At 36.2% G+C, this 72089-nt stretch overlaps 3 protein-coding genes and 1 pseudogene across 5 annotated transcripts; all 4 read right to left on the bottom strand.

Moving 5' to 3' along the window:
- Nucleotides 1-11855: 11855 nt before the first annotated feature.
- On the bottom strand, nucleotides 11856-23103 carry LOC128216129 (uncharacterized). The gene is made up of 6 exons (XM_052922716.1): nucleotides 22963-23103; nucleotides 19430-19616; nucleotides 18422-18637; nucleotides 17115-17330; nucleotides 16231-16446; nucleotides 11856-12079 (listed from the first exon to the last, which is right to left on the bottom strand). Exons 2-6 carry the CDS (start codon nucleotides 19443-19445, stop codon nucleotides 11856-11858), a joined length of 888 nt encoding a protein of 295 aa, XP_052778676.1. The 5' UTR covers nucleotides 19446-19616; nucleotides 22963-23103.
- A 7129-nt stretch (nucleotides 23104-30232) lies between these two features.
- Nucleotides 30233-33784, bottom strand: LOC128217841 (uncharacterized; annotated as a pseudogene).
- Nucleotides 33785-38882: 5098 nt separating this feature from the next.
- LOC128217690 (uncharacterized) lies at nucleotides 38883-42773 on the bottom strand. Its single transcript, XM_052925006.1, has 2 exons — nucleotides 41431-42773; nucleotides 38883-40527 (listed from the first exon to the last, which is right to left on the bottom strand). Exons 1-2 carry the CDS (start codon nucleotides 41763-41765, stop codon nucleotides 39144-39146), a joined length of 1719 nt encoding a protein of 572 aa, XP_052780966.1. The 5' UTR covers nucleotides 41766-42773; the 3' UTR covers nucleotides 38883-39143.
- Nucleotides 42774-49408: 6635 nt separating this feature from the next.
- LOC128218276 (E3 ubiquitin-protein ligase TRIM33-like) lies at nucleotides 49409-55171 on the bottom strand. Of its 3 annotated transcripts, none has more exons than XM_052925906.1 (3): nucleotides 55144-55171; nucleotides 52138-53569; nucleotides 49409-51025 (listed from the first exon to the last, which is right to left on the bottom strand). In XM_052925906.1, exons 2-3 carry the CDS (start codon nucleotides 52470-52472, stop codon nucleotides 50506-50508), a joined length of 855 nt encoding a protein of 284 aa, XP_052781866.1. In that variant the 5' UTR covers nucleotides 52473-53569; nucleotides 55144-55171; the 3' UTR covers nucleotides 49409-50505. The 3 variants fall into 2 exon arrangements, with proteins under 3 accessions (XP_052781866.1, XP_052781867.1, XP_052781868.1); XM_052925908.1 differs by having other exon boundaries at nucleotides 49409-50996.
- Nucleotides 55172-72089: the final 16918 nt, after the last annotated feature.

Raw genomic sequence — 72089 nt, 5'->3', positions numbered from 1 at the left:
TGAAGCCAAATACGCCGAACTTATTGAAGAAGACAAACATAAAGACTGGTACTTCTTTAGAAGGTTTAAAATGGCAACAGGTACAACCTTCATTGACACGTTTGTATCGTAACACATACTTTTATACTGTATATATTTTAATGATATTTTACAAAACCTTTGATTCGGTTATTTGTACGATAATCAACATCAATGAACTTTTTAGTATGGTTCTTATTTAGTAAATACGATTGTAACTTTACTGAAAAGCATGGTACAAAGTTTAACAAAGAAAGAAAAAGCGTGAAATTTTTAATCTTCAAAGACAAACCAACTATCTTACCATCATCGTCGGGTATCGTAGACTTTCCCAATCCGAAACTTAAACGAGTGACTGAATGAGTAGCCAAACAATAAGCGTAGTAGTCTACATCTAGAGTGACACAGACAAAGCTTGAAGTTGAAAGATAAAGATTCAAGAATCATGATGTATAAAACTAAAAGACCTCCATTAAATATTGTATAAGATAATCCCAGATTAACACACATACCAGCATGTCAAGGGATCGGACACAAACACTGGAATGTAACAATAAGCTAATTAAATATAGCAAGATGTGCTGTTGTTGTTTTTCAAATGGACAGGTACTCGGTACAGAAACACAATGACAATAAGATTAGTTTTTTCAAGATTTACACTAAAATTTGAATATCAATATACATCATTGCGTGTACACTTTCCTTCCTTTCAGAAGCTCAATCGAAATTCCATGTTGGAGGATGAAAATGGTCGGAAGCTATTGGCAAGAACCGTTTTTGCTATGTGCATAAAGTAAGAGTATGTCCTTTACGGGGTACCATCGTAATAAACTGGACAAATACCTTTTATATCGAGATATATTTTACATTATGTGTATACCATATCCTTTAATGACTGACACATTTTATGAAACTGACTTGTTTGCACAAGTGTGAGGTTTTGGCCATACAACTAGTAAATTCGTGTGCCCATCTGTAATGACGGTAAATCCCATCATGTATCGGTAAAATTAATTTGATGCATGTGTAGTATGTTTGTGGTGTTAATACGTTTGTGTATCTTATTCATTTTCGATTTGAGCCATTTCTTGTGACTCTAAACAGGTTTTTATTTTTGATTGGATGGTCCTGTTGAAGCTTATGTTTTTAATTGTGTAACAATGGATAAATGTTGAAACAAGTGTGGGGTGTTGGCCATACATACTAGTTAAAGCGCCCAGTAGATTCGTATTCCAGTTAACGCTTGTTTCACTGACCGTCCAATTACTTATCGGTAAAGCTATTTTGATGAGTGTGTAGTCTGTTCGTTGTGTGTGTGTGGTGGTGGGGGGGTGTATTTGTGTACGTGGTGTTTATATGTTTGTCCCTCTAGTGTAATGTTGTTAATGACTTTTGCCTCTTTACATGGATTATTTTTGATGTTTGACTACTCGGCTAGTCCCTGTAGTTTTCATTGTAGTATTGTCCCTATAGATTTCATTTTGATATCGATCTGCTTTTGAGGATGAAGAATATCCAAGTATGTTTCAACTGTAAGTCATATGTCATATATAACAGTAAAATATAGTTTCATTATGACTGTAGAGGGTAGCGATTGCAGCTATTGTTTTGTTTAAATAGATATCTTAAGGAAGACCTATTGGTTGTTTCTAATGACCGAATTCCGGACGCGTTACCAAACGAAATACACTGGGTTTTGATAGTTCCTGCCATTTGGGACAATGCAGCAAAACAGTTCATGCGGGAAGCTGCGGAAGAGGTAGTTATGATAAACTACCAGTAATGTTCAAATGTTGTGTTCAAAGTTTGATTTGGGTGAGAAAAAGACATGATGTAACAACTGCACCTACAGACAGACAAATGGCGACACTGTTGTTATAAAAAAGTTCCAATGAAACTTAATCTGCTGGTTCCATACTTCCGGTATAGAATGTTCTTCCGCAGAATTTCCTTTCCTGACATAGGAAGAACTTGATAACTTGTCCATCTTACTTGATATAAAGGCGGAAATAGAATCGGAGATGCTGACTATTGCACTTGAGCCGGAAGCTGCATCGCTTTTTTGTCGTCATCTTCCGGTTGAAAAGAGTGGGGATCAGGTCTCCCTGGCATCTCTGCGAGCTGGAAAACAATATCTTGTACTTAATGCTGGAGGTTTGTTGCAATTATTTTAATGTTCATAATATCAATAAAGGGCCGGCAGCGATGCAAAAGTCGATAGAAGGACCAAAATTTTCTTTTTAGTTTTGAGGTCATAGGAGTTGAGCAATTTTTACAAAAGAATATTTAATCAGATTCCCAATAAAAAAGCATTTACGATTTCCCGGATATGTCTTAATACAAAAAGAATATGTGTTTGAGGCAGATTTATCGGAACTGCCCAATCAAAAATGTCGTGGGGCTTTGTGTTGATTGCAGGTATTTAAAAAAAAGATATATGCATTTTTGTAACCCGGAAATATCTTTTTGCATTGTGGTCGGCCCTTAAGGTGATTTAATTGTCTGGGTGACAATTGACATACTCGTACTTTGGCGAGCTTACCAACATATTTCCTGGACGAGTTGAATTGAAGTGTGTATTATATGATGACGAGTGTCAGCTTCTTTATATCACATGCTTTTTTCCAGTAAAGAAAGCAAAAATGGCCGACCTATGTAACTTGCTTTAGTGGTGAGCCGAATACCACAAAGCAATGTAGTTTCCCGCGCTATATGCATTGCAGAAGTATAATACCTGGAATAATTTAAAACCACATGTAAATCCTATAATTTTCATGTTTAGAAGTAGAGTTCATACAAAGATGAAAGCCACTTAGAATAACAACAAAAACACTATATCTTTGACAGAATTTGCTTTTTTTAAATTGTGACGTCATATCATAATTTGTGATATGTTCAAGACGTAATTTCCAGTTTACACTTAGTTAAGGCCGTTTGTAAAACTGTTTTTAATGAAATCAAAGCGAAATACTGTGCTTTTCTCTTTAGATTTAGATAGGAAACGGAGTGCTGTATTCAGATAAATTTTCATCATAAATACAAAGTTCGAATTAAACGTATAACTTGCTAGAATATCAGCAATAATATGTTTACAAACATGCGGAGTGATATATTTTCTGACCAATAGAAATAGAGCAATTTTATATTACACATGGGTACAATAGAAAAATACATGATGGCTATATTAAATCGGAAACAAGGTAAACCATGCTTGTCCCTTTTCAGTTAGTTTGATGTTCTAAAATACACTCATTCGCTAATATTCCCCCGTATGCCGTTTTTGACACGAGCTCTTTTTGTGCTAACCATTCATACGTATTCGATTTTTTAAACTATCTCTTTGTAATTATCTTCTTGAACATATCCTTACGTTCTTTCATTACAAAGCATTCCCATTTTAACCGTCGGTTTCGATAACCTTTCTCACATAAACCGTCAGTTAAATTAACCCTTTTCACATGTACCTTAATTCATGTTTACTTACAAAATTTTATAAAAAAGTGTATATCAATGAACAGGAGGAACCATCGACGTAACGGTTCACGAAGTAACGCCATCTGGTGGCGTCAAAGAACTGTACAAGGCGAGTGGTGGCGCTTGTGGTGGGACAAAAGTCGATGATTCCTTTGAAGAATTCCTAGCTTGTTTGACAGGTAGTTCAGTTTAATAATATTCAATTGTGTGTATTATAAGGTCGTAATGAAACAACTTGCTATTAAGTTAAATAATTGTATTCAACATTACACACAAAATGTTTGAAAGTATTCAATTATAAAAAGAACACCATTCAAAGAGAGAGAAATAAACAGATGTCTGTTTGATATGCATATACTTAAATTTATACTTAAAGATTTTTATTTAAGATTGATATTTGAGAAATTTGTCACAGGATGACACCTAAGCTACTGTCCGAATATAACTAATTCAGTTATACATATTACTTTTTGTTTAACTACATCATTGCCCCTTATTGGTACAGTACATAGACATTGGGACCTTTTTAAATTGTCAGATAAATAAAGTGTCAATTCTTTACACCATGTTAAGCCTACTTTGGCGCATAAACGTCCTAAGAATAGACAAGATAAAAGTACGTTGTTCCTAAATCATTAACGCCCAATAAATCTTATAGAAGACGATGTACACATTGTGGCAATATAAGTATAAGTTACCAATGTAACAGTTACGTCACAGGTTTATCATATTATTTGAATGTTGATGTAGAATGATCTTCACGTGTTGTCCTATACGTTATTAAATGCAATAAATGTTATAAGGAATATGTTGGGCAAACTAATTAAAATGCTTCCCGTTAAAAGAATTCACATTATTTTGATATAAAAATGTTTCATCAATTTAATTTCTCATGTTACCCCCACCCCCACCCCCACCTAGAGTTTGGGTGTTAAAATCATAAATATTCACTGTCTTATTTTTCTTTTCTCTCAAAAGATGTAATTTATAACAATCTAGACCGTTTATTCAAAGGAAACATTTTGGATACATAAACTAAAAACTATGCTCCCGGACATTCTCAATAATAAATTTATATATGAAATTTAATAGAGTCACATATTTGTAATAATAAACTATGTATGCCTATTATTGCTTGTTTTTACACACCCTCTAATAGGCTATTAACTAACATGTGATCCTCATTACCTTTATGTCCATATCATATTTCTGTTGAACGTCATTGGTTTTGCTGCTTTGGCACGTGCCGTCATTAAACAGTGTATGACGTTGACGTCACTTCCTCCCTATGATTGTTTATTTACCTACTGATGAATACTTGTTGACGCCGAAACGTTTAAATATAAAGCGTTGTGTGTTTCTAAAAAAACACAAACATAACGTGCTGGTTTATTTTTTATTTATATTGCTTATACTTTTCATGGTTGCCTCTATTCACATATAGTGTCTATTGTGGATAAAAGTGTCGTTCAAAGAAAACCACTTGGATGATTATATAGAAGTTTTAAGACGGTGTGAGGTTAAAAAGAGAGACATTTATCCCGACAAGGCTACTAAAATGGTCATGAGCATCCCACTTGCCTTTTTTACAACTGTTAAGAAACGACTACACAAAGACTTTGATAAAGCGGTGAAAAAGTCATCCTATAAAAAATCGGTATGTTACTGCTGATTTTTATTCTTTTATTATCAGTTTAATTTTCTGCACGTGACTTACATTTTAGAAAATAAAATGCTGGTTTTTTGTTTTTCCAGTTATTAAAATAAGATGTTATTTCGACAATTACAGACGTAGCGATTTGTAGGTTATTGTTTGACACCTATTATTTATTTAGAAACGTACTGAATTGAAGTCAAAGATTTAAATGAGTTCAATTGCTATGAAAACAACACTTTTAAGTTGTGCTTCCTCTTTCTTAAAGGTATTCTTAACTGGGGATAAACTGAAATCAACCCAACAGTTGCTCGTAGCTTTTTTAATGAGTCTATCGAAAGCAATTTAGCACTTGTGAAAGATGTTTTGAGAAAAAATGAGAAAACAGAGGCGTTGAAGCAATACTGATGGAAGGCGGGTTTTCTGAGTCGAAAATGCTCAACAAGGCAGTAAAACAAACTTTTCTTGGATTAAAGATGATCGTCCCTGATGAAGCTGGTCTGGCAGTTCTTAAGGGAGCCATGATGTTTGGACATGAACCCAGAGGAGTTACCGAGCAAATAAGCAAATATACGTATGGAATTGCATTGCATCCTGAGTTTGATCCTATCAATCATCCAGAATCAGCTAAATTCACTAACACTGACTGTGTGGATAGATGTCAGAACTTCTTTGATAAGCATGTAGTAGCCGGACAGTCGCTGACGGTCGGAGAGACCCAGTCTGAACAAACATATGTCACAAGACCCAGCCACACGTCAACTGTACTAATAGAGGTTTTTGCAACAGTCAATAAAACTACAGTACTAGTAACTGATCCTGGATGCCGAAAGGTTGCGCAATGTGACATTTCAATGACTGGTACTAGAGGTGGGCGCGAGGTTTTAGTAAGAATGATATTTGGAGGGACGGAAATAGACGTCGAATGTACCGAGAAAGCCACTGGAAAAGTATCGCATATTCCGATTGATTTTTTGTCTTATGTTGCGTTTGTTTGACGACATTTATGCATAGAGGCAAATATCTAAATACATAAACTATTTTGCTGAAAAGTAACATGGTAGTCTAAGCTCATAAGAATGGTATTAAATACATATATTGATATCATACGTTAGTGACATTAGCTTTAACATTATGTCTTATGTTCTTTTCAATACAATATGTCAGCAGTCATTGTAGTTGGGCGGAAAATCAGGTTTTAAATTATGGTTGTTCTTGGACACACTGAAACTCACAAATCAGAAGCTTCTTCACATAAAGCGTTCTTTTAGTGTAACTTTTAAGCATTGAATCTTTATTTTCTTATCAATGTAGTCCAAAGGGCGGCTATATCCCCTACCGTTTTTTTTTATAAAAGTTTTTCTCTGAACCTGACTGGTACGTTAATTCTGACCGAAATTGTATACTACCATTAGTCAAGAGTGGGAATATAGGAAATACAAGTTGTCTGAGTGGTATACTAAACATTCTTGGAAATATGAACATGTTATAAAAGAATACTTGTTAAAATAATTCAGATTGTGTGTAGTGTAGATAAGATCAATGGCAAGGTTTTAATGGCCTAAAAAGGAAGGAAAATGAGTCTTTGATTTATTACATCGATGAAATAACTAATAAGTCTTAAGTTTTTCGATAAAGTAATATAAATATATGTTTGTGTATATTGTGGTAAAGTCATGACATTGTTTTACTGCATTTGAAGAGAAAACACATGATATAAATATATTATCACAATTGTGTCCATTGTTTATTAAGATATTAAACTTGGTTTCACATAATGATAATGCCCGGCAGAGTGCGCAAAGTATCAATCTGTGCAACTTGTTTTAACACTTTCAATTAACAAACAATTTAAATTGTGCACTCTGACCTTTAAATGTCTCGTGTGACCGTAACCTTTGATGTATGGACTTAAGGTCACTGCATATCGTCTAAATGAGGACAACTGTTGAACCAAATCATGTGGTAACCCATCAATGCAAATGTAAGTTATAGCGCGAACACAAGCATTACTACTCTGACCTTTAAATATCCCGTGTGACCTTGATCTTTGATATTTTGACCCGCGTCAAGGTCATTGCACATGGCCTCAATGAGGACAACATTTGAACCAAGTTATATGGTAATCCATCAATGCATAAGTAAGTTTAAGCGGGCGCAAGGGCAAGTGTACTCTGACATTTAAATGTCTCGTGTAACGTTGACATTGAAGATATGGACACGGGTCAAGGTCACTGCACACCGTCTTAATGAGGACGATATTTGTACCAAGTTGTATGGTAAAACATCAATGCAAATGTACATTATAACGCGGACACGAGCATGTGTACTCTGACCTTTAAATGCCTTGTGTGACCTTGCCCTTTGAGGTATGGACACGGGTCAATGTCACTCAATGCATAAGTAAGTTAAAGCCCGGGCACGAAATATTTCGGACATACAGACAGAAAGAAGGTAATACTTGAAAAAAGTCACAATACGAGTATCCATACAAAGTTAGATTTAAGATTGAGTTAATAATTTTATTGAAATGTGAGAATAAAAACAGTACAACTATTTACATCTTTGTGTAAATTTCATCGACGCAATTATTTATACATGAAAAATCGCTAGTTCCTTGGACCAATGTGAAATCTTAATGCTTGACTAGAACCCATAAGACTGCTATTTTTAACTTTGTTCTGCAATTCAGAATGACCTTTCTTTCAGACTTAATTAACATTCGCTGCAAATGTCGTAACGTGCTTAATGGCGGCTGTATAGGAAATACCCCGAATTTCGTTCATAGAGTAGTTATCTATTTCATAAGTTGTGCTTTATGGCGGCTGTAAAGGAAATGCCCCGAATTTCGTTGATAGAGTAGTTATCTATTTCATTATTTTGGGCGCAGGGTATGTCTTCATTGTTATTGAACATTGAAAACCACCTGAAGCAGTTGCTATCCAGTGTGATTCAATTGCTTTTCGGTGTACTTCTCAAAAAGCTTTCTCAAATGTTCCGATAGTTTTAACGTTACTCTGTCCTTCGGAGTGAAGCTAAAGCCCAGGTCCAATGACCATGGATACTCAAACAGTCATGCTTTGCTTATTGAAATAATTGTAATTCAAATATAATTTTAATTCATTCTTCCTTATAAAAATTAACTGAAAGTGAAGCTGAAAGTTGGGATATTTACTGGTCCAAAGTTCAGCAGACGACGAACCGGAAGTAAACAAATGCGCAGTCAACAAGTTAACTTCTATTTTACCTGAAAGAAAATCGTAAAGTTACGATCGCAAGCTTTCTGAAACGGTCGCAAGTATTTTCGTAACCTTCCGAGTTACGATATCGTAAAGGTTACGACATTGTGTTTTAATGAAACGGCTCCCAGTTTCTTTGTTTCAAAATTTCGAATGAGGTCAAGATATTCACAAATTTCTTTAGCTTGAAGGGCATTAATAACCTCTCCACCAAAAATAAATTCTTAGAATTTAAGATGATTGCTATCCAATTGTCCAACATTTTGTCTTGTGGATTTCCTTCAGCGTGCCATCTAATTCTTCTCGTAGACATCTATATTAGTATTACTATACAAACAGTTCATGTGATTTCGAAAAAAAAAGTTAATTTACGCACTCCATCTAATGTACCCATCTTCGATCACCCTGACATCGCACTTAAAAAGCAATAATTAGGTTTGGTTGATGCAACGCGCTTTGCATGGTATTGTTTGACGTTCAATATGCTTTTTAATTATATAAAATATGGTATCAGTAGAAGTCTTTAGTGAAAAGAGAAATACGATACTTCTTCGTCCATCCTTCTCATGAACTCATTGACATTGTCATCCCAGAGAGCGGGTAGTGTTATCATATCTTTTGCAACAAATCTCCTTTTTGGAAATTATTCGTTTAAATATTAAGGGGATGGAGAATGCGGCGGGGGCTGATAAGGGAGTCCTTCCCTTACTTATTTGGCATTTATTGTTATTCAGTTTTTACATTTTGGTGTTCTTATTTCTCTTCGATATTGACATAAAACGCGCCGGTTGCACCCCTCCCCTGAACCCCAAATACGCTAGTGAATAAGCACGTGAAAACGTTACAAAGACCTCTTAAATAACGATAAATAATACATGCAATGTGTCCCGTGTTGGAACCCCAACTCTTTGGTGATTTAATATACATAGAATCTTAATTATATATAACCTTAGAATACTTAGAAATAGTTTCACAGATTTCAACAAAACATCTATACCTTGTGTTGATGTACAAATCTTAAAATGCCGGAACAAGCTCTACCCTTCGTTCCTGCCGTCAGGTGCTTTAATGTCATACCTGTCGTCGGCCTCAAAAGTGAAAGATTTTCAAATTGCCATTTGGGTCAAGTAAAGGGCTTGTCAAAGCTTTAAGAGGTATCAGTTTTCCATTACCTTCGGAAAGAATTGGTGTGCTCTCTGAGCGAGTCATATTGGAAAGAAAACGCGTTACCACTGTTAGTTGTCCCAAAGACGAACGCAGACACGACAAAAAAAATGAGCTCATTGTATCAAAATATGGATATAATAGGAATTGATGCTTTGAAGTCAATATGTAAACATATGTCGGAATATATTATTAATATTAGATGAATGATATTGTTCTTCATATTTGTTTTAACACGGAATAAACTACTTCCTGGTTCAGATCAAAAATAAATTAGTTTGTGTGTGTTTACGAAATGTCGATTATGGATAAAATCTGATAGCGTAAAATTGCATGGCATGTCAATACAATACCACACTGGATGGTGTTTGACAATACAGAAGCGGATCAAGATGAACTGCAAGATATACTGTAACACTCAATACAATTTATTACCAAACCTCGAGTGTTATATGAATTTCATTGCGTCTATTTTACATCTTTCTTTTGCATTGATTGATGGCATTTATTGCTTAGGTGTTCATTTGTTATTACACTGGCCGCCAATAATTTAACTTCAAGTCGTTAGGCTGCACAACAGCCACGTTGATATGCACGTTTATTCAACATGGATGTCGACCTCTGTAATGATATCAGTCTTGTTAGATTGAGGGGCGAAGTAGACAAAAAGACTTTAACCCTGTTTAGAGCAAGTCTGTACTATGACGTGCGCCAGAGTTAACTAGAGGAACTTGACAGGAGAGCCCTGTTTAAAGTCCATCCCGATAAAAAAGTTCAAGGACATTTATTTTAAGGCTGCGATCGAACCTTCGACACGTGGATTGACAGTCAAAGATCTCACCACCATAATCCGATCCGACGGATCTACGACTTTAAAGAAATGAACATATCATGGTTCTCTTGCTACATTGTATAGTATAAAACCTAGCGATAGTAAAATATTCGGACGAACAGACGAGGCTAAGTTTGACTACGCTGTTTACTATTTATTTTTAGCATAACTAGCATAATACCCAGTTCATTTCAAAACATTTTCATAAAACATAAATTACCTGAAAAATGCTTTTATCCTGACAAAAAAGGTGTTACCATTTATTGTCCGAGTATTTTAAGAGCAACATTTCACATTTTAACTGTAGCATATGTCGTTCGAAGTACAGAAATAAATCTCGCATACGCATAAACATTCAGAGTATCAAATACATCAAATACATATTTATTTGCCAAAAAAGTATTTTCTTCAAACATTGACGAAACCACCTACCAAGTTAAATTAATCTCGGAATAAAAGCTATAAAACGAGTTGTATAATATTGTAATGACGAAACACATTTGGTTTCATTAAAATGCTCAAACACAGCTACAGTTGAAAACAGGCAATTTAGCAGGCAAGTTTTTCCATGCTATAATGTGTTCTGAATTGACGTTTAATGTTTAAACTTGAATTTAGACAAAATATATTAATAAACTGCAATGTTAGACAGGCGATCGTCAATAATTATGTTCAATTAAGAAAAAATGCATGTCTTTATAAAGATAAAAATGTGATATAACCTTTACACAATTGGCAACAAACCTATAAAATATCTTAATAACAAGCAACAAACCTACACATATTAACGTTCTTTTACCAGTTTAAATCATTTTCAACGTTCAAGTTATGCATAACACCAACGACACCGTTGTAATTACATTAGCAATTACATGAACACATACAAACCAGATAGAATTAGAATATAGCTAATTTAAATGAAATTGCTGGAACTGTAATGACTCAGTATGGAATTTTGCATACATGCATAGTTTTACAATGCTAAAAATGTACATTAAATTTTTTATCAAAAATAAGTGTGGTTATTTAAATGAAATAAGATTGATAAAATAAACGACTGTGTTACTTTAAGTATATCCTCATAATGATAGAATTCGAAGTATACAATCTTGTATTTGTTTGACAAAAATGAAACAATAAAACCAATTGCCAATTTCTTAAACCACAATATATCGTATCCATTGAACTTCCTTTGCCATTCCGACGACACTTATCGCTATCTTAAACAGTCACACAAGTGCAAAATGGTGCACGTCAACCGGTGTGTCCTCAGTCGTCTACCACATGCACTTTACGGTGACGTGCTACATCCGACTTAAACCTGAAAAACTTTGAACAGGTTGGGCATTGGTGAGCTGCGGGTGCCCCAGTGTGAATACCCTCGTGATCCTTGAGCCTCTGTTTGCTTTCAAACATTGGTCGCAATGGTTGCATTTGTTTGACCGCGTTCTACTTTCCAGGCGGAGGTGCCTATTCAAATCTGCTTTAATGGCGAAAGTCTTTCCACAATTTTCACACGAATAAATCTTCTCCCGCCCATGAACACTACACTGATGTCTTTTGAAGTAACTCGGTTTCCGAAACCACTGTCCACAACTTGAAAAGAGCCTTTTTTCCCCTGATACACAAATTTCTCATGTTCGACGAGCGTTGCCTTCCGTTTGAACGTTTTGCCACAAGATGAACAGACATGGTGATCTGCAAAATCAATAAAAAATATCTAAAAATTGTTTCCGAGATCTATAAACTTCTTGAAATATGAACCAACTTAGGAAAACTTAAGGTTCGTTAACGACGCACGACATGCTCGGACGCACAACACGACACGCACGCACGACACACACGCACGACCCACACACCCGCACGCACACACGACACGCACGCACGACACACGTACGCTCGACACACACACACACACACACACGCGCGCGCGCGCGCGCACGCCCACCCACACACGCACGACACACACGCGCGCACACGCACACACACACTTTACTATGCTTTACTATTTTAGATGTCAATAAGTTATCAAACAAACTTGACATTGTTAATTTACGTACTAAGGGCCGAATTCAGAACATCCACTCTCACTCACACTCCAACCACATTCCCGTAAGGGACACTCAAGTGATCACTTGAGTGAAATAAGGGGAGTGACACTCAAATGATCTCTTCGTATTCACACGCCTCGCGAACACTCCACTTCATCAAGTGACCAATACAGTACAAATACATGTATGTTTTCATGATCATAGCGGATTATCTGTTTGACTATGGTGATGTTTACAGTAAACATATGTTTATTTGCGATTTGATCACCTTATTGGTAGATATGGCGACAAACAAATGACAATAGTTGTTGTTCTGAAACTTAACATTTTAAAACATTTGGTTAATAAATATAAACGTTTTGATGGTAAATAACTGTTGCAAAATGCGTTGAAATGCATGTTTTTTTGTTGATGCTGTTTTAAATATGTAGCCGTTTTCCATTGTATCATATGATTTAAATATGTAATGGTATATAATCTTGCTTTTTTATTCAGGATAAAGCGGTCTTTGACGTTTGACAAAAAATATGAATGTTGAAAACACTGAATTAAAAATAGCACATTGATAAAATTAGCGAACGTATCTACCTCTTATGGGGAAATTGCACCTCTGCGTGAAAAACAACTTATGACATGTAGGGGAAATTGGATGAAGATGACGATGATGCTGATGATGATAATAATAATAATAATAATTATTATAATAATAATAAAAATAATAATAAGCATAACAATAATTCTGTTTTTGGTGGTGTTGGTGTTGCTGTTGGTGTTGTTGTTGGTGTTGTTGTTGTTGGTGATGATGATGATGATGATGATGATGATGATGATGATGATGATGATGATGATGATGATGATGATGATGATGATGATGATGATGATGATGATGATCCAACTGAATAAAGGCTGGAAAAAACATATCATTTATCTGACCACGCTCTGAAATGAAAATAAACATTGCGTAAAACCGTGTACATAAAGTCTAGCGGCCTATCGGCGTATAGTTAGCGACCTGGCGGCCTAGCTGCTTCATATGCCTAGCGGCCTAAATTTGTTGCATTTCTCAAAACCCTAAACAAAATAATGATAAATTAAATGTTATATTCATAAATTCACATTCCTTAGGGAATATCAGTAATTCTCCCTTTTGGGAGGCTGCTGGATGTGAGTGAGACTCAAGTGTTTTGCGTGAGTGGGACATTTGTGAGTGCTCGGCTAGGCCACTTGAACCGCCCTCGAGGATTGGTTGTGAATACGAATTAAAAAAGTGTGAGTGATAAATGAACATGAAAAGAAGAAAAATTGGACGAGGACTAATTATATCCATGTGCTTTTTTATTACGTGTTTTCAACTTTTATTTTTAAACGCTAATTCTGCTTTTTTCGCACTGCAAAAGCAAGTTTATATACAAACACGTATTTGAATCACTTGATACAATTGAAAACGGCTACATATTTAAAAAGACTACAAAAACCTGCATTTTAACGCATTTTGCAACAGTTATTTACAATACAAAATGTTACGTTTTTATTAACCAGTTGCTTTAGAATGTTCATTTCAGTTTCAGAATAATAATTATTGTCGTTTGTTTGTGGCCATATCTAACAATAATGTGCTCAAATCTCAATTAAACATATGTTTACATTGTATAGTGTAAACACCACCATAGTCAAACAGATAATCAGATATGACCATGAAAACATGTATGTATTTGTACTGTATTTATCACATGATGAAGTTGAGTGTTAGCGTGGAGTGTGAATACGAACAGATAACTTAATTGTCACTCCCCTTATTTCACTCAAGTGGTCACTTGAGTGTCCCTTTCGGGAATGTGGTTAAAGTGTGAGTGAGAGTAGATGTTCTCGATTCGGCCCAATCTCTTACTGTATCTATTTCTTACATTCGGTTATAGCTAACTATTACAATATGAAATACACGTTAATTCGTTTGATAAGAGTTACGATTTAAGCATCATATTGTGTAAGCTAAGACCAGTACGTTTAACTGGAATTGTCATGTTGGGCATACGCATAAGCACGTTTCATTTAATAAACGGTAACTCTATGATATTTGATCAGTTATTACATGATTGTCATGTTGGGCATACGCATAAGCACGTTTCATTTAATAAACGGTAACTCTATGATATTTGATCAGTTATTACATGATTTTTTATGGAATTTCATGCACATAATTTTCACGTTTACCACAGCAATTTTGTAAATCAGTTCGTGCTTTTATTAAACGTCAATTCTTTGAGAACCTTGTTTTGAACAAGTTGAAGTATAAATAATTAAATGTGTCAAATGCATTGCGTTCTGCGCAAATGTTTAAATTGATGATAATTTCAATAAAAATACTATTTCACGGCGCGAACAGCGTCGCATCGATCTACAAAATCCTGTAGAGTCGAAAATTTGGCCAAGAATTGCATCGTTAATATACAAGAGAATCTAACATATTTTACAAGTGTAGAAACACAAAATAGAGTAGTCTTTTATAGGCTAAGAAATATTTTCATAACTTTTCTGTAAAAAAAGTTATTTAGAAATAAACGTCACTTACCCGTTTGTTTACACGGCGTTTGTCCCGTTATGAACCATGTGAGAACCCCGTTGAAGTCACGTGATTCCTCACCCTGGCATATATGCCAGAAGATGCGACGTTTGTGATAACAATTACACATTTGTTTTTGCTTATTATGTTATCTGTCTGGAATTTTCTGACAATATACATATCTGGGTCAGAACTGTTGCAGTAGAAAATGCATTTAGAACTAGAATGTGTCACAGGTCAAGGCCAAGGTCACAGTGATCTAATTTTGGAATGCGACACTCTGCCTCACCAAGATGTATTCACACACCAATTTGTGAAGCATAAATGATGTGGTTGTGGTTCAGGAGATATGCTCTGGACAAGGTACAACGATGGAAAGACAGAAGTACGGATAGGGGTAACATTACATTCCCAGGCCATTATATGGCAACGCATAAAAACATCATGGAACCATTTCACTCATTCTTGCAATGTTCTTCTTTATTTGTTTTAACATCCAATCCGAGTGTTACTTTGCATCTATATCCAAACTATTTGCATTAAGTACTCTAAACAACAGACACAAATGGCAACAACACCATTTATGTTAACCCTTCCATTCATGCATATGTCTTTTTATGTTTTTTGCAAACAGAATAGATCCAGATTTTGGAGGAGCTGTCTGATCAGGGTCTACAATGTTTGAGTATTTGATACTTTGCACCCAAGGCTATTCTTACTGTCATAAATATAACTGGCCTTATCTTAGTGGGTAGAGTATCAAAATAAATATTCATGAAGTAAAGGATTAAGAACTGTGGCTTCCAAACCAACAGTTTAGACCCATAGTTTGTGGTAGTTGCATTGTTCAAAATATCGTTTCACTCATTCTTGCAATGTTCTTCTTTTTTGTTTAAACATTCAATCTGAGTGTTACTTTGCATCTTTATCCAAACTAATTGCATTAAGTCCTCTAAACAACACACACAAATGGCAACATCACGAGGACTTACCCGCTGGTGTGCTTCTTAAAGTCCTCAAAATGAAACGGTCTTGTTTTGTGTATGCACTATTTTAAGTAATTATCTTGGCAGTTGTTGTTTAAACCATTTAACACATAGAAACGCCTTTTCACGCCTCTGTAGCAGACGACTTTTGAAACTAATGGGAAAAATGGAGCATTTACTCAAATTGAGTTTGAGTTACTTAGGATGCCTAAGCAACCAGTGTTTGAGTTGACAAATTTAGACTATATTTACCTGTTGGCTTTGTAGTAATGGTATTTGTTGCCATTCCTTCTGTTTTTGCTGCTGCCAGTTTGGGTTTTACTGTTGGTTTCGACGTACTTGTAGAAGCCATCTTTAGTTTCTTCTTACGTACTCCAAAGTCATCCTCTCTGTCATCTTGGTCGTAATCATCGTCACCATCATCACTGTCATCATGACCTACATCTACTTTGGGGGCAGAGTCACTGTCTGAAATTTTATTTTAACCCTTCCATTCAATGCCTATGTCTTGTTATGCTTTTTTGCAAACAAAATAGATCCAGATTTTGGAGGAGCTGTCTGATCAGGGTCTACAATGTTTGAGTATTTGATATTTTGCACCCAAGGCTATTCTTACTGTCATAAATATAACTGGCCTTATCTTAGTGGGTAGAGTATCAAAATAAATATTCATGAAGTAAAGGATTAAGAACTGTGGCTTGCAAACCAACAGTTTAGACCCATAGTTTGTGGTAGTTGCATTGTTCAAAATATCGTTTCACTCATTCTTGCAATGTTCTTCTTTATTTGTTTAAACATTCAATCTGAGTGTTACTTTGCATCTATATCCAAACTAGTTGCATTAAGTCCTCTAAACAACACACACAAATGGCAACATCACGAAGACTTACCAGCTGGTGTGCTTCGTAAAGTCCTCAAAATGAAACAGTCTTGTTTTGTGTAAGCACTATTTAAAGTAATTATCTTGGCAGTTGTTGTTTAAACCATTCACCACATAGAAACGCCTTTTCACGCCTCTGTAGCAGACGACTTTTGAAACTAATGGGGAAAATGGAGCATTTGCTCAAATTGAGTTTGAGTTACTAAGGATGCCTAAGCAACCAGTGTTTGAGTTGACAAATTTAGACTATATTTACCTGTTGGCTTTGTAGTAATGGTATTTGTTGCCATTCCTTCTGTTTTTGCTGCTGCCAGTTTTGGTTTAACTGTTGGTTTTGACGTACTTGAAGAAGCCATCTTTAGTTTCTTCTTACGTACTCCAAAGTCATCCTCTCTGTCATCTTGGTCGTAATCATCGTCACCATCATCACTGTCATCATGACCTACATCTACTTTGGGGGCAGAGTCACTGTCTGAAATTTTATTTTAACCCTTCCATTCAATGCCTATGTCTTGTTATGCTTTTTTGCAAACAAAATAGATCCAGATTTTGGAGGAGCTGTCTGATCAGGGTGTACAATGTTTGAGTATTTGATATTTTGCACCTTAGGCTATTCTTAATGTCATAAATATAACTGGCCTTATCTTAGTGGGTAGAGTATCAAAATAAATATTCATGAAGTAAAGGATTAAGAACTGTGGCTTCCAAACCAACAGTTTAGACCCATAGTTTGTGGTAGTTGCATTGTTCAAAATATCGTTTCACTCATTCTTGCAATGTTCTTCTTTATTTGTTTAAACATTCAATCTGAGTGTTACTTTGCATCTATATCCAAACTAGTTGCATTAAGTCCTCTAAACAACACACACAAATGGCAACATCACGAGGACTTACCAGCTGGTGTGCTTCTTAAAGTCCTCAAAATGAAACAGTCTTGTTTTGTGTAAGCACTATTTAAAGTAATTATCTTGGCAGTTGTTGTTTAAACCATTCACCACATAGAAACGCCTTTTCACGCCTCTGTAGCAGACGACTTTTGAAACTAATGGGAACAAGAAAGCTGTGTTTGTGAAACAGCAATGCCCCCACAGTGTTTTGTCACAAAAATGACGTTTAACCTTGATTTGACCTTTGACCTTGAACGGTGACCTTGACATGTTTGCACTGAAAATGTGCGGCTTCATGAGATACATATGCATGCCTATTATGAAGTCTCTATCTAGACTAGAAGTTAAAGACAATGTTAAACTTGGTAATTTGACCTATATATTTGACCTTTGACCTTGAAGGATGACCTTGACCTTGACATGTTTGCACGCAAAATGTGAGGCTTCATGAAATACACATGCATGCCAAATATGAACTCTCTACCTGTAATATTTCAAAAGTTATGGCCAATGTTAAAGTTGGACACAAACAAACAAACAGACAGGGCAAAAACAATATGCCCCCCACTTTAGTGGTAGGGGGCATAAAAATGGAGCATTTGCTCAAATTGAGTTTGAGTTACTAAGGATGCCTAAGCAACCAGTGTTTGAGTTGACAAATTTAGACTATATTTACCTGTTGGCTTTGTAGTAATGGTATTTGTTGCCATTCCTTCTGTTTTTGCTGCTGCCAGTTTGGGTTTTACTGTTGGTTTTGACGTACTTGTAGAAGCCATCTTTAGTTTCTTCTTACGTACTCCAAAGTCATCCTCTCTGTCATCTTGGTCGTAATCATCGTCACCATCATCACTGTCATCATGACCTACATCTACTTTGGGGGCAGAGTCACTGTCTGAAATTTTATTTTAACCCTTCCATTCAATGCCTATGTCTTGTTATGCTTTTTTGCAAACAAAATAGATCCAGATTTTGGAGGAGCTGTCTGATCAGGGTCTACAATGTTTGAGTATTTGATATTTTGCACCTTAGGCTATTCTTACTGTCATAAATATAACTGGCCTTATCTTAGTGGGTAGAGTATCAAAATAAATATTCATGAAGTAAAGGATTAAGAACAGTTTAGACCCATAGTTTGTGGTAGTTGCATTGTTCAAAATATCGTTTCACTCATTCTTGCAATGTTCTTCTTTATTTGTTTAAACATTCAATCTGAGTGTTACTTTGCATCTATATCCAAACTAGTTGCATTAAGTCCTCTAAACAACACACACAAATGGCAACATCACGAGGACTTACCAGCTGGTGTGCTTCTTAAAGTCCTCAAAATGAAACAGTCAATCAGCAAGGAAGTAACAGACTGGCCAAGGCTTTTTGTCTCAAATTCGACCTTTAACCTCAATTGGGACCTTGACCTGGTAGGTAGAGACCTGGTTATTGTATGTGACATATTGGATAATGACAGTGTACATTTGTGCCAGGTTATTTAAGAATCCTTCAATCAGCAAGGAAGTTACAGCCCCCACAAGGTCGGTCTGACGCACAGAGGCACGCATGGACGCACACACATACACTCAACAGACATAAGGACGGCTATGTCTTTGCTCCCTCAATAAAAACACTCAATATATGGGAAGGTATTTTAGATTGCTAGCAAACTCTTTCCAAGATAATAAAATGTCATTACCTTTCGCTTTCTCCATGGAGCATCTTTTACACCATAGTCAAAGGTAAGCTGCTCTCCTGGGTGTATGTCTTTTATGGAATACAGCCACAACCGTGGCTTGTCAGTCATGATCTTTTTTACCTTACAGTTTGGTTTAGCCGAGTCATTAACCATCCTGCCAAGACCTTTGGTGTTAGTTGCATCAATACTGAAAGAACAGTTTAGTTCCAATGTAATCTATGTTAACAAAAAGGTTTTTTTTACTTTATGCAACACTGAACATATATTCAATCTTCCAGTTAATTGAATTGCTATTTTTTGTGATGAATGCTTTACCAATCTTTGTCTAGGGTCCTACAACAGGGAACTTCTAAAGGCAAACAGTTAACATCAAGACAGAATGTTTGTTAATAGTTGAATGGGCATATAAAAAGAAATACAAACCTGTCATGAGTGGCCATTAAAAACAGCATCGATTATTAATGACAGGTGACCGCTTAATGCAGACAAGAAGTTTTGAAAAGCTTTTGAGAGCTTTCTGCATTACTTCCATTATGTATTAAGTAACCATCTGTCTTTAAGACCACCAAATGCCTCAGTATTCAGTGGCCACTTAAACAGGTTCGATTGTAAGTACTTATGCCGATCTTTTTCCCTCAAACAAATCCTATGTTATATTGTCATATCAATATATTACAGAGGTTGTGCTGATAAGTACTCAAGTTTGGAGTATTATAAGAACATTTGTTCTTAAAACATATTTCATTGTCTGGACTGAATAGATTTGTTAAAAGTACATAGGTAAAGACCTTCATGTATACAATGCTATTTTATTCAAATTACCTCACTATTGCAAAGTCATTATGCAAAGTCATAACATATTAAATTAATATATTAATATCCCCTAAATATGCCAGGAATATGTTCCCCCCTTTTTGAGAATGATAATGGTGCTTTTCCAAATCTTAGCATTATCAGAGTAATATGCATCTTTACCCATAAAAAAATGTAAACCATCTATAGCAGGCTACTGGTTTCAGCCATAAATCACAGCAGTTACTTTTTAAATTATCTTGTCACCTTAACAGGGTTTTCAGATTCCTAAAAACGTGTCACGTTTCTGATTGGTAATTGTGGGCATGCTTGAGCACTTGGTTGGAGTGGAATATTCCATATTCTATCAGAACATTGTCGGAAATAGCCGAGCATGACGTGCGCTATATAATTTACTTCTCAAGGTTGATATTGGTTGTACTCGTAATGATGTAGTCCTTTAGACTGGTTTACGACATGATTGGTTTATAAAACCCAGTCTAACGTGTCAAAAGAGCCCTCCGTCGCATAAACAAAGATAACAAACAAATATCAATAAAGATTTAGCGATAATAGTAGAAAACAGGGAGAACTCAACATGGCTGTCATGTTTTATCTACACAGGAAATAATACAAAAACTAGAATGTGACCATTGTACACAAATGTCCCGCTGTATGCTGAACTTAAAATAGGGTCATCACTCCATCAAAAGTTAGACACACCATTATTAGATCTTCTATTAAGTCAAGGTCAAGGTCACAATGACTCATATGCAACACTCCGCCTCACCAAGATGTATTCACATACCAATTTGTGGAGTAGTAGCTGTTATAGTTCAGGAGATATGCCCAACACAGTTTTTCTATTATACGGGTCAAAGGTCAAGGTCACAGTGGTCTAATATTGGTACATGACACACCTTCTTCCAAAGATGTATTAGTGTGCCAAGTTTAATGTCTCTAGAGCATATAGTTGAGGAAATATAGCCCGGACAGTTTTTCTATTATATGAGTCAAAGGTCAAGGTCAAGGTGGTCTAATTTTGGTACATGACACACCGTGTTCCTAAGATGTATCAGTGTGCCAATTTTAATGTCTCTAGGGCATATTGTTGAGGAAATATAGCCCGGACAAAGTTTTTCTATCATATGGGTCAAAGTCAAGGTCACAATGACCTAATTTTGGTACATGACACTACTGCTGTCCAAGATGTATCAGTGTGCCAAGTTTAATGTCTCTAGGGCATATAGTTGAGGAAATATAGCCCGGACAAAGTTTTTCTATGATATGGGTCAAAGATCAAGGTCACAGTGACCTAATTTTGGTACTCAGACACTCGACTTCACCAAGATGTATTCACATACCAATTTGTGAAGTATTAAATGTTGTGGTTCAGGAGGTATGCTCCGGACAAGGTATGACGGAATGACGGATAGGGGTAACACTATATGCCCCGGCCATTATATGATGGGGCATAATTATACCGGGCGTTTAGGTATGGTAAAACTCGCGACCCTTAGGTTAACTCAGGCACCGGCATGTGTTCGGTATCATGGGAACCAGTATTATTTCAGACTTTTTTCAATTCCTGCATTGTAAATGATAGGTATATACAGCTAAACAAGCATACCGTATTACATTATAGTATGGGAGGTAAAATGTCTTGGAACTCCATAACAAGAGGCCCATGAGGGCCTGTGCTCTACTGGCTTGGTTCGTTTAGTCCTGTTCATAGATATCTAACAACTGTACAAGTTTGGTGAAGATCTGTTTTGAAATGTAGACTTTTTTGCATTAACAAACTGTTTAATAGCAATTTCAACAATTTCAAGGGAGATAATCCAGTCATTCTTAAGCCAATCTGGATGGTCTACGAATGCATATCTACATGTAACTTCTGTAAAAGTTTGGTGAAGATCAGATTTGAAATGAAGGCTTAATTAAACGGCGTAAACAAGCTGTTTTATAGCAATTTCGACAAATTCAAGGGAGATAATCCAGTTGTTCATAAGCGAATCTAAATGGTTTCGGAAGAAACTGATTTCATACGCATATTTATCGACTGCATAAGTTTGGTGAAGATCAGATAAGAAATGGAGAATTTAGAGCATAAACAAGCTGTTTTGTTGTAATTTTGACAAATTCAAGGGCCATAATCCAGTCATGCATGGGCAGATCTGGCTGGTTCTCAAATGGAACCGAGCTCTTATGGATATCTAACTTCTGTATAAGTTTGATTGAGATTAGATCATAACTAAATACTTTAAAGCATAAACAAACAATTGTTTACGGACGCACGCACGGACGGACGCACGCACACACGGACGGACAACAGACACCGCGTGACGGCATAAGCTCTCTGGCCTTTGGCCAGTATAGCTAAAAATAAGGCAATTGAAAACAAAATAAATTTCCAAATTGCCAATGCTTGATAAAGAAACATAATTCATTCTTTTTAAAAAGAGCTTGATATTAAAATTCAGTACACAATGAGTGTGTTTTAAATCAAGCCCTGCTAAAGTATTGTACCCCCAAAATGCTCTTGCACCCCCATAAATTCACTCTAGGGGGTGCATTTACTTCCAGAAAAAAATACGAGTGGGAACACTGAATTTATTTTTGCCTTAGAATGATAGGAAAAACAAAACAGAATGCAGTTAAAAATATTACACAAGACTAAATATTTTGTGCTACGTTTTTATGTCTCCTAAAACTACACAATTAATGTATAATATACTCACTACATTTTTTTCCCGTTGTTATGAAAATAATACTTGTAAGTCTCATCCTCCTCACCATCACTAGGACTGCAGCTTCTCAACTTCCCCATGTACTCCAAAAGTTGCAATCCCTTTGGAATGTACTCTTTCACAAAAACCCCATTACCTAAATAGAAAGGAAAATGCCCATTTTAATTAATTCTTGGTCCATAATAGATCAAGGTTGTTGTAAAGTTACAATATAATTTTTGAAGACATGACACAAATTTCCTGACTCATAGACGAACAGGACAGGCAGACAATTCTATATGCCACATGAAGTGGACTGGAAACATACAAACAATTTGTGCTGAATGATTTTATACATTATATGACAAAACAAGAGCTGTCCGTAAGACAGCAAGCTCGACTTTTTGGCACTTTGACTCAAAGGGGGAATAGTTCATTCAAAGTACAAGAGATATGGGACTTGTCCTACTTGGTAATATGCTGACATCGGATAAGTGTGTAAAACATATATAGTTTCCGAGTAAAGGCCATGCATGAAAAACTTTAACCAAACTTTCTAAATCAAACAAGAGCTCGGCAAAGCGGGGCAAATGCGCCCGAATAAGTGTGCAACACACATGGTAGACAATAGTGGCATTTATACCTAACAACTCATAAAAGTTTCTTTGCTTGATTGTAATGTCAATATTAAAGATCTAAGTATAGTGAAACCATTGTAATCAGACAAACAAGGATAAATATTTTTTTTACGTAGACTAGAAATGTGTCCATAGGACACAGATGCCCCCACTTCCGCTTTGTCAAAAATGCCATATTTTCACACAATAAAGGCCCATTACTCAATAAATATTAATTTTGGGCAGATGAAAATATCCAGGTTCACAAGTTCACACCCTGAATAATATATCTATGAAGTTTCAAGTCTGTAATATGAACACTTTAGAGTTATCCGAGACACAAACTTTTCGGGGCAGACGTACGTACGGACAGAAGGACAATGGCAAATCTATATGCCCCCCTCTTTAAGTGGTGGGGGCATAAAAATTGGTTGGCCTAGGTCAAGCAGAACTTATTATTTTGAAATTGGACCAGCAGTTTTAGAGAAGAAGATTTCAAAGTTTACTTTATAGCCATATAAGAAAAAACTGGCCTAGCCCCTGGAGGGCATGTTTTTTGACATATCAAAATTCTTTGAACAACAGTCTATACGAATGAAGCTCAGAGTTTACCAGACAGTCGGTCTGGTAAACTCGCATGCTTTACCAGACCGGACCAATTTTTACCAGACCAAAATATAATGTAAGATTATATACGGTACACCAGAATTCTATACATGTAATACTTTGAATCAAAAAATTGTTTTTTTTATCATATATTCATTCTAAATGGCTCTCTTGTTAAAGAGAGAACTGTTTCAACAATAGACAATTAGGTCAAGTTACTAAAACAGAAATAATTTCGCAAGCTCTCAATTTTCTATAAAAGAAAATTTAGCTCATTAGATTCACCTTCTTCTGATGATTTATTCAGGCAGGACAATTCCTTGCTGACATCTAAATCATTATTATAAATGGATCTACATCTGTATATGATTACTCAGAATAATATGTTCCAAATAATGTGTAAAACTGTGTGAAGTATTTTCAGATTGGTTCAACTGGAGACATTTCATTTTTGGTCTGTTCTTTATGACATTAGTGATAGAGCTTGTTTGAAATTTGAAACTTCATGAAAGTAACCATGTCCTTGAAACTTCTTCTACACACATACACACTATTTCATCGTTTCACTTTTCATTAATTTACTTAGACTTATTAGTACTAAATACTATGAACACTATGTTTATATTATAAAAAAGCCTTATTTCAGTTTTCTGCAGGCTATGCAATGTCGATTTTGATTTTAACTAAAGCGATCATGCATTCTTAGTTTTCTGCAGGCTATGCAATGTCGATTTTGTATTTAACTAAAGCGATCATGCATTCTTATTCTCTATTATGGTTACAGATAAAAGTCCAAATAAATTGATCCGAAATTAAGCAAATTTTGGCTACTTTCGGAAAATCCCAACATAGTCAAACTCCAAGTGAAACCGTCTCCATGAGTGACATTAAAAATCTAGTGTATACTCTATTCCTCTCATGTGGACGTAGAGAACTCAACTTTATTTGGAGTTTCAATTGACCATGAATCGCTGGTCGTAATGCGAAATAGATTCTGTTTCCGATATTTCTTTTGGACAGACTAGACTAGACATTTAATTTAGAACAAAGACAAGGACTAATTCACAGACCACGCCGCGTTCTGTAAAACATGTCATATGAATATAGTTTACATCGTACTCGGTCCCGCGAGACAATTAGAGTGTATTAGATGTTGCCTGTGTCTAAAAATACGACACTCTACTCTTTCGCGAGAACTGGCTGAAAACTAGAAAGAATTCAAATTGAATCTATATAGCTGTAAAAGGAAAACTGGCCACACCCCTGGAGGTCATGTTTTTTTAACATATCAAAATTCTTTGAACAACTTTGGTAAAGGTCCACCAAAGGATCATTTCTGTGCAATTATTTTGAAATTGGACCAGCAGTTTTGGAGAAGATTTTTTTTTAAAAAGTGAACATACAACGTACGAGACTGATCACAATACCTCACCTGAGCATAATGAGGTGAGCTAAAAAGGGGGAATAGTTCAGTCAAAATTCAATCAAGAGTTATGGGACTCGTCCAACTAGATAATGAAATGACCTCGAATAAGTGTGTGAAGTTTAATGGCAATAGCATATATGGTTTCTTAGAATAAGCCTTGCATGCAAAACTTTTAAGTCCAAAAAGGGGGAATACTTCAGTCAAATCCTATCTAGAGTTATGGAACTTGTCCAACTAGGTAATGTGATGACCTTGGATAAGTGTGTGAAGTTTCAGGGCAATAGCATACATGGTTTCTTAGAAAAGGCCTTGCATGCAAAACTTTAACCAAACTTTCTAGGTGCAAAAGCGGGGATTAATTCACTCAAAATCCAATCTAGAGTTATGGGACTTGTCCAATTTGGTAATGTGATGACCTGGGATAAGTGTGTTAAATTTTAGGGTTCATGTTTTTTAAAAAAAGGCCTTGCATGCAAAACTTTAACCAAGCTGGCAAAGCCGACGCAAGGGTGACTAATAGCTCTCCATATTCTGCCAATAGTCGAGTTTAAAAGAATTATACTAACTAGAGCTGGGTACAGCAAAGAACAAAATACCACACTATACCATGTTTTTCACCAAATACTGTGATACGTACCACACAAACTATGACAGACTGACCTATTTTCTTATATGATCTATCCAACCCTACTTTTTTTTAACACAAAATGGCTAAACAAATATCACTAAAATTACTTGCCTTTATGCTGAGAATTTGCCACATTTTCTTGAACTTGATCAAAACTGTTTCAGTTTCGTTTACGGCATCGTATTCTTTGTAATTGGATTCAAAAGGACAGCGACCGCAGAATACACATGCCCTTTTAAAAAACCTGTCCTATTCAAACATATATTGTTAGTGTGTATTGAATCTTAACACAGTTCTACAATTAAGAACAATTAGAGGACATGTCACACAAATTCTGGTACAATCACATATATGAGGACGTAGAAACAATTTATATTAACACCGGTTTAGCTGAAACTGATTGGTCGAGATACTTTTTAATGTCTCGATCTGATTGGTCTATCTATACACTTTTAAGCACTTCTTGTCACGTGATAACCGGTAAATTGTGTATAGAAGGTGTGTGCGTGATTGGTATCTGACATTTCGAGGACATTTTAAAACATGAATGAAATTCATATAGTCCTCGAATTGAAGTGATTTATGGAACACATTGTGAGGACCATGCCAAAAGTCCTCGGAAGTAAAAAAAGTCCTCGAAGTGTTGGTGTGCGGTCAAGTTTAAGTCCTCTCACGTCAGCGAGTACAAGGACATGTGTGTGTGTGTGTGTGTGTGTGTGTGTGTGTGTGTGTGCGTGTGCGTGTGCGTGTGCGTGTGCGTGTGTGTGTGTGTGTGTGTGTGTGTGTGTGTGTGTGTGTGTGTGTGTGTGCGTGCGTATGTGTTAAAACGTAGTTTTAAAAAAGCTTTATACTGAAGATTGCTTTACGTCATTCGCCAATAGTGTTAATAACGTTTTTACATTGAGCTTTAGAAAAATAAAATATAATAGAAAAATACTTAGCCTCCCTAACTGTTTTTGGACAAGACGTAACCCAGTGAAAAATAACACTGCACTTCACCCATGAATTAACACGCGAAATACCCGGGGAATATCACCGTTTCGAGACACTGTCATCAACATTACCATACCTCTAGATGACTAACGCTTACCATATATCAGGAAGTACTTTATCCTGACAGGTTATTTTAACTTACTTATGTAAAATCATTAAGCCTACTTTAAGCGTTCACTATCAATCTAATGTGCACTTTCAGTGATATTAAGTTGACACGTAACATAACACGTTTTAAACAGTGCGTTTATATCACGTGGTAAATTACGTCATAGATGCTACGTCGGAAGTGTTGAGGTTGAGTGTTACTGCTTTTTCTGAAAGGAAATAATTAATCACTTACATTGACTGTTTTCTCAAAAATACGCACCTTCTCAGTGTTTTCACAGTTTGCAAGATTCTGAATTCGAATTCAATATTGAAGTGGTACGATTCAATGAAATCTACGCGTTTGATTACTGATTAATGCAATCATATTTTTGATAATTTAATATCGGATATTTAAATTTATCAGTTGTTTACCGTGCATCAGTTTTAAATAAATACGCGAGTTGTAAATGTATATATACATATACGTTATAAATACTAAAGCAGTGTCGCGAGAGAAGGGGAGTAAATGTGTGTGTTATTTTAAGCCAGAAAATGACCAGTTATCTGTTGAAATCAATCATTTCCTAACTTGAAACCTTAGGTTGATTTCTTAACATTTTCAAATTTAATTCAAATAAATTTATTCATGTGTTTTAACATTAAAGTTTGTTGTTTTATTCAATAAGTTCTATGAAATAATGAATTTTGGAAATTGATTTCATAAGACTTAAGAGATTCTTGAATAGGAAAGTGACTTAAGTTAAAAAATGACTTTCAAAAGAAGTTTTATGAATACCGCGAAGGGGGTGAAATCCATCATGGTCTTAATTGGGTCTTAAAACGATCTAGTTAATCGGATTGCTAGGTATAAATAACGGACTTATACAGTGGATTAATGATGTATAACCATAATATTGACCTAAAGTTCATGTTGAATACCATCGCATTACATGTACATTCGAAAATTAATGCCTTTTGGGTAAACACGTTACTAACGCTTCAAAAATAATGACTTTTCCTGCATAAGACATCATTGTTTTGACGTATACAAGAAAAGTGTTAATAATTTATTGATCTTTTGGCAGTAGTCTTATATTACCGTTGTTCAGATATTCACGCATGAATTAGTTTTTTCCAGAACAAAAAATAAATAAATAAAAAATGTCAAAACGGCCAATCTGTGAGAGTGAAGTTTTAATAAAAACTAAAGTTAAAATAATAAAATAAAAGTAAAGCTTGAATTTTTCAGGAAACATTCTTTGAAAAAGAATAATTATACATTGAAATGGCATAATGGAAAATACTGCGTCGCGCCTATATAAATATATAACTAAATAACGTGTACGTCATCATGTGTCCCTTCCTGAAATCAAGTGTCACTTCCTAAGACCATGTGTCCCCTCCTGAAATCAAGTGTCACTGTGTCCCTTCCTGAAATCATGTGGCGCCTCCTGAAATAATGTTTCCCTTCCTGAAATCATGTACCATGTGTCCCTTCCTAAAATCAAATGTTTCTTCCTAAAAGCATTTGTTATTTTTAGAAACTATGACTTCCCTCCTGTCATAATGTGTCCCTTACTGGAAGCATGTGTCAATTTCTGAAAGCAGTTGTCTCTTCCTGAAATCATGTGTCCATTCCTGATTTCTGAAACCAGGTGTCTCTTCCTGAAACCATGTGCCCCTTCCTGCAATCAAATGTTTCTGCTTGAAATCAGGTGTCCCCCCCTGAAATAATGTGTCTCTTACTGATATCACCTGTGCCTTCCTTCCTAAAATCATGTGTCCTTTCCTGAAACAATGTGTCCCTTCCTAAAATCAAGTATCCCTTCCTGAAATCACCTGTCCCTTCCTGAAATCATGTGTCTCTTCCTGAAATAAGGTCTCCATTCCTGAAATCACGGCCAGATGATCACATATTGTTTAGGCATCATTTCAAGGGAAGTTATGTGTACAGTAAGAATTATATATAAGCATTAGACGTATCAAACATAATATTAAAACTAAGCCTTTGGGATGTTCAAAATTTTTTATATACAATAGCAACATTGGTCAGCTTCTGTTTTAGGTTTCCCGGTTAGCGCCTTTGTTAGTAATAGTCTCAATGTGAATCGTGGGCAATAAGTCTCAAACTAACCGAGACTGTCCATGTAACACGTGTTTATGTGGTGTTAGTCTAAATCTAACAGTGACTATCGATGGAACACATGGGATGTAAGTCGCAATCTTACGGAGACTGTCGATGTAACACGTTAGATGGAAGTCTCAATCAAACCTGTTTGTCAATATTGTAATAGTATGTGAGTTGTAAGTCTCTTTCTAATTCAGACTGTTGATGTTAAACCCGAGATGTAAGTGTCAGTCTTACAGAGACTGCCGGTGTAAAACGTGAGATGTAAGTCTCAATCTTACCGAAATTGTCGACGTTAAACGTGAGATGTAAGTACCAAACTTATGAAGATTGTCGATGTTACACGTTAGATGTTAGTCTCAATCAAACCGATCTGTCAATGTTTTACTAGTATGTTAGATGTAAGTCTCAATCCAACCGACACTGTCGACGTTATACGTGAGATGTAAGCCTGAATCTAATGGAGACTTTCGATGTAAAACGTGAGATATGTAAGTCTCAATCTTATCGAGACTCTCGATGTTATACGTGAGATATAAATCTGAATCTTTCCGAGACTCTCGATTTTATACGTGATATGTATGTTGTGCCGACACCGACATTGAATTATGAGATTTATTATTTTTATTGCAATTCACCGGACTGTGTGTGATTTATAAAAGTAAATCTTCATTATTTTTCAATTAAATAAATCATATTGATGGTGTTCTGAAAGCTATAAATACAAACGTATTTATTGACACCAAAACGATGTTGATATAGTGTTTATTCGACTCTTTTTTAATGAGTTTACAAAATGGAAATTGCATAATAAAAATAATATGTTTATATGCTTGTTAATTGGCAACCTATATACAAACGAGTATTTAACATTCTACATTCATCAAATGGAACATATATATATATATAATATTTCACATAGTTTGTTGGCTATAAATTGTCTAAAACATGATAAAATAAAAGTATGTAAAAAAAAAGTAGTACATGATGCTTTTGTATTCATATCATATTCTTTATAGCCAGCGGTCTAAACATAAGTGTATATTAAAATACTGCAATGTACTTGGCAACAATAAGGAAGATCCAAGTTCGATAGTACCAAATCAAACATTGATAGTTTTTAGTTTTAATTAACTTTGATAACAAGAAGTGTGTCTTTATATCCACCAACAATCAAAGAAGAAGTGCGGCTGCTGAAAAATAAATCTAGCGGTCCGTACAGTCCGTCTTTTATCCTCGCCAAGGTGGCCAACTTCTTTTACCCGTCTTTGTCAACCTGAAACACTGTGCCGTAGTCATAGCAGCAGACGAACACGTGTCCAGCAGGTGTCACATGTACTCCGGTAGGATATTTTATGTCAGGGTCAGTGAGTAAGGCCACCTTGTTGCCGTTGCTGTCCAGGGTGATCAGTTGATGGTTATTGTAGTTTGTAATGTAGATCGTCTTCCCGTCGTTACTGATGGCACATTTCTCGACCGTTCTACCCCCAGACATGCCTCGTACAGCTTCTTCACCATCTGACCCGACATCGTGTAGACGTAAAGGGCGGTACCGGAGGAGATATAAAGTTCGCCACCATGATGAGCTGCGGCATTACAAACATGGCTGAAACTTAACTTCCTCGTAGTTACGAGTTTTCCTTTCGTAGCATTCATGAAATAAAGTTCACACAAACGGCTACTTCATTTCCGTCAATGTGGCACACGTCGTATGGACTCCCCGCGACATCACAGTGGTCGAGCACCCTGTACTCCTTGTCCAGGAGCTTCACTTTACAATTACCCCCGTCTGCTATGACAAACTCTCCACTTGGCATTTCATATACACCATAGATAATACATTGACGTTTGTCATCACTCATCTTCACGTTGTACTTCTTGTACTCTGCAACACTGAAGACGTGGATTCGACCGAAAGGGGCATCTTTTTGCTGTTTGGTCATAACAGTTTGTTATTCAATCTCTAAAAACGTCTTTATTGATGATAACAGTTCTTCTATAAGGTTATTGGCTTGAAATGTTACATTGTAATACTCAATGGCTGATATGCCACAAAGATGATCGTTTGCTTGTGAAATCATATCCTCGCCCTTTCTGTACGCAATATATGATTTTGACTCGCTTGATTTTTCTTTGGTTTGAAAAGCGACTATCATGTTTTGCAGTTCGAAAGTCATTTTATCACAAGTTTCAATATCTTCCTTTAGGTTTTTTTCAAGTTCAGCTATCATTCCGTCCAAGTCCTGTAAAGTTGTTTTCTCAATCTTGTCAAGGATTTCGTTGATATCCTTACGTATGGTTTTGATTTCATCAGAAATGGCTGCCCGCGTCTTTTTCAGAGATGAGGTATTCTTCAATCGTGATTCTTTAGTCTTCTCGAATTGCTTTTGAACATCAGCGATCTTCTTTGGAATTTGTTGAAACTCAATATTTCTCTGAACACCTTTTGCTACATCTGGAATGTGTTGGAGTTTGGAGCATTGTCTGAAACAAAGAAGTTGTGAAATAGTTGTAATCAAATCTGCATAAACTGTATATAACTTTTTTTGTGTAGGACAATGTTATAGAAAATGATTCAAATTTGAGGCAAGTGACCAATAGCGGTTCCAGAGGAGGGTGTGCGACCGGCGCCCCCCCCCCCTTAAATCGCCAATGTTTTCCTTTTTAATGTTGTATAGGAGAAAACATATAATATAATACGACCAAAAGCATCATTCAGGGCTAGAGATTTGTTTTCAGATTAAAATAAATACGATATGAATGTTTTGTTGGCGTATTTTTAACTGGGGAATTCATGGCCACGTAGCTATTACTTTAAAACACTGTATGTATGTATTAAGGCTTTTTTTTAAATGTACATAAATGGTAAGATTGTTTTTAATCATTTAAAGTCGAAGTCGTTAAACATTATAATTTATAAAAAGAAATAATATAGTTTTGCATCAGCTTATGTTGAGTGCCTTTAAAATTGATGTTTTGTTCATACATACCTGTGGTCAATGGCAACGCATATAGAACAACACAGCTGGTCATGGCCACCACAAACCAGCTTTAGCGCCTCCCCGGGGTGCATCCCGCATCTCTCCAGGGCGTCAACCACACCTGGGGCTGCCTCCCATTTCTTCACGCCCTTTCGGCCGAGCACCGCGTGCTTCTGATATAATACGTTATGTTTTGAAACACAGTTTTGGCAGTACTATTTAGTGCATTGTGTACAATAATGGTGAGCTTCTGTGTTAAATCCGTTCTCTTCACACGGAGAGCAGGAAAAATCGTGAACAGAATCACATCCCCTCTGAATGGATGATTCAAAATTAGATGCCATTTTCTCTCTGCGGTTTAAAAATGACACAAACTTGTTCAAACAGTCAGTTTCTGTTCATTTTGTAACTAGGAATTTAATTGTTTGTACTCCGCTGATACGAAGAAAACCAATATTTCGATCAATTTCACACTGACATAAAACACGATATCAAAATGGTAAGTGTAATTACAACCGTGCTAAATTTACAATCTTTTTAAAATCCAGAAATGTTTTTTCAACATGCCGTAATTTATTCCTGTGTCAACATTTAAAATAGTTATCGACTGTTGAGTGGGCCTCTCCTCACTCGGTTAATTGTCGATCCCGGGGCCTGCCGAACACTGCCGAGTAGTAACGATTGTCTACCCCGAGCTGACCGGAGATAGCCGAATAGTTGTAGGAAGTACTTTTCCTTTATATTTTATAGGGAATTGACCCATTTCCACGAACAATAAAACTGAGTTCTAGTGCTTCTCGAACCCCAACACAATGTATGGGAAGATATTGATGATCCAAAATTATATTCCATTTTCTCTCTCGAGGTTAAAAAAGACACACGAACTGAAACAAATAGATGTTCTTTCAGTCACACCTGTCTATTTTGTAACAAGGAAGTAAACTGTTTTGTACTGGAATGAGGAAACCACAGATTCCGATCAATATCACATTGAAATATAACACAATATCCAAATAATAAGCGTTGTAACAACCGTGCTTAATAAACATTTTTTTTTTCAAAATCTAAACACATTTTACATGCCAAGATTTAGTCCCGTATCAATATCAATAGTATAATAATAATAACAACTTTATTTAACGAAGGTTACATACTAAGTGTACAATCATTACAGACATACTACTTATTTCCAGCATGGCCTTCACACAAAAAGTATTACAAAAACACATGTACTATACATATTAAGCAACATACAAAACATACATTCACACTATCACTATCATACATTTCTTCGACAAACACAACTCAGTTTAATATGATGATTATAAATTGCAATAATTTCATACTGTAAATAATGTAGATATATTCAGTAAAACCACATTTGTTATCGACTGTTAAGTAGGCGTTTCTACACTCGGAATGCATAACGAAATAAGTATATACCGAGCTTGCCGAAGACTGCCGAAATGTCACGATTGTCCATCCCGAGCCATTCGTAATTCCTCGGCATTTTTCCGTCAAAATCAACCTCGGGTGTATGCCGGTACATCATTAAAAGAGGTTCGTGAAGTTTTTAATAAAATAATCAAGTGTAGTGTTTTAATACGTATTTTGTAAGTTTAAATTGATTGCCCGTGAAGTGTATTATGACATTCAGGGGCGGATCAAGGATTCGATGTCTCAGGGTGCGTAACTAAGAGGCATAACCTTTTGATATATTTGGTTTAAAGTGTGCAGGGGTGTTTGGGGGTACTCTGCGAACATTTGTTTACCAATTTTTAGCCCGAAATGGTGTATTTTGTGCGTATTTCATTACTTTTTTCTCTGATAATGAAATATAAAGTAAACTTGGACGATTTTAGGGGGGGGGGGTCAGCTTATGACATTAATTTGGATTACAAAGGTATTCATTAAGGTTTTCTGCTCAATTGAACTTACTACAAGATATTGCAGCATAGTTATATGTTGTTTAGAAAAAAATCCAACATCGTAAACCGACCATAATAATACATCCGAGGTTGTTTTGGTTAGAAAATGGCCGGATGATCCGAATGACACCGAGCTGGCCGGAAATGGCCATGTAGTTGAGGTCACACAACACTATTTTTTATGAATTATATTGTGAAAGAGCCGAGTTGCACGACAAATAACACTTTGTTGTAGCGTTTCACGACCCATAACATTATATATTTGGGAAGAAAGTTCCACTTGTGTTCTACTCCTTATCGACATAAGCGTACTAATCCGTCTCATGCTTACCAACAAAGTTCTTGTACACCAAGTAACATGTACACCAAGTTACATAATATGTACCAAGTAACCTCATGTACACCAAGTAGCCTCACACACACCAAGTTACCTCATGTACACCCAGTAAACTCATCATCACCTAGTAACCTCGAGTCCGCCTAGTACCTCATGTACATTAAGTTATATTGTGCACACCATTTAACCTCGTGCACACAAAATAACCTTGAGTATACCAAGTAACTTCATGTGTACCAACTTACTCCATTTTCAGATCTTAGCATATTTTTAAACTTGTAGAGATGTATTCCAGTATTAACTTAAGAGGAAGTTAAATACTGTCAGTTGGCAGACATTCCTACACTCGCAGCGTGAACAAAATAGGTATATCCAAAGCTTGACATAGACTGTTCATTAGTCACGATTGCCTATTCCGAGCCATTCGTAACAAATCGGCGATCTCCGGTAAGCTTTAATTATGTTGGATATTGGCGTTCCGATTGATCCCGAGGTTTCCGCGTTCCGCAATTTTCAATCGCAAACATGCTCGGATGTATATGGACGGTTTACAGAAATCTTTATATTTAATTACAATGCAAAAAGATTGCGTAGTAATTTCAACTCAGCAATGAAATAACATTTATCTTGGAAATCTTAATCTTTTATGCAATTATACATCACATTGGCAATTGAATGCAATTCACTTATACAAAATACATACGAGGTTTTTTTCGATGAAAAATGGCCGCGGTGTTCCAAATAGAGCTTGCCGGAGATGACCGAGTAGTGTGGGTCACACAACATTTAATAATTTTCTTATGAACTATTTTGGTGATTTGCCGCTTTGCACGACAAATAACACTGCATTATAATGTTTCACGACCGCCAACATCAAATGTTTCGGAAGAAGGTTCTACTTGTCACTTGTGTTATAATCATTTACACATTTTATAAATTGAATTGAAAAGAAAATAAAAACCTATAGCTCACAATTTTTACATTCTGCATCAGCTTATATCGGCATATTTGAACAGACACAAACTAACTAGTATCCCAGTTTACTTCCTCGTTGGAAATTTTAACGAAGTAGGTTATCAGGATAGGTTTTATTTATTCACTTTTGTGTCATAATTTGAACTTTTTTCATAACTCATGTAAAATTGATCTACGAGGAAAGAAATAACATTTCTGGCTCAAGTAAAATGATAACAATTGATCATTTCACTCTGTGGGACTACTTGTTCACAACTTGGGACTACTTGTTCAATGTTTTATAAGATTTGCTTCCATTGACTTGAAAAAATACATATATGTAACAAGTAGAGTATATGTGTGTGTTGCCGTCTGAAGTGCAGTAATAGACACATTGGCCGAATCGTATAGAATTGTCTATATCATTTTTTTTCGATTGAGTTCAAGTAACTCGCTCATGTTTTTGGACAAACAATTAGTTATCCCGCTAGTGCATCTGAAAACACTTATTTTATCAATACTTTACTCTATGATTTCAAAATTGCAGAAAAAAATACAGTTTTAGCAACAAAAATAATTTTGCTTTAGTGGGGTTCGAACTTACGCCCGTAAAGTCAAAAACATAAAGTAAAAACCAGCCTGCTAGTCCTGCTAACTACCGGGACTTTTATTATTACTGAAGATACTGAAGATTCTGACGACCTGTTAACGATACATTGATAACATCACGTGATAATATTATTACAATCAACCAATCACGCAACACCCCAGTCGTAATTATGTAAATAACGCGATTGAAAAATTGTGGTCTTCAAAGACGATATTTGAGCAAATATCAAAATTTGCTGAACGGTTCCAGCTTTTGGTATTTTGTTTTATCAGTCTTTATGATTTGCCACACAATTTCGTTATTTAAAAAAGTGCATGTTACAAACCATGAGCGAGTTACTTTAACTATTAAAAAAGAATTAACCATTTTATGTTTGAACTATTTCATGGATCATACTGATACAATTTACACGCTTGGTAGGTATCGGTTGAATAACAACTTGGCCACATGTGCATTTCTACCTACAAACTCTTACCGCGGTCATGTATGAACACGCATTTTGAATTTGACTCATTTCCTTCAACAGTTTACCTTCATCAGTTCATCAATATAGTTTTAGTTTAAAAAAAATAGTTTAATGCTTTGAAAAGGCGTGTCCAAAAGCTGATCGATAAAGGTGTCCCGCCTCATCGAATATTTCAGTTCATCGGCCATAATAAACTGAACAATTATAGCAGATTGAAAACCAACCAGGCCATTTCGATTTCCTACATCTTGTCGAGAAAACTTCCATAGTCTGCGCTCCATCCTTCTCAAAAGCATTTCGGGTACATCCTCCTCATTTTGTTCTAGGGTTTTCGTAAACCCAACATTTAACGGAAACGTGGCATTTAACTTGAATAAATTTGAAACTAATTCGTTATCTCCCCAACAAAACACCCTTCGGCTGCACAGCATGAATTCGCCCGAAAAAATACTGTAAGATCCCGAGTCTGAGAGCGACAGTGAATATATAAACACTACGTACAACACTGAATATAGACTTCCGTTGATTTACGCATACACACCATTATAAGGAAAAAAAATATAATCTAAATCTGTTGAAATTGCTCTTGAATTTCAAAACAATGCCACATGCACCAGTTTCATTCACATGTATTTCTACGCGATATCTTATTTTATTTCTGAAATGCTTTTGATTATATACTTGTTTTGGGCCTCAATACATGTTAAAACTAATAGGTTTTGTTGATGGTAATAGGGTGTTATCAAAAATTAATTTCAATTGCAACAACCATTTCCATATGGTAGGGAAATATTTCAGTGGACGTACTTCTCGCGCGAATAGGAGTAACCTCGACACAGTGGCTATGCCGCAGTTACTCATGGTAACATAAAACATTTTTTTCATATTTTTTTCTGTGACCACTCGTGAAATAAAACACGATCTTATTCTAAACATATTATGTTTATATATGTTATATCTTTATTTTTCAGTTCTTACCAAATTGTATACGTTTAGGTAACAAAAACAATGGCGTTAGCGTTCAAATGTGGAATGAGATGCACTTACTATTACAGTGTATCAGCAATCGCAGTCCAGCTGAAACCGAAATTTCAACCAATCTAACCGAGACGGTCAATGTTATACGTGAGAAGTATGTCTCAATCCAACCGAGACGGTCAATGTTATACGTGGGATGTAAGTCTCGGTCTATCCGAGACTGTCGATGTTATACGTTAGATGTTTGTTTCAATATAACCGAGACTACCGATGTTGTACGTGAAAAGTAAGTCTCAGACCAACATAGACTATTGATATTATATATGAGATGTACTTCTCAACTCTCAATCTAACAGAGACTGTCTATGTTTGACGTGTGATGTAGATCTCAATATAGCCGAGGCTGCCAAAGTTATACGTCATATCTAAGGCCCAATATTTTCGAGATAGTCAATGTTGAACATGGGATGTAAGTTTCAAACTAGCCGAGAATGTCGATGTTGAACGGGGATGAAAGTCTCTAACTAGCCGAGACTGTCGATGTAATATGTTAGATGTCAGTCTCTGCCTAACCGGTGTGTTAATGTTATATGTGAGAGGTAAGTCTCGTTCTATCGGAGACTGTTAGATTTCAGTCTCATTCTAACCGAGAATGTTAATGTTTTACGATATTATACGTGAAATGTTAGTCTAAATCAAACCGGGGTGTCAATGTTATATGTGAGATGTATGTCTTAGTCCAACGGTGACTGTTGGTATTAAACGTGATACGTTAGTCTCAATCTAAACGAGACTATCGATGTTATACGTGAGATGTAAGCCTCAGACCAGAGGAAACTGTTGATGTTATACGTAAAATCTAAGTCTAAATCTAACCGAGACTGTCGATGTTATACGTTCGATGTATTTTGTGTTTTGGGTATGTGCTCTGGAGATGAATAAAGATATTGTTTCATTATTATTTATTGCAATTCACCTGACTGTGTGTGCATTAATATTCATTTTAATGTTCATTACAGTTCGATTCAATTATACAATCTGATGGTGTTCTGAAAGTAATACGTGCGAACGTATTATAAGACGCCAGGATTAGTTTGATAAAGCGTTTATTTCCCTCTTTTTCAATGATTCTATAAATAGGAGACAGCATATTAAAAAAAAGCAATACGGTCATATGCTCTTTAATAGGCAATGTATAAACACGAATATTAAACTATCTACATTAATCGAAAATATCATTATGATTACAAATAGTTTGTGTCATATAAAATTGTCCCTAATTTCATCAAATATAAGTATTTACAGGAAGCTTTTGGATTTATACCATATTATATTATAACCAGGGGTCTGAAAATAACAATTATCTTTGACAATGCCGCAATGTACTTTGCATCAATAAGGAAAAAATCCTAGTCGATAGTACCAAAATCAAACATGAATAGTTTTTAGTATTAAATTAACTTGATAACCAGAACTGTGTCTTTCTCTCCACCAACAATCAGAGAAGATGTGCGGCTGCTGAAAAATAAACTATACGGTCGGCACACTCCGTCTTCTTTCCTTGCCAGTGTGGCCAACTTCTTTTTCCCGTCTTTGTCAACCTGCAGCACTGTGCCGGAGCTCGAGCAGCAGACGAACACGTGTCCAGCAGATGTCACGTGTACTCCGATAGGACTTTTCATGTCAGGATCAGTGAGAGAGGCTTGCTTCTTACCTTTGTTGTTCAAGGTGATCAGTTCATGTCCAGTGTAGTTTGTTATGTAGATTGTCTCCCCGTCGTTACTGATGGCACATTTCATCACCGTGAAAGTCCCAGAAATGTCATCGTACAGCCTCTTCACCTTCTGTCCCGACATCGTGTAGACGTACAGGGCGGTACCGGAGGAGATGTAAAGCTGGCCGCCATGATAAGCTGCGGCAATACATCCATGGGTGGAGGTTAACTTCCTCGTAGTTACGAGTTTCCCATCCGAAGCATTAATGAAATATAATCCTCGTGTGTCAGTCTGTCTACTGTTAACACAAACGGCCACTTCATTTCCGTCAATGTGGCACACGTCCCATGGTTCCCCCGGGACACCACAGTGGTCGAGCACTCTGTATGCCTTGTCCAGGAGCTTCACTTTACAATTATCCCGGTCTGCTATGACAATCTCTGCACTAGGCGTTTCAAAAACGCCTTGTATAGCACATCGATTTTTGTCGTTTCTCATCCTCACGTTGTACTCCTTGTACTCTGCAACACTAAAGACGAGGTTTGGATCGGAAAGGTGATCTTCTCGCTGTTTGGTCATAACAGTTTGTTCCTCAATCACTCCAAAGGTCTTTATTGAAGATAAAAGTTCTTTTATACGATTATTGGCTTTACATGTTACATTGTAACACTCTATGGTTGATATGCCACGAAGATTATCGTTTGCTTGTGAAATCATATCCTGGCTCTTTCTGTACGCAATATATGAGTTTGACTCGCTTGATTTTGCTTTGGTTTGAAAAGCGGCAATCATGTTTTGCAGTTCGATAGTCCATTTTTCACAAGTTTCGATATCTTTCTTTAGGTTTTTTTCAAGTGCAGCTATCATTCCGTCCAAGTCCTGTAAAGTTGTCTTCTCAATCTTGTCAAGCATTTCGTTGATCTTCTTACGTATGGTTTTTATTTCGTCAGCAATGGCTGCCCGCGTCTTTTTCAGAGATGTCGTATTATTCAATCGTGCTTCTTTCATCAGCTCGAATTGCTTTTGAAGTTCATTTATCTTCTTTGGAATTTGATGAAACTCAATATTTCTCTGAACACCTTTTGCTACATCTGGAATGTGTTGGATTTTGGAGCATTGTCTGAAACAAAGATGTTGTGAAACAGTTGTAATCAGATCTGCATAAACTGTATATGACCTTGCTAATGATGGAAAATGTTATAAGAAAGCGATCTAAATATAACGCAAGTAACCAATAGCGGTTCCAGGGGAGGGGGTGCAACCGTTTCCTCCCTACCCCCTCTTAAATCGCCCAAGTTGATTTCTTAATGATATATAGGAGAAAAAAGATAATATAATACGACCAAAAAGCACCATTCCGGGCTAGAAATTGATATTTTTTTCTTTGGGGACCCAATAATTGTTTGACAACACTTAAAAGCAATTAAATTTCGGTTCTGAGGGAGCGGCGCAAGTCAAACGGCTACGCCCCTTAGTTACACCCCCTCTGACGTCGAATCCTAGACCCGCCCTTTGTAAGTTAGCTTATTTACCGGTAATTGTCTTAAAGGCGCATAATATAGGTTGATGCCAAAAAATGTTGTTTTTTTTAATTTTAATGCATTAGACCCGCCCTTTGTAAGTTAGCTTATTTACCGGTAATTGTCTTAAAGGCGCATAATATAGGTTGATGCCAAAAAATGTTGTTTTTTTTAATTTTAATGCATTATAATGTTTTATTAATTCTACTTAAATGATCAAAGCCACAAAAAGCGTATGATTTGTTTTCAGATTAGAAAGATAATACGATATAAATGATATGCTGGCGCATTTTAACTGGCGAATTTATGACCACGTGGCTATTAATTAAAACACCGTAAGCATGTATAAAGGTGTTTTTTTTTAAATGTACACAAATAATAAACTTTTCCTTACTTTAATCATTAAAAGTCGAATGAGTTAAATATTATAATTTATAAAAAATATATGTATTTGCAACAGCTTATGATGAGTGCCTTTAACTTGATGTTTTGTTCATACATACCTGTGGTCAATGGCAACACATACAGAACAGCACAGCTGGTCATGGTCACCACATACCAGCTTCAGCGCCTCCCCGGGGTGCATCCCGCATCTCTCCAGGCCGTCAACCACCCCTGGGGCTGCCTCCCATTTCTTAACGTCCTTCCGGCCGAGCACCGCGTGCTTCTGATATAAAACGTTATGTTTTGAAACACAGTTTTGGCAGTAATATATTTTGCATTGAGTACAATAATGGTGAGCTTCTGTGTTAAATCCGTTCTCTTCACACGGAGAGCAGGAAAAATCATGGATGAAGTCACAGCCCCTCTGAATGGATGATTCGAAATTAGATGCCATTTTCTCTCTTGAGTTTAAAAATGACTCACAAACTAGTTCAAGCAGTCAGTTTATGTTTGTTTTATTACTAGGAAGTTTAATATGTTGTACTGAGCTGAAGAAAACCAATATTTCGATCAGTTTAACACTGACATATAACACGATCAAAATGATAAGCGTAGTTACATCCGTGCTAAATTTACAATAAGTTTTCAAATCCAAAAATGTTAATTCATGTGTCAACATTAAAACTAGTTATCAAATGTCGAGTGAGCCTTTCACATTCGATTTATTGTCGATCCAGGGGCGCGACGAAGACTGCCGAGTAGTAACGAATGTCTATCCCGAGCTGACCGGAGATTGCCGAATAGTTGTAGGAAGGACTTTTTTTCCTTTATATTTTATAGCGAACTGACCCATTTCCACGGATAATAACACTGAGTTCTAGTTCCTCTCGAACCTTAACACCACCTATGGGAAGATATTGATGATTCAAAATTAGATTCCATTTTCTCTCTTGATTTTAAAAATATTCACGAACTATATCAAATATAGATGTTCATTCAGCCAAGTCTGTTTATTTTGTTACAAGGAAGTAAATTGTTTCGATGTGAGCTGATACGAAGAAAACACAAATAACGATCAACTTCACTCCGACAAATTACACAATATCCAAATGATAAGCGTTGTTTCAACCATGCCTAATAAACAATCATATTTTTTTGCCAAATCTAAACACACTTTTAAACATGCCGAGATTTAATTTCAATGGTAGTCAACAACTTCTGGTTCAGTAGGCGTTTCTTCACTCGGAACGCGCAACGAAAAAAGTATATACACCGGTATATCTGTAGGAGTAGTTCGTTAGGTTTAAGGTAATAATATCTATTAAGTGTAGTTTTTAATGTGTATTTTGTATATATGAGTTTAAATTGATTGCCAGTGAAGTGTATTATTGCATAACAATTTGTATTTCCAAGAGTAAAGTCATTTTTCTGTTAAATTGAAATTACCACTCGATCTACTTGCAGCTTAATTAAATGACTTTGTAAACAGAACACATACATCCGAAGTTGTTTTTCGACGGAAAAGAGCCAAGATGTTTCTAATGATCCCGACGTTGCCGGAGATGGCCGAGTTGTTGGGGTCACACAACACTAAATAATTTTCTTATAAATTATATCGTAAATTGGCACGACAATTAACACTTACTGGTTGTGTTTAATGACCCCGACATACTATTTTTCGGAAGAAAGTTCGAAGTGTGTACATATCCTTATCAACATTAGGGTACCAATCAACCTCATGTATACCACGGACCCATGAACCATAGTTTATAGGTCCGTGTGTATACCAAGTAACCTTAAGCGTTCACAAGCGTAACACAAACACCAAGTTAGGGGCGGATCCAGGATTTGGGGTTAGGGGGGCTGTACAGATACTCTTTTGGCCTATATATGGTGTTCCTCTACATACCTTATACAAAACAATAAATAGGTCGTATTTTTTGTTTTAATAATCAAAGCATAAAATTAACTGAGACAGACTTAATTTAACTCAACGCAGGGGTTGTGTGGGTAAAAATAACTCTACAACTCGTAGAATTTTGTTAGTGAACTACATTTATAACTTACAGTTTCAGAAGTTATATTTTTATTCTGATAGTGGATTTAAAAGTATCATACGTGGAGGATATATTTTGGCATATATATGAGCATATGAGCGTCAGGTCTGGTGTGCAAGTTGCCGGGAGTCGTGCTGTAGTGGCGGGCGACGTCCGAGGAGTAGACATGGGCGTCAGGTCTGGTGTGCAAGTGGCTCTGTGTCCTGCTGTAGTGGTGAGCGACGCCAGAGGAGAATATATGAGCGTCAGGTCTGGTGTGCAATTGGCCGTGGGTCTTGCTGCAATGGCGGGCGACGCCTGAGGAGTAGACATGAGCGTCAGGTATGGTGTGCAAATGGCCGTAGGTCCTGTTGTAGTGGTAGGCGACGCCTGAGGAGTAAACATGGGAGTCGGGTCTGGTGCGCAAGTGGACGTGGACCCTGTTGTTGTGGCGGGTATTGCCTGAAAAGTAGACATGGGAGTCTGGTCAGGTGTGCAAGTGGACGAGGCCCCGTTGTTGTGGCGTGCGTCGTTTGAGGGGAAGACATGGGCGTCTGGTCTGGTGTGCAAGTGGATGTGAAGTGGCGGGCGTCGATTAAGTAGAAGAACTGGGCGTCAACTCTAAAAAGTTTCTATACAAATCACCAAATACACGATGTACAGACAAAATATCAGATCTGGTTAGTTGCCAAGAGGACAATTTACGGTCACTCCAATCCCCGCTGTGACTTCAATCAATTAGTTAATAGTTGTTGTGATAGTTGCAAACTGTCAACAAAGGACCCCTATTTCAAATTAGCACTGATGTCAATTAGCGAAGTTTTGATAGCGGTACTTTTACCAACACAATTCTATTGTATACCAATTTCACAAGACCTTTCACAAAGCAATGGACGCTAACGAGCGAAATAGTATCGACCGTTACGAGAATTGATTTCTTAATGGGCGTATTTTAACTATTTTTGCAATGATTATCACAATTGATTAGTTGATATTTTAAATCAAGAATTATGATTATTAATGAGGTAAACAACAATTACACAGTAGGAAAAACTATCATTTTAAAACATATTTTGTAGAGTAAACAACTAAACATATAGCGCAATTAAAAATGCAACCCCAAAGTCCACAGCGTGGAATTACTTTAAAAAAGCAGCCGACGGCAAGTCGTGTAAATGCACGCTGTGTGGTGTCGAGTTAGCGTATCATGGCGGTACTACAAGCATATTAAACCGCCTGCGATTGAAGCATGAATCCGAAACAACGCCAAAGAAGCTGCCTCATCATTTCCAATACCCCAGATATAAACGACTACCGTTCCTGACACCACAGCTACGTTTAGCAGCAGAAAGTGCGTTGGAGTCCCGTGTCGAAGACATCACGTTGAAGCTACTAAACAGCGACAACGGAGAGCCAACGTCTAAGAAAGCTCGCACCGATGACTTGGATTTCCTCAGGTTTACTTCAGAAAGTGTGACGACGAACTAAAAGACTATTTGCTGGAGAAATGCATTGATGTGTCCCCTCTTACATGGTGGAAGGACAATGAGTCCAAGTATCCTCGGATTGCCGTTGTCGCAAAACAGATCCTTTGCATCTCGGCAACATCTCTGCCATCGGAACGAGTGTTCTCAACGGCCGGTATTTTCGTTAGCAAGTTGAGAAACCGCCTGTCACCGTCTTAAGTAGACAACATCATTTTACTGAACAAGAACATTGTCCCCGAGTTTGAAGTGCTTGACGAATAAGAAAAATTATGGAATGTACAACGTAGTGCTATTTATTCGAATTTGCTTTTTGCTATTATTTAGATATGTGTGTAATGTATTGAACTTCGTAATGAATTTTGTTCACTATTTTTATGTATGCTATTATTTTTCGTTCGTTGTAATTCTGAATGTTGTTCATTACTGCAGAGCATACTTGTATAAAATGAAACGAATAAGACAATTTAAAAGCCTGAAACAAGATTTGTTTTCTTTTTATATCATTTTTTTTTGTTAAAATACGTAATGGAAGTTTACTTTAAAGGTGAAAATAACCAATAATACGACCAACGCACAATATACGTCATTACCGATACATGTATACACAATCTTGTCTATGCGAACACAAATTCAATTTTTCCGAATAATCGAGTACTCGAGTAACGATCGTCCGAGTAATCGAGTATAAATTTTATTACTAGTTGCCATCGCTACTAAAAACGGAGGTATCATGTAACAAAAAAGGACGGGGGCATTTAACGTTACATAAACATAATGAACATGATAATACTTTTATTTTAAATTATCGTGTTTTACAATACGGAAATTTTCAAATGCGGGCTGCCACTCGTGTACATCCTTTAAAGTCGTAAGTTTCTTTATTATGCGGACAGTGTGGGTGAGGCGCATGGGTTGTCTAAGGGTCCGATGTAAACAGTTTTGTAAACGAGGACCATGGTTTGTCTCAGGGTCCGACGCAAATAGGTTTGTACACGAGGCGCATGGGTTGTCTCAGGGTCTGACGCAAACAGGTTTGTACACGAGGACCAACGTTGTCCCCACTGAATATTTATCGTTGTCGTACAGTAGGAAACTATAGTCGAGAGCACATGTTAGCCACTGAGTTTAATGTTTCAACCAGAATGTTATTTGATACGTATAAATATGTTATTATTACTATGTTTGTGTGTGAATACAGGAAAAATGTTGTACAACGGTTTTGCGATTTGACATATGCACCTTTCAATGATATGTTTGCAGCTGTTCGAACAACATATTGGTGTCAGTGGAGATATGTGGTGCTAGGTCTTCTACATATGTACACACTTAGTGGTGGAATATCAGATTAAGACAGGACTTTCAGTTACGGGTGGAATTTCACAAAGGCTGAATTTCAAATAAAGACGGGAGTTTCAGTTACGGGTGGAATTTCACAGAGGATGAATTTCAAATTAAGACGGGAGTTTCAGTTACGGGTGGAATTTCACAAAGGCTGAATTTCAAATTAAGACGGGAGTTTCAGTCACGGGTGGAATTTAACAAAGGCTGAATTTCAAATAAAGACGGGAGTTTCAGTTACGGGTGGAATTTCACAAAGGCTGAATTTCAAATTAAGACGGGAGTTTCAGTTACGGGTGGAATTTCACAAAGGCTGAATTTCAAATTAAGACGGGAGTTTGAGTCACGGGTGGAACTTCACAAAGGCTGAATTTCAAGTTAAGACGGGAGTTTCAGTTACGGGTAGAATTTCACTTTGGCTGAATTTCATATTAGGACGATGAGTTTCAGTCACGGGTGGATTTTCACAAAGGCTGAATTTCAAATTAAGACGGGAGTTTCAGTTACGGATGGAATTTCAACAAAGGCTGAATTTCAAATAAAGACAGGAGTTTCAGTTACGGACGGAATTTCACCAAGGCTGAATTTCAAATTAAGACGGGAGTTTCAGTTACGGACGGAATTTCACCAAGGCTGAATTTCAAATTAAGACGAGAGTTTGAGTCACGGGTGGAACTTCACAAAGGCTGAATTTCAAATTAAGAGTTTTACTGGCGGAATTTTAAACTCAATCATTTAAAAAAAAACTTATAATTCCCAATTAATAATATTTGTACCAAAAAAACTGTATATTTATAAGCAAAAAATACAACAACAGTATAAAGGAACTGAGGTTCCATTTTTATTCTCTGCGGAGAACGCACGTATGAGAAATACACTGTAACTGTTCATCTTCATCCAGATTTGTTTAATAATAATCCCAGAGACTCTCCGTTATGTGGTGGCTGTATTGCTGACCAAATGCAAAACGTGACATTGTGTAATAGGTACGTACACGTAAATTTGTCTAATTGGTACGTTTACGTGAAATTGTCTAATCGGTACGTATACGTGAACTTGTCTAACTGGTACGTATACGTGAATTTGTCTAATCGGTACGTATACGTGAACTTGTCTAATTGGTAAGTATACGTGAAATTGTCTAAATGATACGTACACGTGAATTTGTCTAATTTGTACGTGATCATGTCTCATTGACATGGTATTATGTTCCACTGACAAGGAATAATGTCCTAACAACACGGTATTATGTCCTAACGACATAGTATAATGTCCTAACGACATGGTATTATGTCATAACGATATGGTAATATGTTTTGACGACCTGGTATTATGTCCTAACGACATGGTATTATGTCCTTACGACATGGTATTATGTCCTTACGACATGATATAACGATTTGGTTTAATGTCCTTACGACATCGTATTATGTTCTAACGACATGGTGTTATGTCCTTACGATATGGTATTATGTCCTAACGACATGGTATTATGTCATTACGACATGGTATTATGTCTTAACTACATGATATGATGTCCTAACGGCATGGTTTTATTTCCAAATGATCATAAATGTATAACCTTGTCAATTGGACACAATTCAATGTCAATTAGAAATAACACATGTCTATTCGGCATACATTAGACATATATATTACTATCCAATGTAGAAAAGAAACAAGTTTTTTTTTAATATTTGCTTCATATAAAAAAAAGAAAATACCACACTTGCATATTTTATTTTTTAAATTAATTTTATGTATAAAATCTTCACGGATGCATGTCATAGACGGTTTAATATCCGCATATAATATTAGTATGCTGTATAATATGTATAAAACTTTGTAAAAGGCGCACAATAAAAGTTGATGCGATAAAATGTAATGATTTAAATGCATTATCATGTTTAAAAAGCATGTGCTCTGTGTTAAGATAAGAAATATAAGCCTTCATAAAATGTTTAATACATACGTGGGCACAAAATACCAAGTAAAAGGGAGCCAAAATATCGCTAATATTTATTATCTATACCTTAATGATATACATTGTCTATTTTTATCAATAAAGATGTTCGTGAAGTTGGCAGCCCAGCGGCCTGGCAGCGTGAAGTCAGCAACCCAGCAGACTGGCAGCCTAGCAGCGTGAAGTCAGCAGCCTAGCAGACTAGGAGCCTAGTGGCGTGAGTTAACAGTCTAGAAGCCTGACAGCGTCAACAGCTGAGCAGCTGGACAGATTAGCAGCTATGCTAAGACGAACTCGTGTGAAGTTTCCCGTCGGTTTTCAATTTTCAAAGCCAAAAACAACATAAAAAATGAAAAAAAAATCCTTCACAATAGTTGGTTTGCAAAACACACATTAAAAAGAAGCAAAAATACTTAAATGAATAATTTAAAAAAACATTTAAACTATTCCGATATGCTTTTGATAAAATACTTGTTTTGTGGCTCAATAAATGTTAAGAATCATATGTTTCGTTGATGGTAGTAGAGTTTTAAGTAAAATTAATTCAATTGTAACAACCATTTCCGTAAGATAGGGAAATATTTTAGTGGATGTAGTTTTCGCGCGAATAGGAGTAACCTAGACACAGCGGCTATGCCACCGGAACACTCAACTCTTTTCCGATGGTTCCCGTCCTTCGGCCGCTTTCGCTATTCGATTAAGGCGAGCCGGGTACTACGTCATTTTGATAGCATAATGTCTGGCTAGCGCTTGTGATAATTCGCATTTTGAAGCATTTTCGTCGTATACTGTTTCTCTCGACAAGAATACCGGTTTTAACGTGTATATAACGGGCCAATGCATCTATGAGCCAGGTATTTTGTTTGTAGCTTACGAAGAAGTTACAATTTTCAACGAGAATTGGTCTTTGTTTACGTTTTCGCCTGGCGAACATTATTCACTTGTTTCATATTACAGTATAGGTTATTTTTGAATTTTGTCAAATCTCATTTTATGTTTATAGCAAATGTATTATATTGATAATATATATGTTCAAGTATGTATAAAATATAATTTTGGCTAGTTGAAATTATTTATTGTGACTTTAATGAGCCTTTGTCATCAAGCCACCGTGACTGTGTTTGCATTATGCAATGTTCATTACCGTTCGATTCAATAATTCAATCTATTGGTGTTCTGGAAGTAATACGTGCCAACGTATTAATAGACGAAAGAACTAGTTTTATAATAAAAACAATACGTTCATATGCTCTTTAATAGGCAATGTATAAACACGAATATTGAACAATTTACATGCATCAGAAAGAACATAATGTTACAAATGGTTTGTGTTATATAAATTGTCCCAAATTAGATAAAATAAAAATAAATAATAATAAAGTATTCACAAGAAGCTTTTGGATTCATGTCATATAACTTATAGCCAGCGGTCTAAACTATACAATTATATATGAAAATACTGTAATTTACTTTGCAACAATTAGAAAGAGCCCAGTTCGATAGTACCAAATCAAACATTGATAGTTTTAAGTATTAAATTAACTTGATAACAAGAAGAGTATCTTCCCATCCACCAACAATCAGAGAAGAAGTGCTGCTGCTGAAAAATAAAGCTAGCGGTACTTCCATGTGTTCTTCCCTTGTCAGGATGGCCAACTTCTTCTTCCCGTCTTTGTCAACCTGCAGCACTGTATCGGAGCAGCAGACGAATACGTGTCCAGCTGGTGTCACGTGTACTCCGGTAGGAAATTTTATATCAGGGTCAGTGAGTAAGGTGAGCTTGTTGCCGTCGTTGTCTAGGGTGATCAGTTGATGTTCATCGTAGTTTGTAAAGTAGATTGTCTTCCCGTCGTTACTGATGGCACATTTCCTCACCGTCCTATCCCCAGACTTGTCCTTGTACAGCCTCTTCACCTTCTTTCCCGACATCGTGTAGACATAAAGTGCGATACCGGAGGAGATGTACAGCTGGCCGCCATGATGAGCTGAGGCAATACATTTATGGCTGAAACTTAACTTCCTCGTAGTAACGAGTTTGCCTTTCGTAGCATTAATGAAAAGAAGTTTACTGTTAACACAAACGGCCACTTCATTTCCGTCAATGTGGCACACGTCCCATGGGTACTCCGGGACATCACAGTGGTCGAGCACCCTGTACTCCTTGTCCAGGAGCTTCACTTTACAATTATTCCAGTCTGCTATGACAAACTCTCCACTAGGCATTTCACATACGCCATCGATACTACCATTATATTTGTCATCACTCATCTTCACGTTGTACTCCTTGTACTCTGCAACACTGAAGACGTGGTTTGGATCGGAAAGGGGATCTTTTCGCTGTTTGGTCATTACAGTTTGTTCTTCATTCGCTCAAAAGGTCTTTATTGAAGATAAAAGTTCTTCTATAAGATTATTGGCTTGAAATGTAACATTGTAACACTCAATGGCTGATATGTCACGAAGAAGATGGTTTGATTGTGAAATTATGTCCTGGCTCTTTCTGTACGCAATATATGATTTTGAATCGCTTGATTTTGCTTTGGTTTGAAAAGCGGCAATTATGTTTTGCAGTTCGATAGTCATTTTATCACAAGTTTCAATATCTTTCTTTAGGTTTATTTCATGTTCAGCTATCATTCCGTCCAAGTCCTGTAAAGTTGTCTTCTCAATATTGTCAAGGATTTCGTTGATCTTTTTACGTATGGTTTTAATTTCATCAGAAATGGATGCCCGCGTCTTTTTCAGAGATGTCGTATTCTTTAATCGTTCTTCTTTCATCAGCTCGAATTGGTTTTGAAGTTCAGCGATCTTCATTGGAATTTGTTGAAACTCAATATTTATCTGAATACCTTTTGCTACATCTGAAATGTGTTGGATTTTAGAGCATTGTCTGAAACAAAGAAGTTGTGTAACAGTTGTATTAAGATCTGCATAATCTGTATATGACCTTGTGGGGAAATGTTATAGAAAATGATCTAAATATAACGCAAGTAACCAATAGCGGTTCCAGGGGAGGGGGTGCAACCGTTTCCTCACTCTCCCCCTCTTAAATCGCCCAAGCTTACTTTTTAATGTTATATAGGAGAAAAAAGGTGATAATTTTATAATTCCCCTAAAGAGCATCATTCAGGGCTAGAATTGGATAAAAAAAAATGTTGTTTTTTTTTGGGGGGGGACCAAACCCCAATGAAAACACTTGAAACCAATTGAATTTCGAATGTGAGGGAGTGGCTCGAGTCACGCCACCTCTGACGTCGAATCTTAGATCCGCCCCTGGTAAGTATAGCTTATTTACCGGTTAGTGTCTTGAAGGGGCACCATATAGGTTAATGCAAAAAAAGTGTTTCTTTTGAATTTTTATGCAATTTAATGTGTTATTCATTCTACTTAAATGATCATAACCACAAAAAGCGTATGATATGTTTTCAGATTAAAAAGATAATACGATATAAATGATATGTTGGTGCAATTTTACCTGGGATATTTTTGGCCACGTAGCTATTAATTAAAAACACCGTATGCATGTATAAAGGCTTATTTTTTAAATGTACACAAAAAATCATCAGCTTTTTTTCTTTAATCATTAAAAGTAGAATAAGTTAAATAATATAATTTATAAAAAAGAGCAAAGATCACCTTATGTTGAGTGCCTTTAAAGCTGCACTCTCACAGATATACCGTTTATACAACTTTTCGTAAATATCTGCAAACCAATGATAAAAGATTTCTGACAAAAGATCAGATCACAGATTTTCATATTTCCATTCGAAAATTGTTTTATGGCTTAAACCGTTACTAACGGTTTTAGAAAAATGCATAAAACATCAATTTTTGTACTTAAATATAAAAATCAGTGATCTAATCTTTGTCAACAGTCTTATATAACTGTTTTCCATGCATTTTCGCAAAAATTGGCTTGTTCCAAGACAAAAAAGAAAAAAGTTGTCAAAACGTCCAATCTGTGAGAGTGAAGCTGTAAATTGATGTTTTGTTCATACATACCTGTGGTCAATGGCAACGCATACAGTACAGCACAGCTGGTCATGGTCACCGCATACCAGCTTCAGCGCCTCCCCGGGGTGCATCCCGCATCTCTCCAGGACGTCCATCACCCCTAGGGCTGTCTCCCATTTCTTCACGTACTTTCGGCCGAGTACCGCGTGCTTCTGATATAAGTCGTTATGTTTTGAAATACAGTTTTTGCAGTAATATTTTTTGCATTGTGTACAATGATGGTGAGCTTCTGTGTTAAATCCGTTGTCTTCACAAGGAGAGCAGGAAAAATCGTGAATTAAGTCACATCCCCTCTGAATGGATGATTCGAAACTACATGCCATTTTCTTTCCTGTGTTTAAAAATGACTCAAAAACTAGTTCAAACAGTCAGTTTCTTTTTATTTTTTATACTGGAAGTTTATTATCTTGTACTGAACTGCTACGAAGAAAACACAAATTGCGATCAATTAAACACTGACATATAACACAATATCATAATGATAAGCATGGTTACAACCGTGCTTAATTTACAATCGTTTTTCGAATACAAAACATGTTTTTTTAATCATGCAGTAGTTTATTCCTTTGTCAACATTAAAATTATTATCGAATGCTGAGTGGGCCTTTCCACACTCGGTTAATTGTCGATCCCGGAGCATGCCGAGTTGTAACGATTGTCTAACCCGAGTTGTCCGGATATTGCCGAATAGTTTTAGTTTCCTGTATATTTCATTGCGAATTGACCCATTTCCACGAACAATAACACTGAGTGCTAGTGCTTCTCGAACCCCAACACCATGTATGGGAAGATATTGATGATCCAAAATTATATTCAATTTTCCTCTCGAGTTTAAAAAAGACTCACGAACTAAAACAAATAGATGTTCTTTCAGTCACATCTGTCTATTTTGTAACAAGGAAATAAAGTTTTGTACTGATACGAAGAAACCACAAATTACGATCAATGTCACAATATCCAAATGATCCTTAATAAACAATAATGTTTTTTCCAAATCTCAACACTTTTTTTAATATGCCTAGATTTAGTACGGTATCTTCAATTTCAATAGTAGTTATCGACTGTTTAGTAGGCGTTTCTACACTCGGAATGCACAACGACATAAATATATCAGGAGCTTGCCGAAGATTGCCGACATATCACGATTGTCCATCACAATCCATACGGAATTCCTCGGCCTTTTCAATCGAAATTAACCTTGGATCCGCTAGTGGCATTAATAAATTGGATTACAAGAGTAATGTCATTATGATTTTCTGCTCAATTTAAACTACTACGCATTCTGCTTGTAGCGTGGTTAAATGTTGTTTAATAAAAAAAGATTTCTGACATTGCAAACCGTCCAAAGACATCCGCGGTTGCTTTCGATAGAAAATGGCCGGATATTTTTTTTTATAAAGTATATCTTGAAAGTGCTGAGCTGCACGACAAATAACATTTTATATTTTGGAAAAAGTTCCACTTGTGTACTAATCCTTCCCAACATAAGAGTACTAGCCCACCTCATGCTTACCAAGTAAGTTCATGTACACCAAGTAACATGTACACCAAGTAACCTAACATGTATACCAAGTAACCTCATGTACACCAAATAGCCTCATAAACACCAAGTTACCTGTTGTACACCCAGTAACCTCATGTACACCAAGTAACCTCAGCTACACCAAGTAACCTCATGTACACCAACTAACGTCAGCTACACCAAGTAACCTCATGTACTCCAAGTAACCTCATGTACACTAAGTAACCTCATGTACACCCAGTAACCTTATGTACACCAAGTAACCTCAGCTACACCATGTAACCTCAGCTACACCAAGTTACCTCAAGTAAACCAAGTAACCTCATAAACACCAATTTACCTCATGTACACCCAGTAACCTCATGTACACCCGGATAGCTCATGTACGCCCAGTAACCTCATGTACGCCCAGTAACCTCATGTACGCCCAGTAACTTAATGTCTGCCTAGTAACCTCATGTAAAAAAGTAACATCTTGTACACCAACTAACCTCCTGTATACAAGGTAACCCCAAGTACGTCAAGACACCTCATGCACATGGAGAAAATCCATGTGTACCAAGTAACTTCATGTATACCAAGTAACCTCATGTTCACTTAGTAAACACATGTACGCCAGGTAATCGCACGTATAGCAATTAACTATTTGTGTACCAAGTTACCTCATTTAAACCAAGTAACATAATCTACATCAAGTAACCTTGTGAACAGCAAGTAACGGCAAGTAACCTTATGTATACCAAGTAACCTCATGTACACAATTTTACCTCATGTGTACCAAGTAATTTATTATGTACCCAATAACCTCAACGAGTAACCTCTTGTACACCCATTAACCTCATGTACACCCAGTAATTTTATGTACAGCAAGTGACCTCGTGTATACCAAGTAACCTCATGTACACCAAATAACCACATAAACAACTAGTAACCTCATGTTCACCCTGTCAACTTATAAACATCAAGTAACTTTATGTAAACCAGGTAACCTAATGTTCTACGGGTTAACTCATGTACACCAAGTAATGCATGTACACTATCTAACCGTATGTGTACTAAGTAACCTCATATACACCAAGTAACCTGATGTACCAAGAAACATCATATGAATCATAAGACAAGTAACCTCATGTACACCAATCAACCACATTTGTACCATGTTACCTCATGTGCACTTAAAAACATCATGTGTACCTACTAACATCGTGGGTACCTAGTTACGTCATGTACACCGACTTTCTTCAAGTAGTGTACCATGTAATCTTATGTATATGAAGTAACCTCATGAGACCCAGAAACCTCGTGTACACCAAGAAACGGCATTCGCAAAACTGGCTCGTTCCAAGACAAAAGTAAAATAAGTTGTCAAAACCTTCAATCTGTGTGAATGCAGCTTTAAGATTACAAAGACACCTGTATTCTGTTTGAAATGTAAGCATATCTGACTCAAGTTGAAAATCTGTAAAACACACCCGTATTCCTTAGTGTTTATTAAGTCGCAAAATAGCACACACTGTAATTTAACGATCTTTATCATGTTTTAATAGTATCAGTATATTCCACTTTGTAATACACAAATACACATTTTGATTTATATGTAGAAGTACGCTATGCACTAAAATATATGTACTGATGATTGCAACAGCTGGTATGCACATCTGGATTGATGCATGGAAACAATGTGAATTTTCTGTACGGAGAAAGATAGACAGTGTTTTGTGTGATGTTATGTCATTCATGCTTTGATCCACTTATCCTTTAAAAAAGCACCCGTTTTGCTCATGCATGCAGCCTTTAACATTTGCAGGATAGAGTGCTCATAATTATCAAATATGTTAATATTATATATGTTATATGTTATATATGTTATAAACTTGATTTGGTTATAAACGCATGTATCCTTTAACCTTCACAGGATTATCAAAACATGTTCATATTATGTTAACAAAAACGTATGTGGTTTTAAACGCATGCATCCTTTAACCTTCAAAGGATTATCAAAACATGTTATATAATGTTAACAATAACGTATATGGCTCTAAACGCATGTATCCTTTAACCTTAACACGATTTACAAAAAAAACATGTTCATATTATGTTAACAAAAACGTATGTGGTTTTAAACGCATGCATCCTTTAACCTTCACAAGGAGTATCAAAACATGTTCATATTATGTTAACAAAAACGTATGTGGTTTTAAACGCATGCATCCTTAAACCTTCAAAGGATTATCAAAACATGTTATATTATGTTAACAATAACGTATGCGGTTCTAAACGCATGTATCCTTTAACCTTAACACGATTTACAAAACAAAACATGTTCATATTATGTTAACAAAAACGTATGTGGTTTTAAACGCATGCATCCTTAAACCTTCAAAGGATTATCAAAACATGTTATATTATGTTAACAATAACGTATGTGGTTCTAAACGCATGTATATTTTAACCTTAACACGATTAACAAAACAAAACATGTTCATATTATGTTAACAAAAACGTATGTGATTTTAAACGCATTCACCCTATAACCTTCACAGGATTATCAAAACATATTCACATTATGTTAACAAACACTTATGTTGTTATAAACGCACGAATCTTCATATGTGTGTGTGTGTGTGTGTGTGTGTGCGTGCGTGCGTGCGTGCGTGTGTGCGTGTATGTGTGTTTGTTAAAGCTTTATATCAAAGTGTGCTTATACGCCATTCCTCAATAGTGTCAATAACGTTTTTACATCAAGCCGTATAATAAAACAGTACCTACCCTCCATATCATGCTCATTATCTATTGATAACTGTCAATATGTAACTCTAACCACGCAATAGTTTTTTGACCTTACTTGGAGTACAGTGAAAAGTGAATAACACTGCACTACATTCATAAATTACCAACGGAATGCCCGGGGAATATCACCGTTTCAAGACACTGTCATCAATATTACCATACCTCTACATAAGGAAATACTTTATCATGGCCGTTTGATTTAACTTCATAACTTAAAATTATAAAGCCCATTTTAAGAATTGAGAAATCTAATGCAAGGTTAAATCGTTAATAATAGAATGAAATCTACAGGGACAAGTCCAGTAGTTGAACATTCAAAATTTAACCGTGTTTAGAACCATACGTTATGTTGGCCGTAGTAATGTCCAATTAAATGGACTAGGAACCTGATGATAGAATTGCAAGAAAAAAAAAACATTTTTCAAAAATTTACATAAAATTTATATGGTTGTTTACAACGCATTGAATTTTACTTGCTGATTTATCACATAGCTTAAGACACATGTATCTTTCGCAGATTAGGCGTATTTTTCCAAATTTACTGCGTTTGTCTACCACGTATATACCCCAAAAAAGTAATAGTGTCGATATCTGTACACGCATCTGTTCTAATCACGTGTGCTTTATTTTTAAACGGGTAAACTAGGCTGGGACAGTGGTAACATATTATTTAAATCATGTAAAGTTATTTTTAATCTGTTTCATACGTATTGATTTTTTGCTTGTTTTGAGGTAAAACTGTATTTGCTGTTTTGGGGGCCATCTGGTGTAGGCCCGTTAAATTGATGTTGAATAAATTCACTGCAGATGTGGAGAATACATGACACACGTTTAAAAGTCATCTTTACCTACACTGCTGACATTTCTGACTTGTATAGTGGAAGTATTATAGTTGTCACAACTCTCCCAAAATATACCACGTCTTTGATTGAAACGTGTAAAATTCATTGAAAACCCAAACAGAATAGTTAACACCAATATTTGTGATATCGATAATTTATCTATGCAATTGTGCATCCTATGATGTTAGCCCGAACTCGCTCAGCTCGAATTTCTCGTTGACTCGAACTGGATTTAAGGACCATTTTTATATTGAAGGTAAGCATACCCGCTTGGATTGAGCCAATGGAGTTCGACAGTATCTAAAGAAATGGTCCGTTCTGTTCTGTGATATCGAGCAGAATAATAAAGTGTTTGATCATTGATTTTAATTGGTTGACTAAGACGCAATTTTAAACAGCAAACATTGCAGAAACAGATGGAAACAAATACAAAATAAAAAAATGTCAATGCTAGTCACCTGAATAAAGGATATCAGATGTTAAAACCACACCAGGTCTAGCTGAGAACACACAATGTGTGATTTCAAATGTCTTCATAAATTGAAACAGGCGTTGAGAACATGTTATTGAAAAATAATTCTCAAAATAATTTAATGTCATTCCTATATGACTTATACATACTTGTCAGATCAAATCCACGCGTATGTTTACTGATAATGCAACCATTTTTTAATTATCTAATTTCGGATATTTAGATTTATCAGTTGTTTACCGTGCATCGTTTTTTGTTTGTTTTTTATATTAAATACGTGAGTTTTAATGTATACCTAATACATAATAAAGCAGGGCCGTGAGAGAAGGGGAGGATGTTATGTGTATGTATGTTATTTTAAGCCAGAGAATGACCAGTTATCTGTTAAAATCAATCATTGACTAACTTAAGTTGATTTCATAAAATTTTCAGAGTCAATTTCAATTAAATTTATTAGTGTCTTTGAACATTAAAATATATTCTTTTTCTCACTAAGTTCAATACAATAATGAATTTTGGAAATTCTTCGATTTTATTTCATTTGACTTAAGAGATTCTAAAATTAGGAAAGTGACTTAAGTAAGGAAATTACTAAAGAAGTTTTATGAATACCGCCACAGGGTTAAAATTCATCATTGCAGTCTGATGTTGGCTTGTTCAGCCAGCTTGCAGTCTTTTGTTTGCTTGTTCAGCCTGCTTGCAGTCAGATGTTGGCTTGTTCAGCCCACTTGAAGTCAGATGTTGGCTTGTTCAGCCCGCTTGCAGTTTGATGTTGACGTGTTAAGTTGACCAGTTTAGCCCGCCTTTTACTTGTCCATGCATTAGATTATTTTAAAATAACTATGTTCACCATGCAAAGACAATGTGTTTCTTGCAGACCCATGTCTGTAGGTTTTACCATGAGTGCAAGACCCATGTCTGTCGGTTTGAGCTCGAGCGCAAGACCCATGTCTGTAGGTTTGAGCACGAGTGCAAGACCCATGTCTGTAGGTTTGAGCATGAGCGCAAGACCAATGTCTGTAGGTTTGGGCATGAGTGTAATTCAAGACCCATGTCTGCAGGTTTGAGCACGAGCGCAAGACCCATGTCTGTAGGTTTGAGCACGAGCGCAAGACCCATTTCTGTAGGTTTGAGCACGAGGGCAAGACCCATGTCTGTAGGTTTGAGCACGAGGGCAAGACCCATGTCTGTAGGATTGAGCACGAGGGCAAGACCCATGTCTGTAGGTTTGAGCACGAGGACAAGACCCATGTTTGTAGGTTTGAGCATGAGTGCAAGACCCATGTCTGTAGGTTTGAGCACGAGCGCAAGACCCATTTCTGTAGGTTTGAGCACGAGGGCAAGACCCATGTCTGTAGGTTTGAGCATGATCGCAAGACCCATGTCTGTAGGTTCGAGCACGAGCGTAATACCCATGTCTGTAGGTTTAAGCACGAGCGCAAGACCCATGTTGGTAGGTTTGAGCATGAGTGCAAGACCAAGGTCTGTAGGTTTGAGCACGAGCGCAAGACCTTTGAACGTATGTTTGAGCATGAGTGCAAGACCCATGAATGTAGGTTTGAGCACGAGTGCAAGACCCATGTCTGTAGGTTTGAGCATGAGCGCAAGACCCATGCCTGTAGGTTTGAGCACGAGCACAAGACCTATGTCTGTAGGAATGAGCATGAGTGCAAGACCCATGTCTGCAGGTTTGAGTATGAGCGCAAGACCCATTTCTGTAGGTTTGAGCAGGAGCGCAAGACCCATTTCTGTAGGTTTGAGCATGAGTGCAAGACCAAGGTCTGTCGGTTTGAGCACGAGCGCAAGACCCATGACTGCAGGTTTGAGCACGAGCGCAAGACCCATGTTTGTAGGTTTTAGCATGAGCGAAAGACCCATGTCTGTAGGTTTGAGCACAGGGCAAGACCCATGTCTGTAGGTTTGAGCAAGAGGAAAAGAAAACTGTTTGTAGGTTTGAGCATGAGTGCAAGACCCATGTCTGTATGTTTGAGCATGAGCAAGAATCTTGTCTGTATGTCAAAAGTTCATGTTACAATCGGGGATTTTTGTTGTTATTTTTATATATTGTTTGACACAACTGTCATGCATAGTCATCAATTTTTCAACAATTAGATTTAAGTTCAAAAAGCAATCTTTCTCAGATCTGATCTATGATTGTGACAGTGACAAATACTAGTGTGTTTGTGTTTTACTGACAACCTAAATCTAGTACAGAAAAAGCTTTTTTGGCTACACTTATTAGATTAACATCATTGATACCAATTCCTTGGTTTGTAACACTTAACTTTATAATGGTTTCATGTTAAATGGACATTTTTAAGTTTGTCTATATTGCCCCAAAAATACTTTATTTTTGGTTTAGCCTTGTTGTTAACGTCATCACTGTGGAAAACTATAACTTTGGTGATATCTCAAAAAGAGTTCAAAACGTTCAAATGAAACCTGGTACACATAATGCCATAGGCAATATGCACATAGCCTTCTTAAATAATAGTCCAGTTGTGCCTTCTTTTTGAAAAAAATCCCAACAGTCACGCATTCAAGGCGCTTGTGTTTATTGATATAAAAGTATCATCTGATATTAAGACACGAATCCTTTCTTCTTTTGTATTCTGTTATAGAAGAGAATGTAAATGAAAACCAAAGTGTTTCCCCTAGTTTATGACTGTTGAAATATATGGTTTTATATGCGATGATGCTTTGTATTACATGTTGATCAAAATTTGTTGGCAAATTTCAGGTCTGGATCAGCAGCATTGCTGGTATTAGCTGACTTAAGAGTCCTAATATTGTACCACAGATGGGGATCAGATGAACCAATCTTCCATACGCTGGATCATTAGGTATACCAAAGTCTATGTATTTACATGTAGAGTCTTTTATTCTGCATGGAGTAAACAAGATTAACTTTGAAATACAATTTATGAGTTATATTCCGTGTTTTTTTTGAGTTTCTTATTTTTGTCCTTCTAAACTTATTTTGTCTTTATTTTTAAAGTTACTAAAATCACTAAGAAAATGCATGTTAATTGATATATCATTGAAAACTTAATTAAGTGCAATTGTATGATTTCAATCACCAAAAAAAACAGGACACCGTGTTGTCAAGAACAACGTTTAATTACTAGTATGCAGTTTAAGTGAACAGCTTGGTAACTTATCTGCATGCTATTTTAAACTAAGCTATTATAAGTGGAAAACAAAGGAAGCCGGGAGGCTTTGATATATTGTACATGTATACAGTGTTTGACTGAAGCATATTAAAAAAATAAAAATAAACATACTGAAAAAGGTATACCGGGTATTATCCTTTTATTTCTCTTCCACAGGCAGATGTTACCCAGCATCTTTCACCTCTCCAGAAGCTTAAAGTTCGTCATTGGCTAGAAATGAGAGCGATTCTGTGATAAATTTGTGTTCAACGAACGGTAGCATCACTCGCTGTGATCCACAACCTAGGAGCACTTAATTTAGACATGACCAAGTCTCAGACATTAAAACCCCATGAAACCATTCTGCTGGAACATTCAGTTCTAACTCTGCCACTGTGTACGGCTACTGTCCGAGCTGATCCGACTCGACTTATGGCCAATCTGTCAGGCCTGTCTGGAACACCATTTTCCAACAAAGTGACAGTGCAAAACTGCTCCAGATTAGACCAAGGGCCCTATTCATAAAACATGTTAAGTCATTTCCTAACTTTAAGTCATTTGTAAAGTTATTTAGTATCTATAATAATGATATAATAACTAAATAATAATATTTACTTAATTATACATTTTCTTAAATTTAATTATCATTGAGCTTATTTCAAAACATGTACTTTCATGTTAAAAACACTTGATTTGATTATGAACAATTAAGGAAATTGACTGAGGTTAAGAAATGACTTGAGATGTTTTTTTAAATAACAGCCTAGCTTCTGTTTTATTTGGGAAATGCTTGTGTTCACAGAACAAAGATTTACTCTTCCTTTTTCACTTACTGATTACATCATATTTTACCAATTTTGTACCTGTATGTTTTGTATTTTGAGTCTACCGCGTTAAAAGGATATACAGTGGAAACTCACTAAACCGGATCTCCACAAAACCGGAATCCTCGGGATACCGGACTTTTTTCAGAGTCCCGTTTTCCCCTTCTATTTTCAATGTAAATAAATCCCTACAAAACCGGAACCCCGGAATTCCGGATACCGGACAAAAAATCGAGAAAATTTGTTAGTTGTCAACGTAATTTGACCTCACAAAACCGGACATATATTTGTTCAAACATGTCAAAATGATTTTGTGTATTAGGAATTCGCGAATCGCGTGTCACTTTGTTTTGACAGCCGGTGCGTCGTTAAATATTACACCTGTGATGTTGTGTTAACTCGATAATGATGATTGCGCTGTGGATTCACTGTCGCGCAATAATCAAACGATAATCAAACTTGTGAAAAGAAAGTTGATTGAAACATTAATTTGTTTGTTGCAGAAAATAAAGAACTAGAAACGGATATTTAGTGATCATTTTGGAGGGTTGTTTTATCTAAAGATTTCTATGATTGAATCAAATTAGAGCGGTACGTTAACTAAATCACAAACATACTAAACAAGCATTAAACTACGCGAGTTGTTTTATTTCAAGACTCGGGAAAAAAGATGATTATAAAAACGCAGAAATGTTTAATTATGCTTATCACTTTTGCAAATGCTTTAATCATGTCTCAACCTCCATTTAAACGTCGGAGAATTGAACTATCCCTAGAGGACAAAAGACTTTAAAGGTTAACTCAGTTATTATTTTGAGTAAATTTACCCCGTACATCAAATCCCCACTAAACCGGAATCCTCACTAAACCGGATATTTTGCCCAGTCCGGACCTTGTCCGGTTTAGTGAGTTTCCACTGTACTTTGTGTTATATCAAATTATTTATAAGAGAAAACTAGCTTTAAATTTTATTGTTATTAATATATTTGTTTTTAAAACAGAAGACCAGGATTTGAATGACAAAATCTCAATAGACTTAACAGTATTCCACGTTAATTTTAAGTCTTCTCCCTTTAAGTTCATTTTTAGCCAGATTATTCATTGATAAATTCTAAGTTATAGAATGGTGAAAAACAGGCGAACAGGTGCTCAGACATTTTAGTGTCATCATGGAACTATATATCTTGTTTAAAGGTTGATGGTATCGTTCACAATAATGCAGTTTTCACCCTGTAAAAAAAACACAACATCTTATTTTCATAAAGACTCGGTCATAATCTTTGTTAGCATCATATTTAACACCGATGTGAATTTGTGTTATCTCAGGTAGGGATGTAACATACCACTTATGGGGTAGACGATGTAACATTTAAACATGTTTGAAGGGTAGGGATGTAACATACCACTTATGGGGTAGACAACGTAACATAACTTGCTTGAATGGTAGGGGTGTAACATACCACTGATGGGGTAGACAATGTAACTTAACTTGCTTGAATGGTAGGGATGTAACATACCACTGATGGGGTAGACAATGTAACTTAACTTTCTTGAATGGTAGGGATGTAACATACCACTGATGGGGTAGACAATGTAACATAACTTGCTTAAATGGTAGGGATGTAACATACCACTGATGGGGTAGACAATGTAACATATCTTGCTTGAATGGTAGGGATGTAACATACCACTGATGGGGATGACAATGTTGCATAACTTGCTTGAATGGTAGGGATGCAACATAGCACTTATGGAGAAGAGGATGTAACATAACAAGCTTGAAGGGTAGGGATGTAACATACCACTGATGGAGTAGACAATGTTGCATAACTGTGATGCTTGAATGGTAGGGATGTAACATACCACTGATGGGTAGACAATGTAACATAGCATGTTTGAAGGGTAGGGGTGTAACATGCCACTTATGGGGTTGATGATGTAACATAACTTGCTTGAATGGTAGGGATGTAACATACCACGTATGGGGTAAACAATGTAACATAACATGCTTGTAGGGTAGGGGTGTAACATAGCACTTAAGGAGAAGAGGATGTAACATACCACGTATGGGGTAAACAATGTAACATGAAATGCTTGTAGGGTAGGGGTGTAACATAGCACTTATGGGGTAGACAATGTAACATAACATGCTTGTAGGGTATGGGGTGTAACATAGCACTTATGGAGAAGTGAATGTAACATAACATGCTTGAAGGGTAGGGGTGTCCAATTACATGCTTGTAGGGTAGGGGTGTAACTTCGCACTTAAGGAGAAGAGGATGTAACATACCACTTATGGGGTAAACAATGTAACATAGCATGCTTGAAGGGTAGGGGTGTAACATAGCATTTATGGTGTAGATGATGTAACATTGCATACTTAAAAGGCAGGAATGTAACATAGAAATTGTGTGGTTGGGGGTGTAACAATTTTGTTTGCATGCTTTTTGGGTGTAAGACATGATATATCACTTTTTGGGCTGGGGGTTGACAATTTAATGCTTGTGGGTAGTGGTATGTAACATTGCACTTGTGGGTTAGGGATGTAACATTGCTCTTATTAGTTGGGGATGTGACATTGCACTTTTGGGAAGGGATGTAACATTACATGCTTGTGGTGTGTGGGATGTAACATTGCACTTTTGGGTTAGGATATAACATTACATGCTTGTAGTGTGTGAGATGTAACATTGTACTTTTGGGTTAGGATATAACATTGCATGCTTGTAGTGTGGGGGATGTAACATTGACCTTTTTGGTGGGGGTATATAAAATAGGGATTGGGAAGTTATATTTCATGCTTGTGTGGTATGGGGATGTAACATTGCTAGCTTGTGGGATGGGGGATATAGCATAGCATGCTTGTGGGTGATATTAAGATAATTATAAGTTGCTGTTTTCTGAAATATCCTTTATTTCATATATCCTTTATTTCAAATATAAACATAGTAAAATTAGCCAATACAAATGTGCACATTTTCTTTTGCGACATTTCTTTTTAAAATAATTGCATTTTATTGCCTTGTTGAAGAGAAAGTTAAATAAAACATACAAAACAGTCAAAAGTGTTCCTATGTTCTTACCTATCTGATATATACACTTACATCACGGTATGTATGGGAAACAAAGGCTGTCTATGAATTCAATGAATTTAACATCACAGAACCAATTATAAATGATAACAATTATGAGAATACTGAAGGGATGTCAGCTACTTTGAATTGCAACTTAAGTGAAGGACTATTTTTTGCTGTAGAAAAGGGTTAAAACGCCATCTTACACTCTGATAACGCTACATTTTAGTGACAATTGTGGTGATGATAACCCACAATTACGGGTCAAACATGTATCTGCTTTACACATGTTGTCCAATGTATATATACATGTTCATCTAGTGAAAAATAATCGTCTTTTAGTGAATCTAGACAAAAGTTCATGAATATTATTCCACAATATCATAGATCTACGTTTTATCCTGAATATGCAACATCTATGTATACATATCCATGTATAAAGGTTAATTATCATCACAAACCTATAAACTAGGTCTGTGATTAACATTGACAAATGTACTTAATTCATGCTTTTTCTTTTTTTAAGCCATATTAAAATATATAAAAAAAAAATTAAGATAATAGCTACTATGGAAGTGTTAAGTGGATTTCCAAATGTCCATTTCATGTTATCAATGTTGGATTGATTTACATGATATTTAGAAATGAAAGTTTAATTTCTATTAGAAATACATACTTTTTATCATTATGTCTTTTAAGCAAATGTTTAGGGAAAATTGGATGTCCCCAAAACGTTACTGCTTGGCAATGTACAAAAAGAAACACAACCTCTACTGAAATAAAGTTTTATATTATTACAGTTATTTCCACTTTCAAGATTTTAGCCATATGTGATAACCTTGTTATTTTGAAAAGCCAATCCTCTCCGCTGGACAAGACTTTCAATGTGTTACCTTGAACCCACTGGCACCGGATTTTCAAACTGAATCATTTTTTTTTAAAAATGAAAAAAAAATCTTATAATTCCTTACTAAAAATTATAATACCGAATATGCGAAAAAATATTAAAAATATATACTTTTTTTAAATATGCAATTTGTACAATATACAGTACAAAGTGCATATTTAAAAAAAGAGAGTGTTATTTGTTGTCAGCATTATGTGTAATAATTATATTGTCAGCATCATGTGTTTTATGTCGTCAGCGTCATGTGTTATATACCGTCAGCGTCATGTGTTATTTATTGTCCGCGTCATGTGTAACATTTTGTCTGTTGTCTGCGTCATGTGTTATATTTTGTCTGCGTCATGTGCCATATGTTGTCAGCGACATGTGTAATACTTGGACATAAGACCCATGTCTGTAGGTTTGAGCACGAGGGCAAGACCCATGTCTGTAGGTTTGAGCACGAGGGCAAGACCCATGTCTGTAGGTTTGAGCACGAGGGCAAGACCCATGTCTGTAGGTTTGAGCATGATTGCAAGACCCATGTCTGTAGGTTTCAGCACGAGCGCAAGACCCATTTCTGTAGGTTTGAGCACGAGGGCAAGACCCATGTCTGTCGGTTTGAGCACGAGGGCAAGACCCATGTCTGTAGGTTCGAGCACGAGCGTAATACCCATGTCTGTAGGTTTAAGCACGAGCGCAAGACCCATGTTGGTAGGTTTGAGCATGAGTGCAAGACCAAGGTCTGTAGGTTTGAGCACGAGCGCAAGACCCTTGAACGTATGTTTGAGCATGAGTGCAAGACCCATGAATGTAGGTTTAAGCACGAGTGCAAGACCCATGTCTGTAGGTTTGAGCATGAGCGCAAGACCCATGCCTGTAGGTTTGAGCACGAGCACAAGACCCATGTCTGTAGGTTTGAGCATGAGCGCAAGACCCATGTCTGTAGGTTTGAGCATGAGTGCAAGACCTATGTCTGCAGGTTTGAGCACGAGCGCAAGACCCATGTCTGTAGGAATGAGCATGAGTGCAAGACCCATGTCTGCAGGTTTGAGTATGAGCGCAAGACCCATTTCTGTAGGTTTGAGCAGGAGCGCAAGACCCATGTCTGTAGGTTTGAGCATGAGTGCAAGACCAAGGTCTGTCGGTTTGAGCACGAGCGCAAGACCCATGACTGCAGGTTTGAGCACGAGCGCAAGACCCATGTTTGTAGGTTTTAGCATGAGCGAAAGACCCATGTCTGTAGGTTTGAGCACAGGGCAAGACCCATGTCTGTAGGTTTGAGCAAGAGGAAAAAAAAACTGTCTGTAGGTTTGAGCATGAGTGCAAGACCCATGTCTGTATGTTTGAGCATGAGCAAGAATCTTGTCTGTATGTCAAAAGTTCATGCTACAATCGGGGATTTTTGTTGTTATTTTTATATATTGTTTGACACGACTGTCATGCATAGTCATCAATTTTTAAACAATTAGATTTAAGTTCAAAAAACAATCTTTCTCAGATCTGATCTATGATTGTGACAGTGACAAATACTAGTGTGTTTGTGTTTTACTGACAACCTAAATCTAGTACAGAAAAAGCTTTTTTGGCTACACTTATTAGATTAACATCATTGATACCAATTCCTTGGTTTGTAACAATTAACTTTATAATGGTTTCATGTTAAATGGACATTTTTAAGTTTGTCTATATTGCCCCAAAAATACTTTATTTTTAGTTTAGCCTTGTTGTTAACGTCATCACTGTGGAAAACTATAACTTTGGTGATATCTCAAAAAGAGTTCAAAACGTTCAAATGAAACCTGGTACACATAATGCCATAGGCAATATGCACATAGCCTTCTTAAATAATAGTCCAGTTGTGCCTTCTTTTTGAAATAAAATCCCAACAGTCACGCATTCAAGGCGCTTGTGTTTATTGATATAAAAGTATCATCTGATATTAAGACACGAATCCTTTCTTCTTTTGTATTCTGTTATAGAAGAGAATGTAAATGAAAACCAAAGTGTTTCCCCTAGTTTATGACTGTTGAAATATATGGTTTTATATGCGATGATGCTTTGTATTACATGTTGATCAAAATTTGTTGGCAAATTTCAGGTCTGGATCAGCAGCATTGCTGGTATTAGCTGACTTAAGAGTCCTAATATTGTACCACAGATGGGGATCAGATGAACCAATCTTCCATACGCTGGATCATTAGGTATACCAAAGGTTATGTATTTACAAGTAGAGTCTTTTATTCTGCATGGAACAAACAAGATTAACTTTGAAATACAATTTATAAGTTATATTCCGTGTTTTTTTGTGTTTCTTATTTTAGTCCTTCTAAACTTATTTTGTCTTTATTTTTAAAGTTACTAAAATCACTAAGAAAATGCATGTTAATTGATATATCATTGAAAACTTAATTAAGTGCAATTGTACGATTTCAATCACCAAAAAAACAGGACACCGTGTTGTCAAGAACAACGTTTAATTACTAGTAGGCAGGTTAAGTGAACAGCTTGGTAACTTATCTGCATGCTATTTTAAACTAAGCTATTATAAGTGGAAAACAAAGGAAGCCGGGAGGCTTTGATATATTGTACATGTATACAGTGTTTGACTGAAGCATATTAAAAAAATAAAAATAAACATACTGAAAAAGGTATACCGGGTATTATCCTTTTATTTCTCTTCCACAGGCAGATGTTACCCAGCATCTTTCACCTCTCCAGAAGCTTAAAGTTCTTCATTGGCTAGAAATGAGAGCGATTCTGTGATAATTTTGTGTTCAACGAACGGTAGCATCACTCGCTGTGTTCCACAACCTAGGGGCACTTAATTTAGACATGACCAAGTCTCAGACATTAAAACCCCATGGAACCATTCTGCTGGAACATTTAGTTCTAACTCTGCCACTTTGTACAGCTAATGTCCGAGCTGATCCGACTCGACTTATGGCCAATCTGTCAGGACTGTCTGGAACACCATTTTTCCAACAAAGTGACAATGCAAAACTGCTCCAGATTAGACCAGGGGCCGTATTCATAAAACATGTTAAGTCATTTCCTAACTTTAAGTCATTTGTAAAGTTATTAAGTATCTATAATAATGATATAATAACTAGATAATAATATTTTTTTCATTATACATTTTCTTAAATTTAATTATCATTGAGCTTATTTCAAAACATGTACTTTCATGTTAAAAACACTTGATTTGATTATGAACAATTAAGGAAATTGACTGAGGTTAAGAAATGACTTGAGATGGGGTTTTTTAAATAACAGCCTAGCTCCTGTTTTATTTGGGAAATGCTTGTGTTCACAGAACAAAGATTTACTCTTCCTTTTTCACTTACTGATTACATCATATTTTACCAATTTTGTACCTGTATGTTTTGTATTTTGAGTCTACCGCGTTTAAAGGATACTTTGTGTTATATCAAATTATTTATGAGAGAAAACTAGCTTTAAATTTTATTGTTATTAATATATTTGTTTTTAAAACAGAAGACCAGGATTTGAATGACAAAATCTCAATAGACTTAACAGTTATTCCACGTTAATTTTAAATCTTCTCCCTTTAAGTTCATTTTTAGCCAGATTATTCATTGATAAATTCTGAGTTATAGAATGGTGAAAAACAGGCGAACAGGTGCTCAGACATTCCAGTGTCATCTTGGAACTATATCTTGTTTATAGGTTTATGGTGTCGTTCACAATAATGCAGTTTTCACCCTGTAAGAAACCACAACATCTTATCTTATTTTCATAAAGACTCGGTCATAATCTTTGTTAGCATCATATTTAACACCGATGTGAATTTGTGTTATCTCAGGTAGGGATGTAACATACCACTGATGGGGTAGACAGATGTAACATTTAAGCATGTTTGAATGGTAGAGATGTAACATACCATTTATGGGGTAGACAATGTAACATAACTTGCTTGAATGGTAGGGATGTAACATACCACTGATGGGGTAGACAATGTAACTTAACTTGCTTGAATGGTAGGGATGTAACATACCACTGATGGGGTAGACAATGTAACTTAACTTGCTTGAATGGTAGGGATGTAACATACCACTGATGGGGTAGACAATGTAACTTAACTTGCTTGAATGGTAGGGATGTAACATACCACTGATGGGGTAGACAATGTAACTTAACTTGCTTGAATGGTAGTGATGTAACATACCACTGATGGGGTAGACAATGTAACTTAACTTGCTTGAATGGTAGGGATGTAACATACCACTGATGGGGTAGACAATGTAACTTAACTTGCTTGAATGGTAGGGATGTAACATACCACTGATGGGGTAGACAATGTAACTTAATTTGCTTGAATGGTAGGGATGTAACATACCACTGATGGGGTAGACAATGTAACTTAACTTGCTTGAATGGTAGGGATGTAACATACCACTGATGGGGTAGACAATGTAACTTAACTTGCTTGAATGGTAGGGATGTAACATACCACTTATGGAGTAGACAATGTTGCATAACTGTGATGCTTGAAAAGAGGAATGTTACATACCACTGATGGGTAGACAATGTAACATAGCATGTTTGAAGGGTAGGGGTGTAACATGCCACTTATGGGGTTGATGATGTAACATAACTTGCTTGAATGGTAGGGATGTAACATACCACGTATGGGGTAAACAATGTAACATAACATGCTTGTAGGGTAGGGGTGTAACATAGCACTTAAGGAGAAGAGGATGTAACATACCACGTATGGGGTAAACAATGTAACATGACATGCTTGTAGGGTAGGGGTGTAACATAGCACTTATGGGGTAGACAATGTAACATAACATGCTTGTAGGGTAGGGGTGTAACATAGCACTTATGGAGAAGTGGATGTAACATAACATGCTTGAAGGGTAGGGGTGTCCAATTACATGCTTGTAGGGTAGGGGTGTAACTTCGCACTTAAGGAGAAGAGGATGTAACATACCACTTATGGGGTAAACAATGTAACATAGCATGCTTGAAGGGTAGGGGTGTAACATAGCATTTATGGTGTAGATGATGTAACATTGCATACTTAAAAGGCAGGAATGTAACATAGAAATTGTGTGGTTGGGGGTGTAACAATTTTGTTTGCATGCTTTTTGGGTGTAAGACATGATATATCACTTTTTGGGGTGGGGGTTGAACATTTTATGCTTGTGGGTAGTGGTATGTAACATTGCACTTGTGGGTTGGGGATGTAACATTGCTCTTATTAGTTGGGGATGTGACATTGCACTTTTGGGAAGGGATGTAACATTACATGCTTGTGGTGTGTGGGATGTAACATTGCACTTTTGGGTTAGGATATAACATTACATGCTTGTAGTGTGGGGGATGTAACATTGTACTTTTGGGTTAGGATATAAAATTGCATGCTTGTAGTGTGGGGGATGTAACATTGACCTTTTTGGTGGGGGTATATAAAATAGCAAGCTTGTGGGATTGGGAAGTTATATTTCATGCTTGTGTGGTATGGGGATGTAACATTGCTAGCTTGTGGGATGGGGGATATAGCATAGGATGCTTGTGGGTGATATTAAGATAATAATAAGTTGCTGTTTTCTGAAATATCCTTTATTTCATATATCCTTTATTTCAAATATAAACATAGTAAAATTAGCCGATACAAATGTGCATGTTTTCTTTTTCAACATTTCTTTTTTAGAATAATTGCATTTTATTGCATTGTTGAAGAGAAAGTTAAATAAAACACACAAAACAGTCAAAAGTGTTCCTATGTTCTTACCTATCTGATATATACACTTACATCACGGTATGTATGGGAAACAAAGGCTGTCTATGAATTCAATGAATTTAACATCACAGAACCAATTATAAATGATAACAATTATTAGAATACTGAAGGGATGTCAGCTACTTTGAATTGCAACTTAAGTGAAGGACTATTTTTTGCTGTAGAAACGGTTAAAACACCATCGTACACTCTGATAACGCTACATTTTAGTGACAATTGTGGTGATGATAACCCACAATTACGGGTCAAACATGTATCTGCTTTACACATGTTGTCCAATGTATATATACATGTTCATCTAGTGAAAAATAATCGTCTTTTAGTGAATCTAGACAAAAGTTCATGAATATTATTCCACAATATCATAGATCTACGTTTTAGCCTGAATATGCTACATCTATGTATACGTACATATCCATGTATTAAGGTTAATTATCATCACAAACCTATAAACCAGGTCTGTGATTAACATTGACAAATGTACTTAATTCATGCTTTTTCTTTTTTTAAGCCATATTAAAATATATTTTTTTAAAGATAATAGCTACTATGGAAGCGTTAAGTGGATTTCCAAATGTCCATTTCATGTTATCAATGTTGGATTG

The sequence above is a fragment of the Mya arenaria genome, chromosome 14 (genome assembly GCF_026914265.1).
Source record: "Mya arenaria isolate MELC-2E11 chromosome 14, ASM2691426v1".
NCBI classification, from domain to species: domain Eukaryota; kingdom Metazoa; phylum Mollusca; class Bivalvia; order Myida; family Myidae; genus Mya; species Mya arenaria.
This window is presented reverse-complemented; position numbering and strand designations above follow the sequence as displayed.

Bases quoted from the DNA above. Each gene is read 5' to 3' on its own strand.
- LOC128216129 (XM_052922716.1), bottom strand. The intron at 17,331-18,421 runs GTAAATATAGTC...ATAAAATTTCAG, and splicing joins CATTACTACAAAGCCAACAG to ACAGTGACTCTGCCCCCAAA. The intron at 16,447-17,114 runs GTAAATATAGTC...ATAAAATTTCAG, and splicing joins CATTACTACAAAGCCAACAG to ACAGTGACTCTGCCCCCAAA.
- LOC128217690 (XM_052925006.1), bottom strand. From the start codon at position 41,765: ATGGCATCTAATTTCGAATCATCCATTCAGAGGGGCTGTGACTTCATC. The intron at 40,528-41,430 runs GTATGTATGAAC...TCTTTGTTTCAG, and splicing joins TGTGTTGCCATTGACCACAG to ACAATGCTCCAAAATCCAAC.
- LOC128218276 (XM_052925906.1), bottom strand. From the start codon at position 52,472: ATGGCATGTAGTTTCGAATCATCCATTCAGAGGGGATGTGACTTAATT. The intron at 51,026-52,137 runs GTATGTATGAAC...TCTTTGTTTCAG, and splicing joins TGCGTTGCCATTGACCACAG to ACAATGCTCTAAAATCCAAC.